The sequence below is a fragment of the Ictalurus furcatus genome, chromosome 13 (assembly GCF_023375685.1).
Source record: "Ictalurus furcatus strain D&B chromosome 13, Billie_1.0, whole genome shotgun sequence".
Classification (NCBI taxonomy): domain Eukaryota; kingdom Metazoa; phylum Chordata; class Actinopteri; order Siluriformes; family Ictaluridae; genus Ictalurus; species Ictalurus furcatus.
Window position 1 is genome coordinate 24,987,106 of NC_071267.1, and position 59,042 is coordinate 25,046,147.

The window sequence follows — 59,042 nt, forward strand, 5'->3', positions numbered from 1 at the left end:
TAATGATTATAATTTAGAAAGATATCTGCCAGGCAACTGAAATTAATAATAGTGAAATAGTATTATTAATATTATACATATCAGCGAGGAAGCATTCAGCAGAGTGGTAAATAAGCCCTAGACATTGATAATCCACGAACAATGTGTGTGTGTGTGCCTCTGTTTCAGCAGGAGGCCCAACCATTCTCTGTCAATGTGTGTATGTGGCCAGTTCAGTTGGTCCATTGAGAGGTGTGTGTGAAAAGACTGGCATGGACACCTGCTGCACTGGAGCGGCATATGTGATGGCCGGCTGGCACAGGAGCAGACAGATAGTATCTTGGCCCACACCCTGGTCATCCTAAGACTTTCCCTGTGAGAGCAGGACTAAAAGAGGACACATGGCAGCCTGCCACTCTCTGGTAAACCAGTGCCAGCGGCTGAAACATTCTGGAGGGCATGAGAAGCGATAGAGGACACAGCATGGAAAACTGAGGACTCACTGGGACCTTACAGGGTCTCTGCCTGTATTTCCTTAATTATCATAATTACGGATCAGTGATCCACATGAGCAGGGAGATAACTGGCTATTGGTCCTGACTACATCATACAATTTAGTTAATCTGATAATGCCATAATGCCACCAGATGTTTCTTTGGGTTGTAATAGGACGGCCATTGTTTTGAGATGACCAGACACTAAACGATTTCTCTCTGCTTCTTCGAGTACTGACCGAACGACTGTATAGAAAGCAATACATGGAAGATAGAGTCCCCTCCGAATTCAAATCAAACCTTGTTTGAGAAGAGTGTAATCGTTTGACTGTATTTTTGTCGCAGTCAGATAACATGGTTGCTGAATTCTACCAAACATCCAAGAGAAGAAAAAAACAACCAAATCAAAAGAACAAAAAATTGTCAAAAAATAATAATAATAATAACCCCACTAAAATTGTCTTTTTTTGTGGCAAAAAAACCCCATGCTTTGACATATCAAATTTTAAAAAGTGTAAATATATTTTATCAAAATGATCTAAATGAAATTAGGTTCTGTAAAGTAGTTCCATTTGGTCGATGGATCTTTAACAATTTTGCTGTTCCCACAGAAGAATATTTTTGTTCCCCATAAATGTCATTAATATGTGGAGGAATATCTGTAGTTGTAAATGATTGGTTTATTGTGGCAACAGTAAAAATGTGTAAAGAATCATGGACCAAATATTCATTCGTTCCTTACCACTTGGCCAGGACTATCGTGGATCTGAAGCCTATCCCACCAACGCTGGGGTCGAGGCGGGAATACACTCTAATTGGGGTACCAAAAATAGTTCTTCTAAAGGGTATACTTTTAGTAAAAGACACAGGTTTGTTATAGCAGAATATCAATCGATAAAGACAGAGCATTTTAGGAGATTTCGGAGATGCTAGTGTGTCACTGCTAATGAGCTACAAATTTTCTGCCTCATTGACCTTACATCTACTGTGCTTCTGTTTCTATTGTGTTTGTCATGTGTGGAAATGAGGGCAGAAAGCAGTTGCTGTTCACAGGAAGCTCACAAAAGTCCCTCTTGCCTAATAACTTTAACACGTTGGCATCCTACAACCAACAACTCCCCTTCCTCTGCTCATAGACAGACAGAGAGAGAGGAAAAGTTGGAGGGGTTGGATCTACTTTAATAATTAACCCCTTAAGCCCTGGGCTTGTTATTCAGTTATTCATCATAAAAGCATGTTATTTGGTAACTATACTCCTAGAAAATTTTCAACCCTTATAGGTTCCACGTAGGACTCAATAGCAGAGTAGTATTTTAAATGGTTCCGAGTAGAACCATTTTACGAAGCCAGGAACCTTTATTTCTCCACTAAATCGCTAAAAACTAAAAACTTTGTACCACTCATTTACCCAGTTTGAAGAAAGGTTATTCAAATCGCAGATATACTTAAGATGCGTTGGATAGAGTTTAGGTTAACAAAAAAAAAAAACACTAGAGTATTCCACAAGAGTGAATTTTCAGAAGTAATATAAACACTACGTAAGGGTGCTATGTAGAACCCTACAACTATTAGAAAGGGTTTCAAATAGAACCTTTTATTGGACTCTAAGAGCCCTTAATTATCCAATGACACCTTAAACAATCATTGAAGAACATGTTTAAAAAATGTATACAGTACAATCTTACAATCTTAAAAAAAGTTCCTCAAGGATTCTTTGGATAGGTAAGGGTCCTAGCTTCCTAAATGTGACTGAAAGGAAGGGTTAAGTTGAGGGGAAAACCAAAGAATTCTTACTAAGTACTAGACGGAATAAAATTATTTCCCATTGTGTCCTTACAGTATACAACAGCGTCTCCTTTACAAATTCTGTAGGTCGGGGTAGGCGTGACTTGTGACCATAGATGTTGGTGGGGCAAGACGACATTAATAAGAACATAGCAAAATTAAGTTGAGTAATATCATACTTGACTTATGCTACAAGCTACTACCTAGCGATTTTACTATCAAGTTAGGAGTTGAAAACATACAGTCGTTCAGCATCCTGTCTAGCAGCTCGTTTGAAGCTGTTTAAGTCATATCTTTCTTCAACTGTGTTCAGTATAGCAGGTGTATTTTTTGTTAAAACCTGGCAACCCTGGTTAATGGGGTTATCCCCATTAACCAGGGTTGCCAGGTTTTAGCAACATTTCCATCCCAACCTTCAGAAACAAGGTCAGTCACATTTGTTATGTATGGACAATGATATACTCTGTCCTCAAACACTTAGAGAACAAGGACCACTATATTCGAATGCTGCTTATCGACTATAGCTCAGCATTCAACACGGTGACTCCATCTCCGTCACCAGCTCATCAACAAGCTTTCCATCCTTGGTGTGCCACCCGTCATCTGCAACTGGGTTCTGGACTTTCTAACGGGCAGACCCCAGTCTGCTAAAATAAGGACTCTTACACAGGACAATAACTATAAATATAGGAATTCCACAGGGCTGTGTGCTGAGCCCATTCTCTACACACTCTTGATCCATGACTGTGTGGCCACCCAGAACAACACCAGCATCATTAAATTTTCTGATGATACTACAGTCACTGGACTGATAACGGGGGGAGATGAGCCACTGTACAGGACATCACAGTCTGGTTTGGAAGCTACACAGCTCGTATTGCACTATAGCAGGTGGTGAGAGCTGTCCAAACCATGTCTGGAACAGCCTTACCAGTGCTGGAGAGCCTCTACCATGCCAGGGTCATCAGGAGGGCCCACAACATCATTAAGGACAATATCCACCCCCATGCACAGCCTCTTCACACTCCTACTATACCAAGCAGATGCTACAGGAGTACAAAAGCAAGAACAACAAGGCTGAAAAACAGTTTTTACTCCTCACAGGTCATCAGGCTTGTGAACAACTCTTATCCACTACCCCTCCCCCCAACACTGCAGACACAGTTTGTCCTCTGAACGTGAGAGGTGCCAAGCACACCACCCTGGCTAACCACACACATTCATTTACATGAGATCAACATCATGGACCACTACTGAGCCTACCTCTGCAGGCCTTTGCACATGTTTACACTGCACAAATCACATTTTATTGCAGATGTATGTTTTTTTGCACTATTTGTATTTTATGTTTTTTGTGTTTTCCTTATGTCCTGTATGTCAGAGGTTGCTGGGAGGATTCGCAGAGAAAGAATTTCATTGTACTGTGTAACAGACTGTTTCCTGTACAAACAATAAACTCTTGAATCTTGAATCGTTCCCTCTCCCAAACAAATACAGTCTTGGCTATGGTGAAACATGCTAATGGACAGAAAAAAATATCTTTATTACCTCAAGTTAACTTTAAAAAATGTTTTTATATGCAAACCTATTTTCTACATTGATTGATGACGTATGTAGAATGTAGTATTTTCCAGGTCTAGGGTTTGAGGATCTTCATCATATAACCTGACAGGAAAACACACATTCAGCCAAGATTTAATTGGGATCATCTAGTATATTGTGACAAGTAATCATCTTAAATGATGATGATGACACTGTCATGGTCTCTGACAACGATGAGAAGGCCTACCTGGAGGAGATTAAAAGCCTGGAGAATTGGTGCCACTAGACCAGCCTCATCCTGAACATCAGCAAGACAAAGGGGTTGATAGTGGACCTCAGCACAAAGCAGGAGAGGAGCTTCCAGCCCCTTTTGATCACTCTCTCCACCGGGGTCCCATTGGACAGTTTTTGGTACATTGGTGTTCACATCACGCTAGACCAGTCATGGTCCTGTCACATCAACACCCTGCTGAAGATGGCCCGGCAGCATCTTTACCACCTTAGGCAGTTAATAGACTTTAAACTGACCTCTAAGGTTCTAAGGAACTTTTACACTTGCACCATCGAGAGCATCAGGACAGGAAGCATCACAGCTTGGTTTGAGAACAGCACTAAGCAGGATTGGTGGGCTCTCCAGAAGGTGGTGCTCACCATCTGCACTGAGCTCCCTGACCTGCAGTCCATCTTCATCAAGCGGTGCTGGACCAAGGCCAGGAAGACGTGGCCAGTGAGGGACCTCAGCCATCTGAACAATGGACTCTTGTCTCTTCCACATTCAGGGAAGCTTTTCCAGCTCCATAAAGGCCAACACGGAGAGAACGAGGAGGAGCTTCTTCCTACAGGCCATTCGGGCCCTCGACCAGGACAAAACCAAGGACTAGAGCTCGGATTTGGTTTTACACAATACCCACACCTCCTACATTCCTTCAATACATCTTCTATTCATTCATCTTCAGTAACCACTTTATCCTGTATTTATATCCTGTATTTATGAATATTTATTATATATGTGGACAAGACCTCAGCTTAATGTTGCACAGTATTACACCGCACAAATAATTGCACGTATCTGCACTTTATACCAATTACAATCAGACGTTATATTTTTATTCCTTTTTTTATATACTTTTCCTTTTTCTAACTGTATAGAAGTAAATTCTGGTCAATGTAAATTCTGTTTCATGTCACGGAGAGTGGGGGAAAAAAAGCATTTCACTGCATGTCGTACTGTGTATGGGTTTGTGTGTGTGTGATAAATAAAATTTGAATTAGAATTTGAAACGAAGGCTGTAATTGCACAGTGTAAAACTGGTTTAACTACAAAATTGTGCTTTGGGAGACACAGTCCAGCTGTAAATTTAGATTTTTTTTGTATCCGCAATATTAAAACAGCAGTGATGAAAGCAGAGGAAAGAAAGAAAGTATCAAAAAAAATTTTTTTTTGATTAGTTGACTTTACAAGTCTTGATCCATGACAGAGCACTTTTACTGTGGATGTGTTGTCAAGCTCACAGATCAGCCATGGAATATTTATAGCATGATAGGGCAAGCCCAGACATGCATTGTGCTGAGAGAGAGAGAGAGAGAGAGAGTGTGTGTGTGTGTGTGTGTGTGTGTGTGTGTGCGCGCGTGCGTGCGTGCATGTGACCACAGTCACATCTACATCTGCATCTTCTTTAGCACGAATCAGCCCCCTTTTAATACAAATGAAGAATTTGGGAGTGTTTACATAAAATCCTTTATCCTTTTATACAAATTGGAAATTTGTGCTCAAAAAGACCTATATGGAAATGTTTGTTTTTTTAACCTAAATAAAAAATTAGGTAAATCTATTACATAGATTTTAGTACCTAATAAACTAGAAAGTGAATATTGGGGGGGGGGGAGTATTTTGCTGCAGTCATGTCAAAAAGTTTGTACCCCTATTGAATCTGGATGGAATAAAAGCAAGCTTATATTATATGAAAATGAAATGTAGGCATATCCTGAAAAGGGCTAAACAAGAGAGAGTGTTAAAACGTGCTAGAGTTTTGCTAGCAGCCTTTCAATCCACTGACCTGATTAGAAGAGTATAACTGGTATATCTGGCAGTGTTTCAAGAGATATGCCAAGAAAAAATGGGTAAATTATACACTGAGACGATCCAAAAGCTCTTCAGAGGATTGGAAAGAGACTGGAGACTGGAGGTTATAAAGGCAAAGCGTGGGAACAGAAATGACTAGAAAAGATTTACATCACCATAAAAAAAAAAATATGTAAACTTTTGAACTGATATTATTTAGTTTTTTTTTTTTTTTTTTTTTTTTTTTTTAATATTAGTATTATAGCATACACCAGTGGTCTCCAACCCTCTTCCTTGAGATCTATCTTCCTGCAGGTTTCATCTCCAACCAAAATCTAACACACCTGTTTTATTTAATCTAGAACTTCTTAAGGCAATGATTAGATGGTCGTTATGATTTGGAGCTAAAGCTCTTCAGGCAGGTCGATCTCCAGGAACAGGGCTGGTGACCACTGGCATACACTATTTGACCATATCGGTTACTAATAATGAAGGAAATGTCAAATCTAACCCACTAATGTTGCTATAAATGACATTTCTTTGTGGGATTCAAACTGTATAACTTGGGTAAAGTGGAAAATGTAGATCAGTGTATCAGTAAGGAATAAGGTGTAATAAATGTTCCGGTCTTGTCATGTCATGCAGTGACGCTTGGTCACAATATTGAAAGGGGACTTGGTGTCACTTATAGCATAAGGTCTCACATAATAAATGATGTTCGGTAAACTATTGCGCACACACACACACACACACACACACAGATCAGCAGCAGTGTTTGTGGTTTATATATTTTTTAAAGTGTTTCCAGTCTGTAATACTCTACTGGGTTTGTACTGTGTACCCTCTGAAGGTGTAACCCTTCCGTTCAAACTGTTATGTCGTCTGTCCTTTTGTGTAATTTGTACTTTGGACAATATGTACTTAGTCTGTCTACTTTTCTCCTCCAAAGTCATTTTAAGTGGAAACAATGACGATACAGTACGGTCCACCTTGTTAAAATTCATTACGTACATCTCTGGGACTGTATGTCACGCATGTCTGCTCAATCTGTGCTGACGTGGACGGAAGTAAATTAGCCGAGAAGGATGTGAAATCTAGGGGGCGTGTCACTCTGGATAATCGCCTGATGTCGACTGTAAATCTACAGTCTGGGCTAGAAAGAAATTAGCCCTAGTGTCACTTCTTCATGTGTGTTTTTCTTTATGACTTTTGGTGGTGGTGTTGTTAGTGGTTCCCAAAAAAGTAATTAAAAAAATAATAATAATAATAATAATCATCATCTTTAAGATATTTGTTAACAGCAAATCAGACAATGTAGATGCCAAAAAAATAAGTATTTCTTTTTTTATGCATATGTCTTGTTAGCATAATTATACCAGCCAAGCCCTGATGTTACTCCATGTCTATCACAATTGGATGGAAAAATGCTTAGTGAAAGAAGCTGATGATGCAAAGCCTTCATCATTTGTCATCCATTTTTCATGCAAGATGAGGAGGAAAGGCGCCGTGGTGCATGTGCACCTTTGGCTGGTTCAAAAGCACAGAAAGGAAATGAAGCGGTGAGTTTATTTTAGATCCAGCAGGAGTTAATCACGGTTGGTTTTCCCCAGAAGGAAGAGCGGTAAATAGAGCATACTGGCAATTACGCAGATATGATATGTAGATCTCAGCACTATTCACTGCATCTTTCTCTATGACGTCACTTTTTTTTTTTTTCTTTTTTTTTTGCTGGATTAAATACATCCGAATCCCTTCGTCTTAGAGCGACGTGAATGAAAGGAAAATGGCTAAACGAAGAGGAAAGAAAACGGAAGAATGTGAAGATAAGCGAAGCTGGAGTGCAGGAACTTCGCACACCCTGATTCATCGCTTTCCAACTTTCTACCCACAAGGCAGGAATAGTCACACACATATACAAACAGCGAGGGGAATGCGCAACAGGATGTTGTTCGAGATCCAGATCCTGTTTTCTTCCTTTTTACCAATAAGCAGCACGACTGCAGGTGCATACAGACAACTTCCCCCTCCGCTTTTTCCAGCAGCCCAACTCATCTCTTCTCTTCTATTCTGTGGGAGCTGCAACTCGCACCATCACACATACACACATACACACGCACAGACACACAGACACCGTACTCAAACAATGACATCTATTGTTAGTCCACGCTGCTGAATGTTGAAGCATGTTACATCAGACAGACAAGACATTTTTATGCCAAAAATGAAAATAATAATAATAATAATCTTACTCAGGACTTGCAATTCATTTTGTAACTCAGCAAAAAAAGAAACGTCCCTTTTTAAAGAGACTGTATTTTAAAGATAATTTTGTACAATCCAAATAAGCTTTACAGATCTTTATTGGAAAGGGTTTAAACAGAGGTTTTCATGCTTGTGCAATGAACCATAAACAATAATTGCACATGCACCGGCAGCGGTGGCTCAGTGGTTAAAGGCTCTGGGTTACTGATCAGAAGGTCAGGAGTTCAAGCCCCAGCAATGCCAAGCTACCATTGTTGGGCCCTTAAGCAAGGCCCTTAACCCTTAACTGCTCAGTTGTATAAATTAAATAAATATAAGTTGCTCTGGATAGGAGCGTCTGACAAATGCCGTAAATGTAAATGTCATGTGGAACAGACATGAACAGTTTGCGCTAAGGAATTAAGGTCTCAGTTAAAATAAGTCAGGACCCTAAAGAGACCTTTCTACTGACTCTGAAAAACACCTGAAGAAAGATGCCTAGGGTTCCTGCTCACCTGCGTGAACATGCCATAGTCCTGCTGCAGGGAGGCATGAGGACTGCAGATGTGTCCAGAGCAATAAACTGCAATGTCTGTAATGTAAGACGCCTAAGACGGTGCTACAGGGAGACAGGAAGGACAGCTGATCGTCCTTGCAGTGGAAAATTACATGTAACCGTGTGTGTCCCCCTCAGACGTGATCGAGAACTTGGTGGAAGAGTGGAGGAACATCTCACAGCAAGAACTGACAAATCTGGTGCAGTCCATGAGGATGAGATGCACTGTAGTACTTAAAGCAGCTGGAGGACGCCGGATACTGACTGTTACTTTTAATATTGACCCCCGCTTTGTTCAGGGACTCATTACTCCATTCTGTTCATCACATGTCTGTGAAACTTGTTCAGTTTACGTCTCAGTTGTAGAATGTTTTTATGTTAATACAAATATTTACACATGTTAAGAAATGTGCTGGAAATAAAAGCAGTCGAATGTGAGAGGACGTTTCTTTTTTGTTGTTGTTGAGTATATATATATATATATATATATATATATATATATATATATATATATATATATATATATTTAATGTTCTATTCTTGTTATATTTACACTCAGCATTCTTTTAGGGGATTAAAGTTGACTCTTTTTTAAAGTGAACTACTCCTTATGTTTTCATTTAGACAATTATTACAACTTATAAACTACAAATTATAACTTATTATAAATGTCAAATTTATGACTTGTTTCTTTTTTTTTTTTTTTTTTTTTAAATCTAATCTAATCTATACCACTGTATATGGATACTACAAATCATATCTGGTTGTTAGTCACAGCACTACACACCACAGCACCCGAAATCATCCATGTTTATTAATCCTAATACATGACTTCTAATCTGAGCTAAAATCTTAAAATGATTACTTTATTTATTGTATTTTATTTTACATGTACAGCTAAATTTGGACACTTTAAAGTCTCACCACGATATATATTTCAGCAGCTTGATCCACTTTTGAGTTTTTGTTTGTTTGTTTGTTTATAAAGTATACCCACACTCGTATTCTTGTTAGTCTTAAGCACATCACCCGTGTGTCATCTGCCACTGTTGAATGAAGGATGTGTTGTTGTTGTTTTTCTTTTTTTTACACTGATTGTACATCTTGTACTTAATGTTCTTTATGCAATGCTATTTTCTTTAGGGCAAATATGAGAAATCTCCATTTCCCAGAGACCCCCTGAAAGTTCATTTTATGTTTAGCCGGTGTGGCGTGAAAATTCGAGATTTGTGCATCATGGTTCAGAAACTCTTTTGTCCTCCTGCCACTCTATAGTGCACATATGGAAAAGCAGAGAACATAAGCATATCCATTAAAGACTTTTAGTTAACAAGGGCTCAATAAGAAATAATAATAAAAAATAAAAATAAAAAACCTTGTTTTGCATGTCCCAGATCCACTGAAGTGGCTGTTACGGGTTACGTAAAAGACATAAAAATGCTCAGAAGTCAAGACTTCAGCTCAGGTAGATGGACTTAATAAAGGCCGATGGGAGATGACCTCCGGACGACAGAGGGTGTGATGGCTGCGTTTCATTACGACTCACCCTCCCAATTTTTTAAAAAGCACACTCATAACAGTTTCCATGACATCATCAGCTGTCAGTAAGAGAAGCCAGTAGCTTAGATTGTGAAACTCAAACCAGGGCATGGAAAAAAAAAAAAAAAAAGGGGAAAAAAAAAAAGGCAACCAGCTGGTCACGCAACAGGAAAGCTCACACACATATACTAAAGTATATTACCATGCAGTATGGATCCGAATCCAATGGATCAGTTCCATTTATCTAAATCCCTCAACATTAGGAGAGATTTAGCAAAGCTCGTCTCAGATCATCACAAACCAGGAACATCCACATGTGCATGTGTGCATGAATGATGCCAGACAGATATGTAGAAAAGATCTGGAGAGTAAGAGCACTGATTTTAGGTCCTCACGGAGCCAGGAAAAGCTTTTAAATATCCTCCATTATCTCACCAGTTATATTTTCTAATCTGCTACATTTATCTGTCACTCGGCTGCACATAAAGATCAGGAAGAGGAATTTTCCGATACAAAAGGTAAATAAAGGGGGGAAATTATTACTGGAAACGAATGTAGAGCAGTGACCAGAAGTGATGGACTGTGGGGGAGAAATAGACCTACATCATGAGTCTTTATTGGTTTACCTGGACTTTACAAAGCCATGTACTACTCGCTTCTTGATAGGAAGCGATGCAAAAGAGGATTTCTGAGTAAGCATGTGTGTTTCTTCGTGCTACTTCGTGTTACATACTTTGAAAGGTGACCTTAGGCATTAGAAAGGCACTGGATAAATATTTTAAGCAGTATCTTAAATCAAAGAAGAAAACGTGTTCTCACTTTAGTAAAAAAATCAACTGGAAAACGAAACTGTTGCCTCAAATGATGACCTCACGGGATAGTGCGAGAAAGTTATAAAAATGTATAAGGAAAAATACATTTCTGTATCAACACCCAATCTTGGTGTAGAAGCTGGATAAATACACGATGTTTATCCATCCATCCATTTTCTGTAACGCTTATCCGAGTCGCAGAGGAGCCCGGAGCCTGGGGACAAGCTGGGGGACACCCTGGATGGGATGCCAACCCATCGCATGGCACAATCACACACACACTCACACACCCGTTCACACAATTTAGAGATGACAATCAGACTAAATTGCATGCATTTGGACTGGAGGAAACCAGAGGACCCGGAGGAAACCCCCGAAGCACAGGGAGAACATGCAAACTCCGCACACATATGGCGGAGGTGGGAATCAAAAAAACAACCTCCTACCCGCCCCCACCAAAAAAAAATAACCCAGGAGGTACGAGGCAAACATGCTAACCACTAACCCAGCATGCCTCCAGCCTATGTTCATCTTTTTTATTTATTTATTTATTTTTAATGAGCTCGTTTAAAATCCTCTCAAATTTACAAACCTAACCGAGGAATATCTACTGTATAAATGAATCATGACTGTATAAATGAAACATTACTTATTATTAAAAGTTTTGTGCATTGAGAAATGTTAGAAATGACATTGTTTTACTGGAATCTAATCGTAAAAAGAATCAAATCTTTATCATTTTAAGTACTCACTTGTAGAACACCACATACGGTATGTGTTGTTTTACACATAATGCTTAATGGCTTCACCCTCCACATGTTCTTTCATAGGAGTCCCATAGGATCTGAGAGCGAGCTGTTGAGAAGATTTAGCATTCCTTATTTAAGTGTTATTATGTATATGGTACGGTATATATGTACGTATTATGTATTTGGTCTGAGATAATAATACGGATTAAACTATATTATACACATTGAAAGCTCGAATCTGATTGGTCAGAAGGTGTTCTGTGTTTCTGTAAGGACATGTTAAATTAACTCCTTCATGGAAGGAGTCTCCAGTGTCAGCACATTGTAACAGTTGTACCCCAGATTAATCTCCAGATGAAAGAGTGAACGTTTTTCTGTTGTGCCACTTGTACGCAAAAGCTGCCTCCTTATTAGCTTTAAGACGGGAGGGAAAGCTGCTATAACATGTTTTGTGGACATTAAAAGTAGCCGTTAAAAGGTACAACACGTCATTCTTTAATTCATAAAATTGCAGGAAGGAATAAAACACTTCAGGACGTATTATTATAGGAAAGTAATTCCATTTTGGGGTGGTAAGAGTAATTGCTTCACATCAGATCAGCCTGTTGATTATTTTCCTATAAGAGCACAACTTCCGGGTGTTTTATTCATTACACGAAACATAAAAAAACAAAAACGTGTGACGGACAGCGTATACTGTAAACTCTGGAAAGCTACAGTAGTGACACATTAGTGTTGCTCCCATTTGTTTACAGTCTGAAAAAGGTTGTTTGTGTGTGTATGAGTGATCTCAAGTTCTGCTTGTTTATACAGCAGCTCAAATCAGATTTACTCTTTTATTTATTTGTTTTTTTTTTTATTTTGGCATGTATGAGTTGAGATTCGAGACCACACATTTACCCAATCAGCAATGTACAATGTAGCTGTGAGCGTGCATTTTCTACAACGATCCGTTACACTCTATAGAGATCTTAGAAATGAGGCATGTGTGCGCGTGAATGGGATATACATCCCATATATTCTCTGCATCCTGGAAGTAGTAAGGTCAGTGAAGACCCTGCCACTATAAATAACCTCTTAATCAAGACCAAAGCCAAGGTTGAGTTCAGAAGAAGTGCATGCGAGTCAAAACAGCCGTCATTTCTAGAGCAGGTGGTCGTGAGGTAGAACTCTCAAGTCACAAGGAGTCTCTCGACAAGCCTCGGGTTCAAGGCCAAATCGTATTCATGAACTTCCCCAGCAGTCAAAGCAAAGCTTGTTTTGACAGACACGCTTTTATTTCTGCTCGTTTTATTGGCATCCTCTGTCTGAGGTCAAAGTGGAAAATCCAAGGCCTTCCTTTCTTTAATACATGTAATTTCCTCAGCAGTTCAACAGGTTCACTAACCCCGAAAGTGCAGCCAATGCTACGTGACTGCTAAAAAAAAACCCTCCTCTCTAAAATCGGTTAGTATAAATTTAGCACTTGGTTGACGCTCAAGGTGTCCATTCATTCATTCGTTCATTCATTCGTTCGTCAGTAGTCACTCCTTCCTTGTCTGGGTCACAGAAGATCTGGATCCTTTCCCAGGAACAGTGTGTGTGAGTCATCCTTAATGGGACACCAGTCCATATCAAGGCACTACAGACATTCACACTTATGGGCAATTTATTGTAGTCAGTCTGCTGGCAAGTTTTTGAGAGGGCTGAGTAAACTGGAGAACCTGGAGGACACCCATACGGATGCAGGGAGAACATGCAAAACTCCACACAGACAGCAACCAGAGCTCAGGATTGATCCAGAGGCCCTGGAGCTGTGAGGCTGCAATGTGACCTGCAATGCTAATTTGTTAGTGAGTTCAGACAAAAAAACAAGCATTGTTGATGTACATTCAGCAGTTACTTGGTTAGCACATTTGCCTTGCACCTGGACGGCTGGGGGCTCGAAGCCTGCCTCTGCACTGTGTGCATGGAGTCTGCGTGTTATCCCTGTGCATCAGGGGTTTAAGTCGGGTACTCCAGTTTCCTCCTCCGGTCCAAAGACATGCGTTGTAGGCTGATTGGCGTTTCCAAATTTTCCTTACTGTGTGAATGTGGGTGAGATTGTACCCTGCGATGGGTTTGCACCCCATCCAGTATGTCCCCCACCTTGTGCCCTGAGTTCCTTGGGATAGGCTCCAGGCTCCACACGACCCAGTATAGGATAAACGGTATGGAAAATGGATGGATGAATCCAGTGAGCGACAGTTGTGCAGGCCTTGTTGAGGAGAATGGCCAGACTGCTTCGAGCTGACAGGAAGTCTACAGTAACTCAAATAAGCACTCTTTACAACCGTGGTGAACAGAAAAGCATCTCAGAATGCACAGCTTGTCGAACCTTGATGTGGATGAGCTGCAACAGAAGACCACATCGAGTTCCACTCCTGTCAGCCAAGAACAAGAATCTGACACTACAGTAGGTACAGGATCACCAAAACTGGACAGATGATGAATATGAATCCTGGTCCATGCCTTACACCAGTAATCACCAACCCAGTTCCTGAAGATCTACCTTCTTGAAGACTATCTCCAACTATAATCGTTCCCACCTGACCATCTAATCATTGCCTTAAGTCTTGCTTACGTTTGGAGCTAAAATGTTCAGGAAGGAAGTTCCACTGCCTTACACATTATACTATTAAAATCATGACTTTCAATATTTCAGCTCGCATTGAACAAATAAGCAAGACAAAAAAAGGTAAGGATATAGACAGGATGTTGTTAATATAATGCTTCCAGGAAGACTGTTTCATATTTCCTTTAATTCTGCAGATGTCTGACCTTTAACTCCATAGCAACACCTGTATGAAAATAAGCATTGTGATTAAGTACAAACCTAATCTGGAGTTCCAGTAAGAAGATGATGATTTGGTGACACATTGAGTTCACTCGGTTCCTGTAGAGCTTCTTAAATAGGCAGCGACACTGGGGATTTTGATGTGGGATGGCAACAAGGTACTTTTTCCACTGTGACCAGGCCAACACACACACACACACACACACACACACACACACACACTTTTACATCACTGTAACCAGGGCTATTTTCATCAAAATATTTAGTAAGACGATTTCATAATACCTTCATAAGCATTGCATAAAGCTTTCATAAGATTTATAAAAGAGTCTACACCAAAACGCAAAACAAAATTTTACTTATGTAGTATGTGACTTTGTTTTTATATAAAAGAATGAATAAAGAACAACCCTCAATTATTATTATGGGTCACATGATTATATATATATTAGTATACACATACACTATTATATATATATATATATATATATATATATATATATATATATATATATATATACACACACACGAAATATACATACATATATACACGTGTATATATATATGTGTGTGTGTGTGTGTGTGTGTATTAAGAATATTATATATTATTTAATATATTATATATTAGAATATTGTAAATTTATATTTATATATATATATATATATATATATATATATATATATATATATATATATATATATATATATATATATATTCCCCTTGGGAGAAATAAAGTACATGCATCAACATATATCTATGCCAAATACTGAAATATTTTCTAATAATTGATGATACTGTCACTGGTAATTAAGCCCAAGAAACATTTTTTTTTATTATTTAAAAAAATTTATTAGCTAAATGATTTTCTAGACTTGCGACATAATTAAGCCATAACCACGTGTACAGTGTAACTAACCGAAACTGAGGCTGAATACGAGGTGCCAGGTGTATATCATGCATGTCTATATACTTCTGCATGTGTGTGGGTTTCAGGCACATATCCATCAGCTGTGCAAGTGCCTCTTATATAACATCATATATAAAATATAAATATTTAATACACGAGTACTTAAAATTGAGACTATAAGCATATTAGGAAATGTTTTCTGCTTTCTTAGTGTAGCAGTTTCTCTGGTTTCCAACAATCTTTCAAACACCGGAGGCCTTATTACCAAACGTCTGAGTGGAATCAGCTGTGTGTTGGAGCAGCTGAATGGCAGGACAGGGCCTGGGAATTCCTCCCCCCCAAATATAGCAGCATTCTGACCCGTGTGTGCTGCAGAGACGAGGGTTTCAGCGAGCAACAAACCACCAGCGAAGCATCCAGACACACGTCTGGAAACCTGCCGAGTGAAATCCCGACCCTGGTCCTGGAGTCCCCCCTCCTGTCCTGCACATTTTAGTGAAAACACTAAAAAGTACAGGACAGGAGGGTGCTCTGAATGATTTGATGAGCATGAAAATTATATAAATATACGTTATAGCCTTCACACTCGCCATATCTCAAACCAACAGAACACCAGAGTGATGTCTTAGACATCGGTCTCCACCGTTAGCATCAAAATGATCAATCTAGGGAATCCCTGCCGGGAAAAAACAACAACAGAGACCCTCATAGAATTTGTAATGGTGTTAATGGGAGTTGTATTGGAAATTTGTTGTCTTCTATTGGTGGCATGTTATGTCAAGTGGATACCAATAAGCACCAGTAATCGTAATGCTTTTAATGGTTAGCTGGTGGTTTGTAATGTTATTTGTAGTGGAAACCATTATAAGTTCTGTAATGGTTTCTATTTATTTCCCCAGCAGGGATATCTTTCGAAAGATTCCGATTACTGCAGAAGGGGGTTACTTATCATTTGGTGCGACTCATTGTTGCTCAGCATATTAAATTACACAAATAATCAGCAATTTAACCTTTATTGCTTCAGGAAATATTTTAAGCTCATATCAAATCATTTTCACCTATATGACACAATTTGGGATTGTATTTGCTTTGGAAATCTGATACTTGCGTCCAAATGAACTTGGAAAGGTTATCTCAAGGCCGTTTAAAGCAATCTATTGTCTGAGGTGAAGAATCTATATTAAGAATGAGGTGTAAGGTACAGAAAACAACGTCTTATTTTAGTTCTCTACAATCCAATATAACTTTAAACACAGAGTTGTGCATTACAGCCTTATTTAAGTATTATGTACGCCAAATACAATTTATGCAGGCCTGTTACATCTAGAACTCGTGTTTTACTTTGACATCTTTCACATCGATTATGAAATCAGAGAGAAATGGATGCTTTTGGTTCTTTTGCTCTTCGGTTTGGTTTCACACTGCACATGATTAAAAAATGAACCGAAAAAGAAAAGAGAGAGAGAGAGAAAAAAAAAAAAGTTGCCCGAGGGACGTGTAGCGCTGAAAACATACTCGTAAACTCGTTCACTGGTCAGAAAGAAGCAGACAGAAAAAGGTAAACAAATCTTTTGCAGGTGCACTTAGAAATCACAAAAATCACCCGAGCATGGAGAACACAGAGCTGGCGCTTAATAAGTGATTAGGTAATTATATAAATAACTAGTTTAAAACATCGTTTATTTCCTTTTTTGTTCAGTGGTCCAAATATCCAGAACACATGGCATTTCTGTAGCATTACAGCTCAGTCGAGCAGCTTACATCTACGGAGGTGGTGGTGGTGGGGGGGAATGAGCTCCAACCCAAAATACAAGGCATGTTTGATTCGCTTCCTGCGAGTGAGTCAACTGAGAGTCGACTCACTTTCTCAGTGCAATCAAACCGCACTAGAGGTCACTTGGAAGCGAACCGAGACCACCTCGATCAGACGCCACGTTCTCACCTGGACATGTGAATCAGACCGACGGGGGACGCACAACAGAGTTTGATTTAAATGGATGCTTGCTAACTGTTCACTTTTGTTCCGAGTGATCAAATAAAAAAGATTCATCGGAAAACGCAAAGCGTTTATGATTAACCCAAACACTAAAAGGATTCCTTAGACGTCCATCGAAATCCTGTAGCAAAGCATGCATCACACAAAGCAGAATGGGTTTTTTGTCATTTTTCTGTTTAATGTACTGTAGATCTTTTTTTTTTTTCTATAAAGAGGCACAAATCAGGCTTCTGAGTCACGGTGAGACTTTCAGAGAAGTGTCAGCTACGTGTGTCCAAACTGTAATACAATATTCACACAGACACTCTCTCTCTCTCACACACGCACGCACACACACGCTCACACTCTCTCTCTCTATCTCTCTCTCTCTCTCGCTCTCTCTCTCCCACACACTCACAAAAGCTACATTCGCACACACCTTAAAATTAAAAAGAAACAAAAATGTCAAGTTTTCAATGAGAGAGAAGAAAAAAAAAAAAAAAAAAAAAAACAGCAGTTACAATAAATACAGAAACTGCAAAACACCTCAAGACAGGTTAATACGCATGTTCTCATAATGTGGGGATATCGTAATAATAATAATAATAATAATAATAATAATAATAATAATAATCATGATCATCATCATGGCAATAACAGTAATAATTTCCAGTTGAATTGCAGTTGAACACAGAGCGAGAACTCTCTTGATTGGCTCAGAACAGAGGACTAGATGAAGCAACAGACCAAAAAAAGATACCAATTCCCCAGATAACCTTAATACAGATACACACATACAAGCAAACACACTCACACACATACAAACACGCTTCATGAAGGGTCCTGCTGGATTTCTCAGTGAGCCAGATTAATTTAAGACAGCCCTCCCCCCCCCACGTCACATTTTTGCTCCGTCCCAGTTCCTGATTCAATTCATCGAGAATGCAGATCACATGGTGCAGGTGTGTTAGGAGCTGGGAGAGTGCAAATATGTAGGATCGAGTGACCGGATTAGGATTAATAAGGAGATCCCCCCCCCCCACCGCAACCCAAGACAATAACACGATACTTACTTAAAACAATGCACGATTCCCCGCCGGATCAGTTCTGAGCGATTAACTATTGACCTTGCATATTCACGGCACGTTTAAAAACTGACCTGAGATCAGCTCTTAAAAGGCTGGACTTTTCCGAAGCACGAAGCAATTTTTGCGTCACAAACAACCGTGATTTGAATCCCACAATATATTTATCGCACCTTTTAATAGCACACATTTATAGAACATATAAATCTCTCAATAATCGCGCCTCTTTATTCGTGTGTTCATGTTATAATGCTGTAAAGTAAACTGGCATCTTAAATGGTTTTGTATGGGAGAAAAATAATTAGATCGAGACTTTTTAACACCCTCCTTTAATTAACACGTGCTAATTAAACGAGCGCACACACGCACGCACACACACACACAGAACCCTGTTCCCTGCCCATCATCTGTGTTCCTAGGAAATCTCCCGCCCCCTTAGATTCAGTCTCCGCCCCCTCCCTTAGCCTCTCTCTTATGAGCCCCCTGCACTGCTGCCTGAGGTGGGCGTGGCTTACAGGTGTCAGTCTTGCAATTGGGTGGTTGGATTTAGGTTTTTTTTTCTTCTTTATTTTTTTCTGTAGAATTAGTCCCGCTTTGCCCCGCCTTCACTGAGAAAAGAGGCACTCAGTCGCCCAGGATGACCTTGACGAAGCTGGCCACGTCCGTCTCTTTGGAGTCGTGGTAGGTGAAAAAGGGGTGTTGCTGCACAGAGAAAGTGAATAGAGAAAGAAAGAATTAGTAAACGATAATGGAAAAGTGGAGGAGATGTACATTTTTCTCTCGTTTGTTTTTTTTTTTTTTTGACCAGTGTACCGTTCATCGCGGCGTCTGACGCTGATGAACTGACCTCGGTTAAATGACATGAGGCTGACATCTAGTGGTCATGGTAAGAAAGCGCAGGCAAAAAGAGAAGGTGCAGGTGTGAAAACTCACCATGAGTTCTGTGTAGTTTGGCCGCTCTTTGGAATTCTTCTTTAAGCTAAAGCAGACAAAAAGGAAGAAACAAAACTAAATTTAAAAATGCCGTCATTTCCTTGTGCGTGCAATGCAGTCTACAGCTATTCGTTAGAATAACAGTCTAATTTCTTTTATGACAAAAGGCGAAGGTGACCGGACGTCAAAACATATTTACGCAAAACATTAATTGTTTGTGAATGACGAACTAAATACGAAGAACTAATCGGTATACTAAAGTGCTAGAAATCCTGTTAATGATGTTAAGAATGCAGGTCACTGGGTCACAAATATCAATAAATAAATACATTTTTAAAAAGTCTTATTTACTTTAACATTACTTAAGGTTTGTTAAAGAAGGTATAAAACACTTGGGGATTGTTGTGCTCTTTTAGGAAAATAACCGAAGTTGATTATTTTCCCAATAACAATATGGCGCGAAGTGTTCTATCCCTTTCCCATACTGGAGAACCTACTCGAACACAGTGCCGAAACTGGAGACTCCTTCCATAAGCATTAAATAAAAGTCTCACCAGATCAACAATCAGATGTTCTTATTATATAAATAAGACTAAAACCGGTTTATTATTATGTGGCGCATCCCCCGTACAAGTCGTTTTTGTTAACGTTAATGTGTGTGCACATAAAACTCACCACTGTGTCGTGAAGTCCACGAACTCGGGGGAGAAGCGGTCAGCGGGGAGCTGAGGGGACGGCTCCTCCACCACCTGTTTCAGCTGCTGGAACGGCGTCCCCCAGGAGTCGTATGGGAAACGCAGGATAGCCAGCTCGATCTGAACACAACGCCACAACCGACTATCAACACCTATACAACAGCAGCAATGCTCATACACCACGTCATGCATTCCAGGAAAATAATCAACGACTCGGGTGGTGCGATACGGCGGGTTACAGTCGCCATCCTAAAGTTGATTATTTTCCTGCAACAGCTTGTCCCTTAGAGATTTATTCCTCTTATACCACAGCAATTTGCCTACAATTATAAATTCGGTGAACGTCCCGTTATCGCTTAGGTTCTAGCAGCTACAAACAGTCGTTTCCCTCACCAGCCTCTCGTAAATCTTCAGTCTTAAAATCTTTAAAAAACGTTACAGCTTTACCTCGGACTGAAACTGGAGACTCCTTCCTTAAATGTTACATGGACATCTCCTTATAGAAATTCTCACTGTATACAGCACGTTTAAAAATTACATGAAGTGTCTGCCGTACAAGTCCCTGTGTGAATGACCTGTTACTATAGAAACTACAGACAGAAGGAAGAAAGAAAAAAAGAACAAAAACAGTTGCATTTGGGTGAGTCTGTGCCCATGATGGCCTCAGATTCCTGTTCTTGACTGACAGGAGTGGAACCCGATGTGGTTTTCTGCAGCTGTAGCCCTTCCACCTCACGCTTTGATGTGTTGTGCATTCTGAGATGCTTTTCTGCTCACCACGGTTGTAAAGAGTGATCGTATGAGTTGCTATTTCCTTCCTAGCAGCTCGAACCAATCTGACCTTTTCACCTCTGACCTCTCCTATAAATGAGGCGTTTCTACACACAGAACTGTCACTCGCTCGATGTTTTTGGTTTTTCGCACCATTCTGAGGAAACTCTAGAGACTGTTGTGTGTAAAATTCCCAGGAGATCAGCAGTTTCTGAAATACTCAAACCAGCCCATCTGGCACCAACATCCATTCCACGATTGAAGTCACGGAGGTCAAACGTTTTCTTCATTCGGATATTTGATGTGAACATTAACCGAAGCTCTTGCCCTGTATCTGCAGGATTTTAATCATGCCAATAACTGTTGCTCACCCATTTAAAGATATATTTTTGGATAAACCTGTGTTGTGTTTGCAATTGTTTGATATCCATGAGAGCAGAACATTTTTGTGAATTTGTTTGAACAAAAGATTAAACAAAGAATTTTTCACAGACTTTTTTGCTCATATTTACCAAGGGTGCCAATATCAGTGGAGGGCAAAAAAAAACCAAACAAAAAAAAAACAATTATAGAATATTTTCAATAAGAAACTCCACTAGAAAATCACCAGGAGTAGTTTTTCCATTGTGCTGTACATATACGGTATGGAATCAAACCAGAGTTTAAAGAATTAAAGAAGACGGGATCTGCTCAAACTGGTTTATCATCAGATTAGAACTCCTTCATTCATCTTACAACTACGAAGAAAAAAAAGGAAAAAAAATAAACCTGGCAAACCACACTGTGCCTCAGGGCACAGTTAATTTTTTAAGATTTTTTTTTTGTACTAAATGTAGTAGTAGTCAAGATAATAGTAGTGCTAATGTATAATCTTATACAGTGCCTGGCGAAAGTATTCACCCCTCTTGGCATTTTTCCCTATATTGCCGCCTTACAACTCGGAATTAAAATGCATTTTTTTGGGGTTTTGTACCCCCAAATTTGATTTACACAAATCACTTTGAATAATATTTTTTTATTGTTAAACAAGAAATAAGACAAAAAAAAAAACACGAAAAGAAAGAAAACTTGAGCGTGCATCACTATTCAGCCCCCCCCCACAGTCAACACTTTGTAGAGCCACCTTTTGCAGCAATTACAGCTGCAAGTCTCTTGTTGTACATCTGTACAAGCTTGGCACATTTAGCCGCTGGGATTTTTGCCCATTCTTCAAGGCGAAACTTCTCCAGCTCCTTCAAGTTGGACGAGTTCCGATGGTGTACAGCAGTCTTTAAATCATACCACAGATTCTCAGTTGGATTGAGGTCTGGGCTTTGACTAGGGCATTCCAAGACATTTAAATGCTTCCGCTTAAACCACTCAAGTGTTACTTTAGCAGTATGCTTAGGGTCATTGTCCTGCTGGAAGGTGAACCTCCGTCCCAGTCTCAAATCGCTGGAAGATTGAAACAGGTTTCCCCTCAAGAATTTCCCTGTATTTCCCTTCAATTCGAACCGGTTTCCGCCGATGAAAAACATCCCCACAGCATGATGCTGCCACCACCATGCTTCACCGTGAGGATGGTGTTCTCGGGTTGATGACAGGTGTTGGGTTTACGCCCGCCATAGCATTTTCCTTGATGGCCAAAAAGCTCAATTTTAATCTCATCTGACCAGAGCACTTTCTTCCATATGTTTGAGGAGTCTCCCACACGTCTTGGCGAACAGCAAAAAAAAGTGTTTGCTTATTTTTTTCCTTTAAGCAATGGCTTTTTTTCTGGCCACTCTTCCGTAAAGCCCTGCTCGATGGAAGGTACGGCTTAAAGTGGTCCTATGGACACGTACTCCAATCTCCGCCATGGAGCTCTGCAGCTCCTTCAGGGTTATCTTTGTTGCTTCTCTGATTAACACCCTCCTTGTCTGGTCAGTGAGTTTTGTTGGACGGCCCTCTCTTGACAGGTTTGCTGTGGTGCCATATTCTTTCCATTTTTTAATAATGGACTTAATAGTGCTCCGTGGGATGTTCAAAATTTCGGATATTTTTATTTTTTATAACCCTGATCCGGATCTGTACTTCTCCACAACTTTGTCCTTGGGCTTCATAGCAAAGGGGGTGAATACATATGCACGCACCCCTTTTCTGTTTTTAATTTTTATCATTTTTTTTTTTAAAAGCAAGTAATTTTTTTCCATTTCACTTCACCAATTTGGACTATTTTGTGCATGTCCATTACATTAAACCCAAATAAAAATCCATTTCAATTCCAGGTTGTAATGCAACAAAATGCCCAGGGGGTGAATACTTTTGCAAGGCATTGTACAGTATGTTACTAATATCAACACCATATGATGTTAAATATATTAAAATATAAATAATTCTACCATATTTCCTATAAACTGGGTTCTTGTGTTTTGATGTAGTTACACTGGAAGGGAACTTAAGCGCCTTCATACGTGCATAGTATTCATTTATTTTCTCATTTTGCTTTAAATTCAAAATCCCTCTACTTCATGCAACGTTGTCGGTAAAGTAAATTTTTATTTATGTATTTATTTAGACATTTTGAGATGCTCCATGTTTACAACAAGCAGTGCTACAAGCAGGCTTCTGTGTTTTTTTTGTTTTGTTTTGTTTTTTTTAAAACGGAAGTTGTTTACCATATATGGTCATTTGGGAGCTGTGGACAAGCAGAACAATTTAGAACGTGTGCGATTCATCACCGTTCACTGTGTACACGCACCGGGGATAAATGCCAATTGCAAGCTCTTTAGAACGTGACCTACACACCTGATGAAAAATGATACCTCTGGATTTTAGGTGAACGTTTGATTTCTAGAACTGATTTAAACCAAATGAGGGGGTTCATGAGTGCAACTGTCAGGTATGAAGACTGAATGGTACAGTTAATAAATAAATAAATAAATAGATAGATAAATAAATAAATAAATAAATAAAAGAAAAATATAGACGTTCAGACCCACCATGGTGATTCCTAAACTCCAGATATCAGACTTGACGTTGTAGCCCTTCTGATTGGTCTCTGGGTTTATCCGCTCCGGCTGTCAGGCACGGGAACAGAGAAGCAGAGATAGAGAGATAGACAGAAAGACAGAGACAGATGCAGAGAGAGAGAGAGAGACAAAAGCAGAGAGCAAGAGAGAGAGAGAGAGAGAAATTAGAGGAAGTACATGATGTCACTTCAGCATGAACAATCTCTTCCTCAGACTACAAAGAGCTTCCCTTTTCATTCACAAAGCTGTCAAGCTCTCCCTCTCACACACACACACACACACACCCCTCCTGTATGAAGCTTCTATTCAGTGTTACTTCATGTAGGCAGTCTTTACCGTCAACTCATTAAAGGAGCAGTTTGCCATTTTTAGAACTCTCTGGTGCCTGTCATGCAAACACTGAAAACATTCACAAGCTTTCCTCTTCCCCGAAACCAACCTCACCCTCTCGGTCACAATTACAACCGTCTTCTGAGTTGCCTTTTAGTGGGAAAAAAGAGCCAGAGCTGAACAGATCTGTTCTAGTTGAGGGTGGAGCGAATTTCTGGGCCAGAAATATGGAAACGGACACAAGCAGAAACTAAGCGGGGGCACTGAATGGAGATCTGGTCAAATAGATAAAAAATATACAGTGCTGTGAAAAAGTACCTGATTTCTTCTGTTTGTGTGTATCTCTCATACGAAATAGTTTTAGATCTTCAAACGAAATACAACATAAAACAAATTCAACCTGAGTAAACGCAATACTGATTTTATTTTTTTAAATGAAGCAAAAAAAAAAAATTAAATAAATGAGCCATGTGGAAAACCAGTTGCCCCTTAAATTAAAAAATCTGGTTGTGCCTCCTGTAGCAGTAATAACTACAACCAAATGGTTCTCATAACCAGAGATCAGTCTTTCACTTACTTCTAGGACTAGGATTTACTCCTATACTTTGGATCATTGTATTGCTGCATAATCCAGTTGCGCTTGAGTTTCAACTTATGGACTGAAGACCGGACATCCTTCTTTAGGATTTTCTGGTAGAGAGCAGTATTCATGTTTCCCTCAATTACTGCAAGTTGCCCAGACCCTGAAGCAGTAAAGCATCCCCACACCATCACATTTCCTCCACCATGCTCGACCGTAGGTATGATGTTCTTTTTGTGGAATTCGGTGTTTGGTTTATGCCAGATGTAACGGGACCACTGTCTTCCAAACAGTTCCACTTTCAACTCATCAGTCCACAGAACATTCTCCCAAAAGGTTTGAGGATCATCAAGGTGTGTTTTGGAAAAATTCAGACGAGTCTTAATGTTCTTCTGGGTTAGCAGTGGTTTTCACCTCGCCACTCTTCCATGGAGCCATTTTCCCCCAGTGTCTTTCTGATAGTGGAGTCATGAACAGTGACCTTTACTGATGCAAGAGAGGCCTGTAGGTCCTTTGATGTTGTCCTTGGCTCTTTTGTGAATTGATGGATGAGTCGTCGCTGTGCTCTTGGAGGAATTTTGGAAGGTCAGCCACTTCTGGGAAGGTTCACTACTGTGCCGAGTTTTTCCATTTGGAGATAATGACTCTCACTGTGGTTCTCGGGAGTCCCAGAGCCTTTGAAATAGCTTTGTAACCCTTCCCAGACTGATCACCTTCCTCATCATTTCTGGAATTTATTTCAATCGTGGCATAGTGTGTTACTCAGTAAGACCTTTTAACCAACTTCATGCTGTTGATAAAGTTCTATTTAAGTGTTGATTTGATTGAACAGGGTTTGCAGTAATCGGGCCTGGTTGTGTCTAGTCCAGCTGAACCCCATTATGAATGCAGTTTCATAGATTTGTGGAATTAATAACTACAGCAGCAAATACATTTTCACACAGGCCCAGTTGGTATTGGGTAATTTTTTTCCTTCAATAAATAACTATCTTTTAAAAACTGTATTTTGTGTTTTTACTCAGGTTGCCTTTGTTTTATCTTAGATTTTGTTTTCATTTCTGAAAAAGTTTAGTATGAGATATACACAAAAACAGAAGAGAATCGGGACGGGGCAAAAACTTTTTCACAGCACTGCACATAATCAGGAAGTTACAACACAATACTTCGTATTTTAATTAGACACAATGTAGCATATAATGGTATTTAGTTTTGATCAGGGTTTGTTTAAAAAAAGTAGCAATATATTAGAGATGTTAGTAAAGAGGACAAAAAAATATTTTTAAATTCTAAAATTTACAAAATAAAGTGGAAAAGAGGACAAAAGCCAAATTATTGGTATGGAATATATATGTATATATTTAATTAATTAAAAAAAAAACACAAAACAAAACCCAGTTACTTCGGGAAAATATATAAATAAATAAATAAATAAATAAATAAACCACGGAAGCCATGATGACAACTGACCTGCCAGATCATACATGGAACCACAGTACTCAAATCACCCTTCCAAACAACATGCCTGTAAGACTTTCCATAATTTGGCAACAGAAACTACCAAATCAGATCATATTATCCATCTCTAGTAGAACACTTCAACATCACAAACTTCCCCAATACAGGAAATTCCCCAATCTTACCGCCATGTAGGGTTTGCATCCAGCGTCCATGGTTTTGGCCACCGAGTCGACCAGGTAGCCGCTGATCCCAAAGTCACACATCTTCACCTGACCCTGCATGTTTATCAGCACGTTGGAAGGTTTCACGTCTAAAACACACACACGCAAAAACAGTGAGGGGGAAACACACTGAGAAACTCAAAACCCGGATAAAGAGAAAACGGCATTCATGCAGGAACGTGGCATTAAAATAAACTGTAAAATGAACAGAATTATTATACAAACATGACTGAACACTTCATTAATAGTCCTTCTTTAAACAAACACAATGTTCCCTTCTTTGGAGATGACGTGTCAGGTGCTGTGTGTCACAAGAACCACCTGGACTTTAAAAAAAAAAAAAGATTCAATTAGGATTAAATAAATAAATAAATACATAAATCGCATTTTCATAACAAATGAAGCTTTAGTCAAGTTTCTACAAACTCCAAGCTGCCCCAAGACATGTCACAGAGCTCGACATGTTTCCAAGTTGCCATGGTGCTTCAAAATATTTTATTACAACTGACTTTAGAGAAGATTTGCACCTGCAAGTGGCCTACTTAAAAAAAAGTTAATTAGGAAAAAAAAACTAAACAAACATGAAATAGGAAGGGTGGAATCATCAGGTCAAGAACAGCCACGATAAAACACCCAAGTTGCTTCAATGGACTGTCATCTTTGACCCTGATGCACAGTATGTATGTAATGACTCATGACAATATTTTTTTTAAAGTGTCTGCGGTGTAAATGACACAAGATTGCTTACTCTTTTTAGAGTTACATAATACAGACCCAAATATTAAAATACTGCAATATGGCTTACAATATATAATTATATATTAGTAACTACGGGTTACTAGTACTAATATTAGTCAATTAAACCCATAATGTATCAGATCTAAAGACCAGCCTGTAATACTTTAACAATATATATAAAATTTAGTTTGGTATTTGCATTGATACAGTCTGTGATAGTTTCCCTTTTTTCTCAGCTTCAAAATGCCTTGCTTTTCTCCCATCGACAGCTCTCTGGTCTGCATGTTGGTTTATCGTTATCATCAACACATCGGCTCAAACCGAGAGTAGACGTTCAGAGCGATTCATTCTTTAAACAATCATTTTAACAGTACACACACCTGGGCAACAAGAAACACTCAGTCACATGTGCTGATATTTTTGATCACTTGAAACTAAAAACGGATGGGTTCAAACTAAATGTGCCATGTTCCAAGTTGTTGAACACATTTAGATGTGAATGAAAGCTGGAATTCTGATCTGTCGTCTCATTTAGCTTTCGATCTCAAGCCTAAATGTATAGTGAACACAATAGAATTGACCTTAAGTTCCAATACTTTCGGAGTGGACTGTACTTAGATTTGGGACAACCCTGAAGAGGAACAATGCAGACAAAGTCTGGGGTGGGTGTTAACACTTTTCCTTTTCATAAATCTGTAGTACGTGTATACATGGGGTTTTACTCCAACAACCAGGAGTTTCGGGGGAAGAGACCGCTTCCCTGATTACTGTAAAACTCTGTATACACTCACTCTCACCCACTCTCACACACACGTCAAAAAAATTGTAATATCGTGGAAAAGGTCACTTTTTTTCTGTAATTTAATTTAAAAAGTGGAGCTTTCATATATTCTAGATTCATTACACAAAGTGAAATATTTCAAGGCTTTTTTTGTTTTAATCTCGATGATTACGGCTTACAGCTCATGGAAATCCAGTATCTCAAAATATTAGAATAAAGGATTTATAATACAGAAATGTTGACCTTCTGAACAGTATGTTCATTTATGCATTCAATACTCGGTCGTGGCTTTAATCCTTTTGCATGAATTACTGCATCAGTGCGGCGTGGCATGGAGGCGATCAGCCTGCGGGACTGCTGAGGTGTTCTGGAAGCCCAGGTTGCTCTGATAGTGGCTTCAGCTCATCTGTATTGTTGGGTCTGGTGTCTCTCGTAGATTCTCTATAAAAACAAAATTTCTACACAAAATCCTAAATGAAATAATAAAAGAATCTTATTGTTCTGCTGGGATTTTTATTTTTAAGTAGGTTTTTTTTTTTTGGGAAGCTAGATTTTTCTTAAATATTTTTCATGAATATTATGTATTTTTTTTCCCCCCCATCATCAACATCATGTATGGATATAAAACACATTTGAAAGAAAGAAAAAAAAAAGTTGAACTACCAATCAGGTAGTTTAAATCCCAACACCGAAAAAAAAGTAAAGAAATCCAGCTTCCAAAAAATTTAATTAATTAATTATTATTTTTTTTTTTAAAAATAAGGCCCAGCAGAAAAAATAGTGTTCTTAGGTCATTTTTATTTAATTGAATTTAGGGCTTTGTGTAGAAATTTTGTAAGGATATGGCAAACACTATATAGGCAGCAGCACGTGTTGAATTTTAATAAATGTTTCGCATTGTACATTTTCCTACAGACAGGCGTAAAGGGACCGTCCATCGGTGTGGACAATAGGATACTGTATTATATTTTCTCTAATAAAACTTTACCTGCACGAACCTGTAGAGAAAATACAAACCTTTAACGAGAAACAATAAGAAGTGTTTATCCAAGCAAATCAAAGCTCACCCAGGCATGTGAATATTACATTAAAACCAATCTTTAAAAAAAAAAAAAGAAAGAAAAGAAAAAGAAAAATACCTCTATATAATGGATATTATGAATAGCTGTGGCAGTGATGGAGAATATGGACATGGCAGGAAACTAGAGACATTTAACGGAATTTCAGAGCTGGATTTCATGTGAGGGGGAAAAAAAGAAGAAAGAAAAAAGAAAAAAAAAGCAAGCTGTTGCCGTGTCTCACCTCGGTGGATCACTGACAGTTTGCTGTGCAGGTGTTCCAGAGCCTTCACAATCTGCAACAGGAAACAAGATTCAGTGCAACAGATACGTTAATTTCCTGACTGTGGAGGTCAGTAATTGTGTCTAATGGACACAGTTGCGTGCAGGGGTGAGGAATGGAAACAGAGGAAGTCCATTTGTCATTTGCTCAAGAAAGCAGGAAATATCCTATTTCTACAGCCTCATCTCTGCCAAACATGTATTTCCACTGTTAGCTGAAAAACAAAAATTTATATATACACACTACATAATCTATAGTAGGGGTGTACATCAAGGGGGGGGATATTGTAAATAAAAAATGAATAAATAAAAATTCACACTACATGAAGACACTATGATGCTCAGTACATCATGATATATATATATAGATAGATAGATAGATAGATAGATACACACACACACTGTAGGTAGTGTGTGATTAATATATATATATATATATATATATATATATATATATATATATATATATATATATATATATATTTTTTTTTTTTTTTTTTTAAGTTGTTAAATAAAACTTTAAAAGATTAAACAATCACAATGAGGATAAATCAATCAAAATTTAGATTTCAGGAAGAAATGCATCACCAATAGCCGATGACTCCAATACGTTTGTAACTGTATTATTTTATAAGCTCACCACAACACCTGCCACATCTCGGAAAATATGTATCATTACATCATTTATCACAACATTAATATAATATTATCAAACTGCCCAGCCCTAATCCCTAGTTGTACAGAAAGGGAAAAATCAGTAACAGCGAATTGGGACGCAGCCAAACTGTCTCCCAGTCTGTTACTCTGCTACAGTCTTCTCTTGTTACCCAACACAGCCGTCTCTGTTCTGTCATCCGAGCGCTCCAGACAAGCTGTTTTTATTCTCACTTACTGATACATTAAGTTATGTAATGCATAAAAGTGAACACTTATTCCGAGCCTTTTTTTTTTTAATAAACAGAACATCAGATTTCAAGTTAAATTGACGACTAAAAGTGCACACAACATCGAAAAAGCTTATTTATTCTACAAGGTTAATGTACAAGAGCGGCCCTTAATGTCTAAACATGAACTTTCGTGACGTTATACGCAAATACAAAACAAAAATGCCAAAGAGACGCATTTGTGACGTAAAGATTTTTTTAAAAATAAAAAAATTGAAATAAAAATTCAGAGATTAATTCATTGCATCACTCAGGATGAATGAATGAAAGAATAAATGATGTGGCATTCATCCACATTTGGTTGGATTGCTGGAAACGTACATTCAAAGATTAATGGTTGACAGAACATATAACCAGAAGCAAAAGAAAGACATTTACTATGCTTTTAGTATGAATATTTTAGCCTTAGGGTGATCTATAAGTTAGTGTGCTCCAAAAACAATGACAAAATTTGCATTTAAAACATGTACGCATTCAAAATTTACAGCATCTATCTACCACCGATACGGATCAACAGTTCTGATGACATCATTCTGCACTTCAACGCTCTGTAGAATCTCGAGTGTCCCGCCTCTGACGTTACAAAAATCTATAGTACTAATTGTCAAGTACAGCTTAGCCCAGGCTGTGAGGTAAGCTAAATGCTACTGGCTATTTTAAAAAAGTGGGAGGAGCCACTCGATACGTCCCGCCCTGACTTCCTGTTCCAGTGGAAATTACGTCAACATGTCAAGGCGCTTCATGGGGACTTTAAATATATTAAACATTTTTATACAATTTTTACATGGTTTATTTGTGTAGTAATGGTTTTGCTTTTGTTAATCATTTAATAGTTTGCTTTACGATTAAAGCTGCCTTAACTTCAGGTTAGAGCGAGTCTGTGCCAATAATACAACAATCAGTGATCTGATACTCAACATGAACATTTTGTGATGGACGTGTCAATATTATGACTACAACTTTACTCTTTGGACGGAGTGTGCCTAAATAGACAGCTTTTTTTCTTTTTGTTTGACGTGCTGATATCGACGTACTACTAACAATGAGCATTTAAATAAATAAATGAATAAATAAATAAATAAATTTAAAAATCCGCTTTGATGAACAGTTTCATTTTTGTTCATAGATCAGCAGTTGTTCTCTCGGTCACTAGTGTCCTGTTTAAGGGTCACTTCATGACTATTAACTCGGGTCAAGTTTAATAGAAACGTTACCCAGAAATCAGCGTGTCATCAGATACAATTTTAATTTCCACTTCAAAACAAAACAAAAACAGTGGACCAAGCTGTTAATGTGTGCAATCCTGAGCAAAAGAAAACTACGTCAAACATGTTTTAAAATCGTAACATTTAATTTGCATATGCAAACCAGGCATTATTTTACATTTCCTCATTAGGAGATCGCTTCCGACTGCCAAAATGAAAATGCCAATGAGAGGATTGCTATTACTCTTTTTAATACGGCAGAATCGTTGAAAGACTGAAGCACGGACGTTGAAAAATAAAATACCAAATAGATTTTGCATTTTAGCAACCTTTGAATGCAAAGACACGTTTCGCAGCTGAATCTGGATAATGTCTCAAATTATTGTGCATGCTCAAGAAGGGAAATACAATTGCAAATACTTTGTTTGAATGATCATTTTCTAATTAGCATTATGAATAATCTCATTTTGAATAAAGTCTACATAGAGACTCCTTCATCCAAAGCGATTTACTGTTGGGCTGAAGGTAAAGGGACTTGCCCAAAAGTGGCGCTTGGTCATACCAAGATTTAAACTCATAATCTTACGATCAGTAATCAAGAGCCTTAACCGCTAGGCCACCACATCCAGCAAACTAGTGTGCAAATTACTGCTGAAATACCTTTATGCATGTTTGTGCTTACTTGTGAAAAAAGTCTGCAGTGTAGTGTGACTAATACAATATCGAGACCGTTATCGTATGCAACACTCACCGAGACGGCTGTCTTGCCAAGGATGTCCTCTGGGATGGTCATACCCTTCTCATGGACCTGCTTATAAAACTTATCCAGTGAGGTGTCCATTAGCTCCATACAGATCCACACGTCACCCTGGCAACATGGAATTCATCCAATCAGATGAGGGAAGCAAAAATACCAACACAAGCATAACATAATATGAGGTTCTTGCAAGATATTGACGCCTTATTCTGACTAATTTTTTTTTTTTACTGTTTCATATCATTTCGTTAACTCTCCCCCCCCCCCATTCTATGACAGAATAAATAAAAATAAATTAATGAATTAAAATAAAAATAAATAAATAAATAAATAAACCCCACCATGACTATGTCCTACATGACGAATAAATTGTCTTCAAAATGATAAAAAATAATTTGCCAAAACAAAGGCACAACACAACCTAAATTATCTGCCAAGGAAAACATGACGCTTGACATAAAGATAAAAATACTGTACATTTATTTTACTGTAAACCTGGAGAAATACTGGATAAATATCTTGAAAACCAATATTTAAGATACTGACTGCTATCATTTTTGCAGTGATTTCATGGAACAGTACACAGTGCCCATAATTAATATAGAATTTAATTGAACAAATTAATAAATAAATAAAAATTTAGAATTGAATTCAGAAATTTAGAATCAATTAGAATTGCTTAAAAGCAGCTTTCCAATTCAGAAACTTTTTTAATGCACAAACCATAACTGAAACTCACACAACCTGTGAGACTGTTTCCCGTTTATGGGTTTCCCCATCACGTACCACATGGTTCAGGCAGGGAGGATTTACTATTCATAACTGCACAATTTCTGTGAAAACTCCAACATCTCAAGTTTGGAAAAAAGTGTTTTATTACAGTTTTACCTATTAATTTCAATACACTAAACTCAAATATCCACATCTTTGTATGCAAGAACTAATTTACTGTTAAAACTAAGTTACTGCGAGAATGCAGGTCTCTATAGCAAAACAAGACTGCAAGTTACTGTTTAAATGTAAGTTACTGTTAAACTATTACTGAGACCATAACTATAAGTTACTGTGAGACTGCAAGTTACTGTTAAACTAAGTTACTATAAGACTGCAAGTTACTGTTAAAGTGTAAGTTACTGCAAGTTACTGTTAAGCTATTACTGAGACCATAAGTTAGTGCTAAACTATAGGTTACTGAAAGACTGCAAGTTACTGTTAAACTATTACTGAGACCATAACTATAAGTTACTGTGAGACTGCAAGTTACTGTTAAAATGTAAGTTACTGTTAAACTATTACTGAGACCATAACTATAAGTTACTGTGAGACTGCAAGTTACTGTTAAACTAAGTTACTATAAGACTGCAAGTTACTGTTAAAGTGTAAGTTACTGTTAAGCTATTACTGAGACCATAACTATAAGTTACTGTGAGACTGCAAGTTACTGTTAAACTATTGCTGAGACCATTAGTCAGTGTTAAACTAAGTTACTGTTATAAACCGTAGATTACAGTGAGACTGTGTTACTGTTAGATGGCAAGTTACTGTAAGACTGCAAGTTAGCGCGTTTTCAAATCACTTTCATTAGCATGAAAATTATTTTTGAAATACCCCCACCCCCCCGTCCAAAATGTTCATCCTTTCGTCAGCAAGCTTCGCACATTTCCAGCCAAAATTTTGGTGGTTCCCTAATAAGCATAGTTAACAGATGTTAATCGTATACTTGTCTATGTTAGCAAAGTCGAACATACATTGATAGATTTTAGTTCACATGAATGAAGTCAAAACATTCTCTTGTTACTTGGACAAAGCAAGGGCACTGGCCAATTGATTACTAATGTGAAATGAATTAAAGGGCCGGGACTCACAGGGGGTCCGTTCAAAACACCTACGCAACTGTCAATCAGATTCGAAAAGAAGCCTGCCCCCCCCCATCAAAATACATGAAAGTTGGAAGGTCTACTATTTCTTATTTCGATTTTGTGTTGAACTTAAAATTTTTTTAGCTACCTCTCTGAACAGCGCTCCATAGAAAGTCACTGTGAAAAAGCAGTCCACTGTCCTCATTGAAATATCCAGATCCATCAGCAGCCGCTTCTGCTCCTGGCTGTTCACCGTCGCCCGGATTCTCTAGATACACACGCGTAAACAATCAGTTCATTCAAACAGTTACGTAGTACGATTGAACGGGCGTATGAAATAATCCAGCAAAGAAAAACAAACAAACAAAAAACAATTATGATAAGATTAGGGCTGCACAAGTAACCCTATTTTAACTGCTCTAAATCATGAAAAAAAAAATTTGATCATTTCTGATCTAAACATGATTTCAATAGTGTGCAAAATAATCGTCAATATATCTGTTTTCAATTTGCAAGTTTTTTTTTTTTAAAAACGCAGAAAGTGTGTTAGTGAACAGTTAAAGGTTCAGAAAGTCCACACTAGTGCATCTCTAACCTTTACAGCCATGATTATGCCACTGGGCACGTGCCTCATCTTGTCCACCACTCCATATGCCCCCCTTCCCAGCTCTCCGATCGGCTCCAGATCATCTGCCTTCACCTCGAAATTCTACACACACACACACACACACACACACACACACACACACACACACACACACACACACACACAGGATTAAAGAGGTACTTCATCAGCAAGTGATTCATTCATTTACAGTGACTCAATGAATCCAGGATATGCATAAAAAGACACCAATAGTTGACCACAAAGGAGACAGAAACTAGATAAAGGACGTTCTGGTTTTGAAAATTATTAATAAAGGGAAAAAGCATGGTGGCTCCAGCAGTGGGGAGTGATGAAACAGCTCATGCTTGTTCCTTCCTGCTGCTACTTGCTCTAACTGGTTAACACCAGAAAGGGCTTTGAACCTGAAGGCCACAAAACAGAGCCTTCAGTAATTTGAGACCCTTTCAGTCCCCCTCATAAAATCCAACCGGTCTTTAATCAGACAGCCACCATTAAAGGGACTTTATGTTAAATTGTCGTGACAAAAAAAAAAAAAAAAAAAAAAGCCACCTCTGCCAATGGAAAATTCCACTTACTTGACGGGTTTAAAATAAATATTTTTACAGCTCAGGAGGCAGTAAAGCACATTCCTGTCTGCCTGCAATCAGAAGGATTCAATTGAGCTATAAAGTGCGCTGGGCCGTTCTTCAGGGCTCTGGGGGCGATTAATTGAGCCAAGCATTTATCAGAACCTTACATCACCACACATACAATAACGCAAGATATGAAGTATGTTCCTACGTATTCAGTTTGTTAACCGTCATAAGATAAGAATTCAAGTTTAGAGGATACGACATCGTCAAAATGACGCTTTGTGTTTAACTCTACGCATGAGCAAAAAGAAAGGACAAATCACACAAACACACACAAATAAAATAAAACAATATATAACTCTTCTAGGAATCAAGCCCAGTATCCTCACAGAACGTCTACACACACTGCCAAATGTAATACTGTACATGTGTTGCTCTTCAAAGCGTTTAATTTAATGTCATTTAAGATGATACTCAAAACATAAAAACACTATTTAAAATAACACACAGTGAAAATCTCATTTTTTTTAAGCAATTTTTGTACTTTCTCCAAGGCAAGCATCAAACAAACAAATGTGTGTGTGTATATTATATATATATATATATATATATATATATATATATATAAAAACACTAATGTAAAATTTTTAAACAAGACATTTAATTAGTTCTTAGGGCCTTGAATAAATAAATAAATAAATAAGTTATTTCAGACAAATTAAGACTTTCGAAGGAAATAAAATGTTTTCACACAGTCAAAGATTCACATTCGTAGATTTCTATGTTTTCTGCTTAGTCCTCAGATTTTGATGAGGTCTCTAATCACCTAATTGCTATTGAGCCGATTGCAATTATCTCTTACGCTTCCATGGAAATAAATAGCAATGTTCAACTATCAAGCACAATACATCCGCAAACACGACGAGGTTCATTCACAAAAATCTCACCTCTGTAATCATGATCAGTATTTTCATCGTCGCGATCAGATAAGGCTGTGACCTGTGACCTGTTTGCAAATCATTTCAATAGTAGCTGTAATTGCTACAATACGGCCTGTTTTGTTTATTTCTCAGTAACCTCTGTGTTTCCGCAATACGATCTGTATATTTTATTTTATTCACTGGGCCATTTTTCCTAATCAGAGAGAAAATTTTTATTTAGTTGCATGTCAATATCTGTTTAAGACTTTAATATGGCGCTCGATTTTGCCATATTACTTTCTATTTCGTTTTATTTCATAACTCTATCCTATTACTCCTTCTATTTCCAAGATATTACATAATATTTTGTTCTAATGCGCAACAATAGTACTCTATTCTCTATATATTTGTATTAGTATTGTATTACATATTATATTTTATTATTGTTAGTTATATTTTATAACCTAGTTATAAATGTCTATCCTATTTTCAACCAGTTTTTAACTGCATTATTCCATTCAATAAGTGTATAATAATAATAATAATAATAATAATAATAATAATAATAATAATAATAATTTCTGGGCAGAGAAAAAATAAATAAAAACTAAAAACAACTGCTAATCATGATTAGTTGTCAGCTAAAATTTTACACTTGGGAATTCAGGAGGTTAAAATAATAAAGATAAATAAAAATCACTATAATTTGCTAAATGACAGAATAATAAAGAATGAAGAAATTAATTAAAAAAAAGATAATAATAATAATAATAATAATAATAATACATCATGACGGAATAGATTTGGAGATTTCTTTGGTGTTAAAGGGAAATATGGAATAACAGGATGGAGAACAGAAGAGAGGAGAGGAGAGGAGAGGTCCTACCTTCTCTCCGATGGTAACGCAGGCTTTTGAGTCCAGGTCTCTCGGGGGTCTGGAAAATCACGAAGAAATCAGATTTAATCATATTTAAGGAGGTTAGTCATCCTTAATCACATCCTTGAACTCCCTTCAAAGAACTAAGCAACTTCCACATGCATCCTTAATTATGTCTTCATTATTGCAAAGTTCACTAGGCTAAGACTTAAGAAGAAGGTGTGTTTTGGTGGGACAGGTCAAATTTAGAAACACAAGATTGGAGAGAAGAAACAAAGAAAGTGCTTACGTAGCAGCTGCAGGTTGCTGCTCAAACGCCTCCTTAGGGAGCCTGGGCACAGGCGGCTTCTTCCTACCTGCACCGAGGAAAGAGAGAGAAAGAAACCAACATTATAAAAAGAAACATTAAAATGGTGACACTGACGCCGAAGATCAATGCAAACAAAGATGTCGCTACTTAAAACAGTACAATTGAACTGACTGAACACGTACAAGAAGGAAAAAATAAATAATAATAATAATAATAATGCGACGCTCTCCAGAGACGCCCTGCTGTATCGCTCTGCTTAGGAACGGCGAGAGCACTTACAGTTGGACGGCACCCGTGGCTCCAGATCCTGGCTGAGCGAAAGCGAGGGAGGGAGTGAGAGCGCGAGTGCACGCGAGAGCACCAAGTCAGCGCGAGTGTTGTACAGGAGCAAGGTGGGGAGACGAACTAACTGGGATGGATGCATTCTCTCATTTAAAAGCATTACACTGGCTCTCTCGAGCCCTACAGTCATAGGCAAGGCCTGTGGTGTGATTGGCAGGTAGGTGGGCCAATGGAGAGCCATAAAAGCAGCTCTACACACATCACATCACATCGCGGCTTGTTAAACTCATCCTTTCCACGCCACTGGAGAGGAATAACAGCAGCGGGCGCAGGTACGGCTTGGGCTGGAACAGTGTGTGTGTGTGTGTGTGTTGGGGGAGGATGCTGAAGCACAAGTAAAGATTTAGGGCTGGGATTATAAATTCTCTCTCTCTATCTCACACACAAACACACACTTACACACGCACACAGTGTTTGACCAAACATACAGGGCCTTCAATAATTAGTAGGTTTAGTGTAGGTTAGGTTTACGTAATGTCAACCTTTTGGCAGCCAGGAATGCTTCAATTTCTTTAGAAAGGAAGAAAGAAAGAAAGAAAGAAAGAAAGAAAGAAAGAAAGAACTCATTCAGTACATGTTTATTTTATGAACATATTCCAACTCAAATATTAGGTTCATTATTTATTTGTGCACGGTAAGGTTTGGAGTATTTATTACAGCCATACAGCTTGTGGTTTTTTTTTGTTGTTGTTGTTGTTTTTTAAATACCTGAACTCTCCACTCACAAAATACATGTTTATTAAAATTATCTTTCAAAGTCAACATTGTTTACTTATGATTTATTGAGGTCTGGATTTTATATGCGCGCTGGATTGTGATAAAGTGCGTTACAGAGAACAGAAACAGAACAGGCCACGCCTCCGTCGCCGGGACTCACATAAAACCAATGAAGCCATGCCTGCTTCACTGGAAAGGACACACAGGCCACGCCTCCTTCATTATGACTGACACACACACACACACACACACACACACACACACACACACACACACACACACAGGCAGTGCCTCCACTGCTGAGATTTTACATAAAAACAATTCAGTTCTGAGCAGTTGAGTTATATCGAGTTTCTTATTTAAGGGTTTTTCTGGTATTTATTTAAACAAACAAACAAATAAATAAACACAGGACAACGTGTTTAACTGCAGAAGCTAATTAAACTGTCGCCTTTCTCTTTGCATTCTATTTCCTCGTCACTCGGTGACTTAAGCGCGCACACAAAAAACTTCAATGAACAAATGTGGTTTGATATAGTAGCTACCGCTCTCACAATCACTCATCAGTAAGAGCGTTAGCTGCAGATTTGCATGTTTCAGTATACCGGCAGCAATGTTGCCTTTCATTTGAATAAACATTTGATTTTATTTGACGTAATTACTGTACACATATCTAGTACAATCAGAAAACTGAGACATTCCTCTTCACATCAACGTTTAAAACTGAAAATATACTTTGGGGTCAAAATAACAGTACGTCTCCAATTGGTTTTGGTTTCACGGACCTAAAAAAAGTACTTGAGCGTATTATGCCATTCTTACCATTCCTTGAATATATGTGCAGACTTTTAACAGTGATCTTTAGGAAACAGCTTCACCGTTCTGTGCAAAGTTTCATGGCGTACGTCATACGGCTATTAAAGGAATACTCTAGAGCTTTTCAACCGAACCCTTATCCACAGCATCTGTACTGTGTGTGTGTGTGTGTGTGTGTGTGTGTGATTACTACAAATATTCTGCACACGTTTCCCTGCACAGAGAAAACAGAAAACCCATTTACTCCAAACTCACTTATAACAGAAATCTAAGCAGATGTTGGATTCAGTCCATAAACATATTTTAAACGTGACGATATAATGCAAAACTACATCTAATCGACAAAACCACTTAAGGTCATACCCAACACTCCAATCCTAAAGCAATACGGCAAAAACATCCGTTATGAAAATGACGTGCGATAAGGCAGAAAAACGAGGTGTTCAAGCTGGGCTGTGGTGTCACACTGACTACGTTTACACGGACAGCAGTAATCTAATTATTGACCTTATTCTGAATAAGACAGTATTCTGATTAAGGTGTTTGCTTTTAGAATATTCCTTTCATGTTCAGGTTGTACATGATATAGAACATTGAGCGATTAACAGCACACGTCATTACGTCCCCACGCCACGCCGTCCCCTCCAGAATTTCACGTATCGACATACAGTTGGTCTTCGTTATGGGGCCGTATACAGTTTTGTGTGTTTTTAATTTAAATTTTACGAAAGCTTCAAGCGCGGTTAATTATTTGTCGTGCTGTACGTGCAAATAGACGACTGACTGAAGTCGTGGGCTGCGTACGAAACCGCGTACTTACCTACTATATAGTACATAGAAATACATGTATATCACCTACTATATAGCAGGCAAGTACGCGGTTTGGGACGCAGCCGTGCTCTCTTGTTTGGCGTCAAACGGTCGAGCGCTGCCGTGTGTGTACGCGTCCTGTCGCACAATGTGGTGAAAACTCTCACACGACGTTAATAGTGTGATTAAGGTGTGTGCATGTCTGTAATACACGTCGATAATGCGACTAAAACAGGAATACTCCACACGTCTTAATTCCATTTGTGTTTACTTCGAGTATGACTTTAATCAGATTAAGTTCATCAATAATCGCCGTTTACATGCTAGTTTCTTAATCAGAGTATCGTCTTAATCGGGTTCATATCGGATTATTGTCGTCCATGTAAACGCACTGACTGACAGATTCTCACCTCCAGCTCAAAGAATGAGAATTAGATTGAGATTTAGAGCTTACCAATAAAGTTAACACCCTTTAACTGAAGAATTCGAGGTGGCGTTCGGATACAAACGTGTCGCATAATTGCTGATCCAGTAAAGAATACATGAAAAAAATCAAGGTGGTGTAACGTGGCCCGAGGCAGACCGGAATCACTGTTAGCGCGACAAAGGTGATTTCATTCCAACAGCAGCAATTCTCCAGATAATACAGCATGTTTTATTCCTCTTACACCACAACGATTTGTTGATTATTTTACCCATTTAGAGTCGCACTTAATGATGCTGCAGAAGGTCTGAAAAACAAGTTCCGGTTATCACTTATGTTATAGCAGCTATAAAGTCGGTCCTTCACCACCATAATGTTACTGACAAACCACCAGAAAACATTACAAAGCATTGACACTGGAGACTCCTTCCAGAAAGTGTCCACTCTACCGGTCCGTGTGCAAGTTACTATTAGGGCTACAACTTACAATTATTTGCATAGTCGATTGATCGGCCGATTATTTTTTCGCTTAATCGGATGACGTAAACTGTTTGTCGAATTATATATGTTTATATTATATTCAAGTATTTATGTATTATTTTTATGGATGCACAAAAAAAATAAAAAATTCTGAATTAAACTCCAGTGCTAAATTAATAAAATCTCACTTTCACTGCACCTTGTGGTTTCTGTTACTCATTCCCTTTAGGCTTATTGTTCTATTTACGTTTACTTTTTCACCATAATGAACTTTCTTTTACTTTTACACTATCTGTCGTGACCCAGATGAGGACGGGTTCCCTTCTGAGTCTGGTTCCTCTCAAGGTTTCTTCCTCATATCATCTTAGGGAGTTTTACTTTACAGAGTTAAACTCTATACCAGTGGTCACCAAGCCCGTTCCTGGAGAGTTACCTTCCTAAAGACCGTAATGGTGTCCACCTGACCATCTAATCACCGCCTTAAGAAGTTCTTGATCATCTAAAACCGGTGTGTAAGAAAGTAGATCTCAAGGAGGAGGGTTGGTGACCACCGCTTCAGACTATCGCACGAGCGGAGCAGAGTGGAACGTGATCCATAACAGCAAACAGACGTTCGGCTGACAACGCCGAAAAGGTTCCTGTTCGACTCGTCTTTTTGACGTCCTCTTCAAAATATTAGCTGCATTCAGGGAAAATCTGTCTAGTCGTCACTAAAACAACGATTAACTCGTGATTACTTATCACGATTATCTTTTTATACCACAGCACTGCTGAATACTTGAATCTGATTGGTCAGAAGGTGTTGAATAACTTTCTACAACAGCAACTGGTTGCAAGACAAATCACGTTTAGTTTTTTTGTTTGTTTTTTATTATTATCATCATGCAGCATTTCTATAGTAACAACTACTTCACTGGACCTTGTATAGCATAATTATTAATCGATTTTTTTAAAGAATTCTGCTATAGTGAAGCTTTATGTATGGAGACATTTAGTTAACATTTATGGAAGGAGTCTCCGGTGTTTGCATTTTGCAACACCATCACCACCGGAAAGATTTCAATACGGTAGGAGGTTGCGCTTTCCAATTTCTCGTCATCATGACCAGCTGCATTTTTCTAGCGTGCTCATGAGACAGCTACTATAACTGAAGTGTCAAAAAGAACAATAAATAAATAAAACACTTCAGGATGTGCTGCTATAGGAAAATAATCCATTTTAAAGTAGCATTTCCAACTGCATGTGTATGACTCTGGACATGACATTACTCATAATATAATGGAGTGCTATTTTATTTATTTATTTATTTATTTATTTTTTTTAAATGTAGGGCACATTATACTTCATATTAAAGAAAACTAAACCAAAGGAGACAAAACAAAAACACTAGACAAAACAATACGAAACAAAATATCACACAACCAGACAGTTAAAACAACATACAGGGGGCTTGTGAATTAATGCACCAAATTAAAAACTCTAGCACTGACCTAACTTGAAGATAAGCTCACTATTACTGGATATCATTCCTCAATCGTTCAGTCAAAGTGTGTGTAAATGTTTGATTAAGCCAAACCGAACTAACATTCTCTGCCAGATTTATAAAGGTTTCGTGAACGCTGATGTTCTTTGCGCTCGAGTTTGTATACCGATCACCCACAAATCACAACGTGAGCTCCTGTCACAGCTCATTTGCATGTCGTGACGCCCACAAAATTCCATCCATTTTCCATACCGCTTATCCTACAGGGTCACGAGGAACCTGGAGCCTATCACAAGAAGCACGGGGCATAAGGCGGGGTACACCCTGGCCGGGGTGCCAATCCATCACAGGGCACGATCAGATACACATACACACTCATTCATACACTACGGACATGCCAATAAGCATACCATGCATGTCTTTGGACTGGAGGAGGAAACCGGAGTAAGCGGAGGAAACCCCCGCAGCACGGGGAGAACATGCAAACTCCGCACACACAGGGCCGTGGCGGGAATCGAGCCGCCGACCCTGGAGGTGATCCACCGTGCAACCCTCCCCCAACAAAATTCCATAAAAGGTAAAGTACACAGACAGATCGTCTCGTCCTCCTTTCATACTTCACCGTTCTTTCGTCATAACCGAAGGTTTAATTTCATTTGTCCTAATTTATGGATTCGTGTTGGCTCACGTTCTTTACTTTTTCATATTCCTTAATGAACGCCAATAAAACAAAACAACTGGTTTTCACAAAATGTTCTCAATGGTAATCTTAGTCCCTGACCTAGTGAACTAGCATGAGGATGCGTTTTGGAATCGAGGCTCCAAAGCACGTCCAGAAGTCGCTCTGGATTAGGGCGTCTACTAAACGCTGTACACATAATAAAATTAAGCACATTAAACACACTGAAGTGCAGTAATCCATGCTAATTATAAGATCTGAAGTCAATCAAGTTGAGGTTTACATTAGTCTTCTTATGTGTGGATTCACACACACTCAGGAGCTCCAGAAGGATACGAATGCTCTTCTGATTTGACACAATTTTCATGAATCTCCTGTAAACACTTGTAAACATGACTGATAAATAAATCTGTTCATATCCAGCTTGATAAACGAGGCCCACTCTAGTCAATGTCTAAGTAACTGAAGAACCCAAAAAAAAACCCGTCATCACGATTATAATAATCATCCTTGACCAGCGTTTTTACTCCAGTGGGAGACCGCTAACACCACTGATGTGCATACAGAGAATATCACATGAGGAAATTAATACGAGACCCTATCTCTCTTCAACTGGACACGAAGGAAGTGTAGGCAGAGGACGGCACGCAGTGTGTGGTTTTTGAACATCCGGAGCAGTGTGTTCCTGTGTTCCTGCCCTTTCATACTCCACACCCCCTCTCATGGTTGTGCTCCTCTCATTTTCAGTGCAGCTTTGTTGCCCAAAAGTCAGGAGGATCTCCTCCCACCCACATTTACACACACACACAATAGCAGAAAACTGACACTGAACTACCCCCCCCCAAACCACCACCATACACAAACATGCACGGAGATGTCCACGCTAAGCAGGTGCATACTCCGACAACTACCAATCCAGCTACTCCAGCTAAAGACGAGTTACATTTCAATGTTAACTACTTAAACGCTTTTGTATTTAAAAAGCTAAAATTTCATACTGCCTCAGACAGAACTATACACACCAGTAACTATAGTGTTTTTCTTTTTTTTTTGGACACGGTACTGGTTCCGGTGATTAGTTTGTTTTTACATTTCTTATGGACACACGTTAACATCTGTGATCTCGGTATTATCTTCATCTGGGCGGCTGTGGATCAGGTCTTAGAGCGGGTTGTCCACTAATCGTAGGGTTGACTGTGAGAATCCCAGCCCACGTGACGCCACATACTCTGCTCTGCTACCATTGGTGTGTGAGTGCGTGTGTGAGAACGGGTGAATGAGAACCAGTGTACAGCGCTTTGTAGAACCACTAAGATAAAAATAAATAAATAACTAATAATAATTTTTTTAAAAAAACAAATAAAGCACTATATAAGCGTAGACTATTTACCATTCCCACAGAAAGCATTCGCCTAAACGTCTCTTATTTACTATGCTTTATATTTACTCAGCAATTAAGAGTGTAACATAATGGGGGTAATCTGAGATTCAGACACAGCAAACAGGTCCAATAAGTGCTTTTTGGACATTCTTAGACTTTTAGGACACATCCTGTATTTATTTTTATTTTTTTTAAACAAACAAGGAGAACAAGGGCTATTTAGCCAAAAAAGGTTAGAGTGCCTTCTCACCTATTAGTCCGTTCGACAAGTCTGAAATCAGAGTAACATGAATACTATTGGACTGCTTACTACTTGGTTTTGTTTGGCATCACCTTGTACGATATTTTTTTTAAAAAGTAAACTTTGACTAAAAGGTGTGTATTAGGCTGAAAACATACTCGTAAAACTCATTAATTGGACAGAAATACAGCAACATACTCGTCCCTTTTTTCCCCCCCTCCCAATCAGTCCAAATCTCCAGAGCACATGGCATTTATGCAGCATTACAGCTCTATACTTTGGTTTGGTTTAGGTCTAATGGCTCAGTTTGGCAGTGCGCATCTACAAAAAAGAAATAAATAAGAATACACCGGGACCACCTTGGTCATACGCTCTCAGACTTGTTGCTTTGGTCTGCCTGCCTAAAGCACCACACCGAGTGGGAAAAACACACCAGGGCTCTATTCAAACAGACTAAACACTGCACGTGTGAAATACCCTACGGAATGTCACAATACACGGACATTAAACGAAGGTGAAGTTCGCTCTGGCCATCCTAGCGAGGTGCACCTTACTGCTGAAAAGTACTTTACGTGACGTTTCACAGAAGGCAAAGACATGACAATATGACCACCTAGTTATCTACTCAAACTACAGGGGAAGTGAACATCCCTAATCCTGACAATTACAACCTGTCACAGTTTGACACCTAATAAGCTACTGCAAACCGTTATCACAGAAGGAAAAAGTAGAAATCGGCAGGCTTCAGGCATCCTGCTACTCGTAGGGAGCTGAGAAACGGTTACGTAAGCATTAGCCAGACCAGTCCAGAGCCTCCAAATATAACAGGCGGTGGCGTGCCATGTCAAACGCTACTCAGCTGTCACTGCGTTCTGGCTACGAAGCCGTTTTTCCGTGCTCTCATCATCATCATCATCATCATCATCAGAGCTGGCCGGAGAGAGATGTAGAGATGAGCTGGAGACACTGGGACAGGCAGTGGCATGCTCTATAGACTAGAGGACAGCTTTCATCTGCGCCCAGCCAGCCAGGCATGTAAATTACCAATTCACCCACACACACACACACACACAAACACAAATCAGAAAGGCACTCTCAAACACACACGCACACGACTCGCACAGACGCTCTGTGATCTGCAGAAACTCTAAACAGCTCCATCTAAACATGGGAAGGAACCCAATCTGGTTGCAGAGACGCTACTTAAAGTGATGAAAAGCTCCACAGCTCCATCCTGAATTCATTTAGGCAACAACTTTCAAAGCCAAGAGGGGGGGGGGCAGTAATTATTTTTCAATTAAGAATGCACGGATTTCATTTGGAGTATCGCTAATTGAGCGATACTCACCTGTAACCCTGTAACCCAAAAAAGCACATTATATGGTGTGACATGACAGATCTTGCACATGAACACAGGACACGACTTGTCCAAAAGCAAACCTCCATCACGCCTGACACTATGCATAATTTACCAACAGAAATTCGCAGAAAGTCAACCGATAATTAAAGGTGACTCTCGCGTCGGTCCATGTACAGAGTACTGGTATTGAAATCATTTTTGAAAAATGTGGGCTCTGTGCATCCCTGCTTCCTACAGAGAGCCATGAACTGGTTCTCAGAACTATCCACAGCAATACTGCAATTAAGACAATGCAGTCCTTTCAGCGATTCAGGAAGCAGAAACTCTCCATGCTGTGCAGCCACACCTTCCATTCAAGGCAGTATCCATGCACAGCTAGATGGCATTCAGGTCAAGTGGCCTTCAACGGAACACTTCACCTAAAGAGTGCCAAAGCAGGTCATGGTGAACTTAAGTAGGAACACCTACTGGTCAAGGCTGGTGATGGTGTTATTGTTGTTGGGTAAAGTATGTCGTTTCCATGGAGGTAGATCTACAAAACATAGTCTGGACTGTGCTCAACTGACAACTACAGGCAAAGAAAGGACATAATATGATCGATGGATTATACAACTGCGCACTATTGGCAGGAAACAATGGTTCGCATGTATTGTTCTAGCAGCGTGGAAAGGGAATGAAATTGGCACTTCCTGGAGGACTTCAGAGAAAGACATTCTTTCCAGTTTTGTATCTTGATTGCTCAGACTTGTATCTTCATTAGGAAGTGCAGGTGGTGATAACAGACGTCAAAACGCTTCAACAAGCATTAGGTCCACCTTTCTACCAAATTCCAAACTTGAGCGAATTCGTCCACGCTGAGACAGAACCCCGGAGCATCTACTCGAATGTGAGGGTGACTGATATGGCTCGACAGGCTGAGATTTCGAACACGGATTTGAAAAATCACTGTTAAAATGGTGTGAAAAATTTGAGGTCATTCCTCCTGAGGGTTGCTCACCGGGTGCTGAAATTTCTCCACAACATGCCAGAAAGACCGACAACACCAAACGCTTTATGGCTGTTTCTAGGGTAACTATGATCCGGGAGCAATCTGAATCCCGAATGGTTTCTGAACCCCCACAGATGTGCACCACACAGAGCGAAATATAAATGGCTTCTACACCATAATGTAGCAAGATATGGCAAATAAGAAGCCATTTAGGATTAAGCATGTGGCTCATCTTGGTAGCTAGTTTTGCTAATATGAATTCAACAGATTATTCAATTTTACAGTTCATAAATAATAGTCTTGTTCAGGATCCAAGCTGAAGCAAAAGACGTACTACGTGTTAGTCAGACTGCTGACGTCTCTTGTGAATCATCATCGTCATCATGTTGAGTTAAAAGGTTAGTCATTTTGCAGTTTGGCTTTTGGCATAAATGGGAAAACTAAAGTATGCTGGGTCTGTTGGGAGTTGTTGAGTTTTACGAACTTTAATCAAAAACCAGTTAAGACTGGTTTCTCTGTGCATGCTTCAGTGTAAAAATTTGATAAGCCTAGCTTCTTCGAAAGACTCCTTTACCAACACGGCAACTAGTTTTTATTTATTTATTTATTTGAAATCAAAAGGGCAGCCACGTTCAGTGTAACGCGCTTGCCCATTCGTATGTCAACCAATGAACTCTCTCTACTCCATACAGCCTCTGGATATACGCCTAAAGCGCGCACAATCCAAAACAGATGGTGCCAAGACACAGTAGTTTGGCGGGTCTCATGAAAGCCAAGCTCCAGCTGTACATAGCATTTACATTCAAATGACCTCTAATTAAATCTCTCAAGAAGTCTCTGAGAAGTCTCGCATAGAGAGGAAAATAAAATAACCAGTAGCCCTAAAAATGCAGCGAGTTGTGAATATGTTCCTGCTGTTATTTTGCATGCTTCTAAATGGCCAATTGCTGGTTTAACTCGTGTGGTTTGGGAGCCTCTGATTGGTGACTACCATGGCCTCAGCATGCCTGGAGTTCCTGGGCAAGGACCAGGCAGCTTGTTGTCAACCTTCACAATCCCGCTAACGCACTCTGCCCGGAATTCCAACAATCCCAAGAGTTTGGCTGTGGAATTTCAAGGACCCGGAGGAGGAAGGATGAATCAGAGCAAGAGGAAGGAGAAGAGAGGAGAGGGGAGAGCGCGCGAGAGAGAGATTCGACAAACAAGCAAATGAAACCATTCAGTAGGCAACTACCCAAGTCTGTGTGAGAGCGAGAGAACGAGAGAGTGAGGGAGATGAAAATAACCTCTCTTAAGCTGCCGGCTGTTTGTCCCCACTGACCACTCTGGCAGTCTGTAAGACAGTGCACACTTCCAAAGATGGCAGACCGTGTAGGTTAGAGCTGCTGGGGCCGCTAGTTTGGGAAGAATGTCGTCACTGGCTCCTGTCTGCCTGCTTCCTCTGCAGGTCTTTCTACAGAACTCTCATGTCCAGACCAACGCCTCTACCATTATCCTGCGTAATGTCTTCCCACAAAACCAATCCTTACCCCCATTTTAGAAGAGTCAGGCTTACAAGCTACAAGTTCTGCCAAAGATTCCCTGTTTGTCCTCTTTGGCAGGAGACTTAACAAGGTTGTGCGAGGGAGCCGTGGAAAGAAAAGAAAAAAAAAAGAAAGGGGGACCACTCAAGATCAGATGTCAACTTCTTACCCACACTTCTCTTTCAGGCTGCTGCAATCACGATCTGCAATCTTACGCAGTACTTACCGTACACCATGACCCATAATGAACGCTCGACAGGTGCGTTAATGCACTTCGGTGTGTGAAACTTTCACATAGCGCTCATTAGATGTTCGACTCTTGCTCCGATCATTTCACCATGAAGATTGCCAAATCATACTATCTTGCAACTCTACAACCGGTCACTGCAACGCATTAGGTGAAGTTAAGTTTTCTCGATATGAAATCTCATGGTCGTTACATGCCACCTGAATTATGCAAGAGCTCCCTAAAAGCAAAATGAATTAGCGTTCTTGTTCCGCACGGAGAAGATTACTTCCTGCGTGTGCAAGAGCTTTAGCAAATTGTGCATCTAAGGCCAAGTAAGTTTGCCACTTTAATATCAAACTGATTGTGCTACTGCACACTGATGACACGAGGCGATTTATTAGCTCCAGTAGAGGTGCAGAGAAGGTCAAATGTCACAATGCAACCATCATGCTTTTCATGAGATTTCAGAAACATAGCAGGGCCTAGCACAGCCTGCTTATTTATTTATTATTATTTTATTTTTTTACCACATTAGCAGTGCAGATTAAAAGCAGACCCTTGTGGATTTCTAATAGCCTGTGTGATTGGAAGCAAGCCTTGAGAGTGCTATCGTAAAGAGACACCAGACTAGTTCAGAGAGAGAGGAGGGGGGGGAAATTTCCTAAAGTCAATTATTCAGAAGTCTACGAAAAAAAGGCAGATCAATGTCAGAACACAGCTTGCACAACCATGCATAGCTCACATCCTTCACAGAGAGAGAGAGAGAGAGAGAGAGAGAGAGAGAGAGAGAGAGAGAGAGAAAGGAAGAACAGAGCGGGAGATAGAGTGTGTTTTGCCCCCTCTAGGCAGGGCCTCTCAGTCGGACAGCCTGCATACCGAACAGGCTGACTACTCCCAAGAGATTCAACACCAGGGAGACACTATTTATGCTTGTCTTATTTTCAGCACACCACCTCTTTGCATGCGTGTACACTGCGTGATCGGTCAGACTTGAAATCCAGATCATTGATCAAATTGCTGGAAGCCTCGTGCAGATTCCCGACACAGATTTGCAGCTTGAGCGTTTCTCCCCGTTCAAGGCCTCAGTCGAAAGCCATACGGCCGAACGTCAGGTCTGCACAACGCAGAAAAACAATGCAATTGTTCCTGTTGCATGAAACACAGCATGGCCACACAGCCTTCCTACAATCAGCCTGTCGGAAAAATGCCAGATTTAGTAGCTCTGCAGCTAAAACGCATAGGGCGCATTTGCATGACAAATGCAACAATTGGGAGGCGTTACTTTAGGGCCGGCTGCAGGGGAGAGACATGGTGGGACCACAGCATGGTACACCATTGTGTCCAGAGACACATGCGATGTTTCAACTGCATGTAAAAGAAGTGGCCAGGAGGCATGACACGGCCATGCTGACACACGATGAAAAGAAAAGCAAAAAAAAAAAAAAACAACTCAACACAAATACAGTCATATGAAAAAATAACCACACCCCATATTTTGGATTTATTTTGGACGCAAACATTTAATCCTCTTTGAAACGGTGCCTATTAATAAAGGTGATACACTATCAAATGACACATCAAATTGACATTTTGTAGTAATTTTCACAATTTAAATGAACAAAAAAAAAACACATCAGTCACACAAGAAAAAGTAAGTACACCCCTACATTTATCACACCTTCAAATCCATAAAATTAGAATCAGGTGTTGAAGATCGGGTGCCAGTGATTAGAACCTGCTTAGGGAGTGCAGGTGGAACCTGCCTTATTTATACCCCTCTCATACCCAGTGTCTGGTGTTCCCTTTGCTATTGAGGTGCGTGGTGTCATCAAGCCAAGATCTAAAAAGTTCAGTAAGGCCTTCAGAAAAAAAGGTCGTGGATGCCTAGGACTCTGGAAAGGGATTTAAAAAGATCTCCAAATTATTTGACATACATCGTTATACTGTAAGGAAAATAATCTAGAAATAGCGCAGATTTCAAACGTCTGCAAATTTGTCCAGGACTAGCCTTCATAGCAAATTCAGACCAATAGCAGACCGTCTGATGCAAAAAGAAGTCTCCAAGAACCCCAAAATTTCATCACAGGATCTGGTAGTAAGTCTTGCAACTGATGGCGTCAAAGTGCGTACTTCTACAATCAGAAAGAGATTGCACAAATTTGACCTGCATGGGAGGCATGCTATGAAAAAGCCTTTGCAAGAGTACAGATTGCCAATGAGCATATAGTTAAAGACCAGGCCTTTTGGAATAATGTGCTCTGGACAGACGAATCAAAGTTGGAGTTGTTTGGCCACAGTAACAGCGGACATGTTTGGCACAGACCGAAAACAGCCTTTCAGGAGAAGCACCTCACACCAACTGTGAAGCACAGTGGTGGAAATGTTATGGTTTGGGGTTGCTTCGCTGCCTCAGGGACTGAACAGCCTGCATTCATTGATATGAATTCTGCATCATATCAAAGAGCGCTTGGAGTTAATGTGAGGCCATCTGTCCGAAAATTCAAGCTGAACCAAAAGTGAACTTTTCAACAGGATAATGATCCTAAGCACACTAACAAATCCACCAAGGAATGGCTCAAAAAGAAGAAATGGAGGGGTGTGGAACGGCCTAATCAAAGCCTGGATTTGAATCCCATTGAAATGCTGTGGGGGGGATTTGCACCACATGCAAGAAAACCCTCAAACATCTTGCAACTGAGAGAATATTGCATTGAAGAGTGGTCAAACATTCCAGCAAGCCTGGTGACAATTATGCAAAACGCCTACAAGAAGTTATTTCTGCTTAAGGGTGCAATACTAGCTTCGGAGGCCAAGGGTGTACTTACTTTTCCCACAGAAGAATCACATCTATTGATATTTCTGTTGAAAAAAATGATTGAAAAAGCTCATTTTCCTTGTCGTCTTTTGTTCAAGTATATCAACTTAATAGGCCTAGTTTGAAAACTTATTCATTTTTTTTTTTCACATGACTGTAGGTCCTTCCAAACAAATCACTACTCACGGCAAACACAAGCTTATAAACTAATCAAAAATGTTCTGAAAGTTATTTTGTGCTGCTCAAGTTGTCCTAGGCCTGTCGGTAACTCTCGTTTTTTTTATTATTATAAACAATGTGCTCTTCTGGAACCGGTTTCAGCACGTCTGCAACATCATGTGTATAGGTCATCATTGATCAACGTGCATTAAATCCGAACTCAAGACTGAATGCATGCAAATTGTCTGATTTTTTCCAAGCTATGTGCACAACAACAACAACAACAACAACCACAATGCTTTTTTTTAAAAAAAACCTTAATACGTCTTCGATTTGTTCAGTAGAATAAATAACTCATCATTCTTTCTCTGCACATGCGAATACTTTAAAACACGACAATCCATCTTGGAAGGGAGTTTCGTTTCATTCGTGTAACTTCCTGCCTCTTGAACCAAAACATGTCCGAACATTACCCGTCTTGCGTAGAACAAACGTCACAGAGAGCCCTTGGAGTGGGATCTGAAATGATTTCATGCTAATGCATGAAACTGAAACTGGGGAAAACTTCGTATTAAATGTTCAGGGTCAAAACATGATGGCAGCTTTATAAAAAAAATAAAAACATTTTTAAAAAAAACTTTAAAATGAAGAAAAAGAAAAGAATGAACTCTAAAGCAGAGAATCAGAATCAATCCATAAATGTGAAAGCAAGTGAAACGTCTATGTGGCTGACAGGAACTACGAAAAGCATGTGATCTACACCAGGTTACAAGGTTAAATCTGAATAAGCAACTAACCTAAAATTCACCAGACGCTTTAGGTTGAAAATCAGTTGTGCGTGTTTTTGCTTATTTCTTTAAAAGTCACACGTAAAACTACTCAAACTGGGTCCAGTTTCTGAATGAAAATCCTGCACAGGTAAACACCGCAGTCACTATATACAGCTGCTCCTCATCTGATGTCTGCTGACTGATCACGTACGGGACTTTCCAACCAGGAAATTTTACTCAAAGTACGATCATCAGAAAGTCTGTGGAAAAGCATGTTTCTCAGAAACACATGCATGATCGTCAGTATTTCAGTTGCATTGATAACTTAAAAGCCAGTCGAAAATCCACAGACTCTAGCCATTTCCTACAAGTCGACTTGTAAAATTTAACTCGCACAGCTCTCAGGTGAGCACCAGAGCAGTATGCTTGAACGTTAACCATGTTAGCATTGAAAAATTGTTACCCAAAGAAAACGCCTTTAACAATCAAGCATAACCTAGTTACTACAGATTAGTAATCCACCGTATATGTATTTATTTATTTGATGTAACTGATGCTTATTTAAGCAGCCTCCTCTCACAACCTACAGATTTACAACCATAATTTCTGAAAGGGGGGAAAAAAAAAAAGAAAAAAAAAAGTGCTTACACAATGATGATGACACAGCAACTGGAAAACAGAAGCTTCTAAGGAACACTTGAACGAAGCATTATAGCCCTGCCTTCCCACAATCCATTTCCTGGACACTCCCAAACTGTCCTTGTGCAGGTAGAGCAGTGTGTTTGCGTGCATGTTGCTGGGGCCACGACTCAAACCAAATCTTAAGACCGTGGAGCCAGGTGTGTCCCAGTTACGCATTAACACAACCACTCCTTTTCCGATATGGAAAACATCATGGCAGGGCCCCACATTCTTGCACAACGCCTTCTACTATGTGAACACTGACTTCTGCTCTGGGGCTGCAATCTTTTAAGCTCCACTGCTGCAGGATCAGACTTCTGACGTAGATCAGAGGCCATGTTTTAGAAACGTACGAGCTGGAAAACCTGAGGTTTTTTTTTTTTTTTTAAATTAGGGGTGGGATAGAGCGTGCATCGAGGTGCAAGAGCGTCTTCGGGTCACGATCGAGTTGTGGAAATCTTGCAACAGAGATTCATGGCTTGTTCCTTTGGAGAAAAAAAAGCTGCTTTTTTTTTTTTTTTTTTTTTTGCATTTCTCCTTCAATATGTTCTGACTAGCAACACTATATTTAGAATTTTTTTTTTTTTTTGCAAGGTCTGCCCATGCAACAGCCTGCTACTGGGCCAAAGCTCAGGGCGTCCCAATCATTTTCCATTACGCACAGTCACAACAAAACTAGCAACTCATAAAATCGTCTAAACTCCAGTGTTTAGATTCTTCCACCTCCGTTTGCTTTACCTTGCAACTATTTAACACAGATATTACAGTTAGTAACCAACCAACCCCCCCCCCCCTTTCCCTCCCCTCCCTCTACTATCTCCCTGTGCGTTGTTTGCAGGAAGAAATTAAAGTTCATTAACGCATTACTCCATGCACTTTGCATGCAATCTTACAAAATTCATCTCGTGCACGCTCTCCTGCAGAACACACAGCCATTGCAAAAGCGAAAACCGACCCACATGAAATGCACACAGATATGCAGATACATACATATTAGACGCTATATGTGTAACTAAACTCGCGCCGTCGATGTACAATCCATTATACTGCAAAGCGAGATCTGTTCAAAAAATGATCAAAGATTAAAAACAACAATGCTGCTCGAGGAAGAATGCACAACCGCTTTGCTTTGCTTTGCTAAAGGTTACTTAACACGAGCAAGCCCAGGAGAGCGTTTGTCTTACCAGGAAACTCTGCAGAAAAGAAAGGCAGATCTTAAAACAGGAAATGCAACTGACCCTTTTTAAAACACTTACAACTTTGAGATGCATTAGTAAGAAAAAACGTGCACGGCGCAAAACATGCAAAAGTGTGTGCAATAGCGACGTTTTGATATTTTGCTCTCTCTTTTTTTTTCTTTGCACGGTTCGCTTTTAAAGGCACTCACCTCCTCCTTTGGACACGGACATTTCCCCTTTGCTCCGGTGGGGGGGAGGGGAAGCACAAAAGACTCTGCGTTCGTTCTCGCTCCCTCCCTCCATCTCTCTCTCTCTCGCTCGCTCGCGCGCGCGCTCTCCTTCTCTCTCTCTCCCCCCTCTCTCTCGTGCTTCTTCTTCGGCGGTCTGGAGGACTCTCTCTCTCTCTCTCGCTCGCACTTTTTTTTTTTTGCAACAAAAGGTGCAGAAATATAAACCGTGATCTTCATGCACTCGTGCGCTGTCGGCCTGAAGTCGGCTCGTGTCGGTCCCGCGAGCGCGAGGCTGAATGCACGAGCTGCGGCTCTTAAAGGAAAAGGTGAATTTCTGTAACTCTGCAAAAAACAAACATGGGGGGGAAATGGGCTCGGCGGCGCTGAGCTACATGATGGGCCTGAGGCTAGCTAGCAGCAGCTGAGCTCACAGCGCCTAACTTGGATCAAGTGTGAACCCCCGTGTAAGAACGCGTTCTTCCGGTTATTACCAAAAAAAAAAACAAGCGCAAGGCTTCATGGGAATCGTAGTTTGGTGCGCTCGGATTTTTTTTTCTGAGGAAACCGGCGCAAGGCTTCACGGGAACTTGAGTTTTATTTTTATTGTAACGCCCGAACAATGCGAACTCTTTTTTTTTCTTCCGGTAAAATCTCGCGAGGTTTCATGGGAATTGTAGTCCACACGAAATGATCGTTGAAAAATGACCACGCCCCCCAAATGGCTGCCTACGCTCCTCATATAGGGCAGTTATATAAGGTGTAGTGTGCACTGCTTACCGTGACAGTCTAGTTTGTTTTTGGTGTTAACAGAAACCTTCCTATAGCCTACAAACACTGCATAATATCGACGGTCTTTCTTTTTACTGAATACACCTATTATAAATCATATACCATTACAAACCATCAGCTAACCATTAAAACCATTACTATTATTAGTCCTTAATGGTATCCACTAGTCATAACATGCCACCAATAGAAGGCAACAAATTAAAAGTAGAGACCCACAGGGACCATTACAGTTTCCTTTAAAACCAAGGCAATTCCCATTATAACCATTAAAACCCACTACAAATTCTACAAGGGTATCTATTGGTTTTTTTTTTTTCAGCAGTGACAACATCGATTGTGCATTTTATGATGTATGCAAAAGTATGTGGACATCTGACCATCACACCCATACAGTATGTGGTTCTTCCCAAAACTGTTGCTACAAAGTTGGAAGCACGTAATTGTTGAGAATTTCTCTGTATGCTGTAGCGTTACAATTTACAGGCACAAACCTCTTCCAACATGACAATTCCCCTGTGCACAAAGCGAGCTCCATGAAGACATGGTTTGCCAAGGTTGGAGTTGAAGAACTCAAGTGTCCTGCACAGAGCCCTGACCTCAACCCCACTGAACATCTTCGGGATGAACTGGAACATTGACTGCACCCCTATATTAGTGCCTGATCTCACTAATGCTCATGTAGCTGAATGAACACAAATCCCAACAGACACACTCCAAAAACTAGTGGAAAGCCTTCCCAGAAGAGTGGAGGTTATTATAACAGCAAAAGGGGACTAAATCTGGAATGAAGTGTTCGACAAGCACACATGAATATGATGGTCAGGTGTGCACAAACTTTTGGCCATATAGCGTATCTATTATGCAAGTTAATACAAACTCTGCAGTGAATGATTAAAAAAATATCTGCAGATGTTCATGCACAGTATCTTTATATTCGATGGATTATTTTTCGATCTACTCTTGCTTGTGCGATATTCTTGGTCATTTTGCATGCACGTTTAAGTTCTCCCTACATATTTTCAATGAGGTTCAAGCCAGGGGACCGTGAGCGCCATTCCAATAGCTTCAGCTTGCATTTCTTTTAGTAGTTCATGGTTGATGCTGAGGTATGTTTTGGATCATTGTACTGTTGTATAAGCCAATCTCTTTATAGCTTTATTTTCTTGACCGCTAGGGTTACATTTCCTTTCAGAATTTGCTGGAATCCATTCTTCCATCTACCAGTGCGATGTTTCCTGTGGCTACTGGCTGTCACATAACCCCAAAGCATAATAGATCCACTCCCATGTTTAACATTTTGTCAAGGTGTTCTTTTCATCCAAACATACAGTACCTCTAGTGATTGTGGCCAAAGAGTTCCATTTTTACTCCAGCCGTCCACAGAACTTGTTTCCAAAAAGCCGAACTAAAAGCAGACATAGAAATTAAACCAGGTGAAAACATCCAAAATTCCACAAACCATGCCAATTTCCTTATGCTTATTGTGATTGAGTGGAAAATGTCCTGGATAGGTTTGAGCAGGAGTTCATAAGTTCAAGGCTACAGCAGAGCAAATGGCAGTATCAAGAGTTGGATAGAAATTCAAGCAAATATCCTGTATATAGAACGAGTTCAACTAGAGGTCACAATTCCCAACCTCCAACCAGGAATAGCCAAAAAAAAAAAAAAAATGCCACCTCAACTCGAAAATCCTACGTTTCATCTAGGGGTAATCTTCAGAAGTACGAGTTCCTTCCCAGTTTGCAGAGTGACTTCAAATCAACATGGCTGCTCAAAGCATCAGAAGTAAACAAAGTAGCGCTTCTTTACTTTTAAACGAGTTATGCTATACAAGTATTTGCTTTAGATGAACCAACACAGAGACATATATTTGCTTGTTAAACCTATAACTCTGACTAAACCGATCGCTGTTTGACGACAAACATGGATGCATGGATGGGGTTTTTTTAACACTTCATATGTCAAATGCACCAATGTCAAAAATGGCAAATTTATTAAAAATGAAAAAAAAAAAATCCATTTTGGAATAAGGCTGTAACATAACAACATGTGGGAAAAGTGAAGCGCTGTGAATACTTTCCAGATGCACTGTAACAATCCATCCATCCCTCCATCCATCCATCCATCCATCCATTTATTTAACAATCCAACCATCCCTCCATCCATCCATCCGTTTATTTAACAATCCAACCATGCATCCATTCATCAATCTATTCATCCAGCCCTCCATCCATCTATCCATCCATTTATTTAACAATCCAACCATCCCTCCATCCATCCATTTATTTAACAATCCAACCATCCCTCCATCTGTCCATCCATCCATCTATCCATTTAATTTTCCACCCATTCATTCATCTACTGTATCCATCTCAAGTAATGCTATAATATTAATATGACAGGATGATTAGGAGTTAGATGAGTAGATGAGTGGTTTCATCATTCAGTTGGATTTTTTATTATGAGCTAGCAAAGTTTCTTATGTCACTTTTCTTATGGCACTCTTACAGTGGTTTTCAACAGTTCTCTAGGAACAAGGAAAGATGAAGATGATTAAGTTATTACAGAAAACAAAACAAAACAAGAAAACCTGGAGGATTTTATATGGCAACAAGCTCAAAAAGGAAATGGACAGCCTCGCACCTGCTGGCACCTTCCATATCACTTATCCCAGCCATAAAATGGCACCATATTTTGTTAGTCCTTCATGTTCCAAGGTAAACCAAAAGTCTCCAGAAGTTGTCTCTGTTTTAAACATTTATATAATTACATATGACACCTACATAGGGATGGTGCTAAGTAAATTATGAAGCAGAAGTTCAATTCTTACTGGCTTTATTATATTAGGAAGTAAACAAAAAAAACGCAGAAGATTAGTGAAGTTACAGATTTTCACATAGCAACTGATTTTTTTAACAATAAATAATTCTAAAGTGGATAATGCCCATGCTTAACACTACTGCATCAGGAGTGTTAAACCTGTACATTGTCCATATGAATAACTGTCATATCACCAGATCTTGTTCCTCAGGGATTTTCCAATGGGGTATTTAAAGACCTGCCTAAGTGAGCATTTAAACAACAAATTATTGATAGTTGTGCTCAGATTCCTGTAGATTTACATCAGAAGTTGTGCTTTGTGGTGATAACTGACAAGTTGCAAATTCATATTGAAGTGAATGAAGAGTAGCACAGTGTAAAATAGTGGTAAGTAACCTCTGTACTAGTTTGTGTTTAAATATACATTGCTAATATTATTTTTTGTCTACATGTGAGCTGGGCGCACGGTGGCTTAGTGGTTAGCCCACGTTCGCCTCACACTGCCAGGGTTGGGGGTTCGAGTCCCGCCACTGCTCTGTGTGTGCGGAGTTTGCATGTTCTCCCCATGCTGCGGGGGTTTCCTCCGGGTACTCCGGTTTCCTCCCCCAGTCCAAAGACCTGCATGGTAGGCTGATTGGTGTGTCCAAAGTGTCCGTAGTGTATGAATGGGTGTGTG

General features: G+C 39.4%; 1 protein-coding gene across 2 annotated transcripts; it reads right to left on the minus strand.

Annotated features, from left to right (window-relative positions):
- Positions 1 to 17,633: 17,633 nt before the first annotated feature.
- map2k6 (mitogen-activated protein kinase kinase 6) lies at positions 17,634 to 55,231 on the minus strand. Of its 2 annotated transcripts, none has more exons than XM_053639464.1 (12): positions 54,737 to 55,231; positions 37,431 to 37,497; positions 37,151 to 37,199; positions 34,740 to 34,853; positions 34,293 to 34,412; positions 32,280 to 32,396; positions 29,342 to 29,393; positions 26,482 to 26,609; positions 23,902 to 23,979; positions 20,151 to 20,290; positions 19,476 to 19,521; positions 17,634 to 19,244 (listed from the first exon to the last, which is right to left on the minus strand). In XM_053639464.1, the coding sequence occupies exons 1-12, from the start codon at positions 54,828 to 54,830 to the stop codon at positions 19,167 to 19,169; spliced, it is 1,083 nt and encodes a 360-aa protein (XP_053495439.1). In that variant the 5' UTR covers positions 54,831 to 55,231; the 3' UTR covers positions 17,634 to 19,166. The 2 variants fall into 2 exon arrangements, with proteins under 2 accessions (XP_053495439.1, XP_053495438.1); XM_053639463.1 differs by lacking the exon at positions 54,737 to 55,231 and adding an exon at positions 37,731 to 38,069.
- Positions 55,232 to 59,042: the final 3,811 nt, after the last annotated feature.

Bases quoted from the DNA above. Each gene is read 5' to 3' on its own strand.
- map2k6 (XM_053639463.1), bottom strand. From the start codon at position 37,974: ATGGCTCTCCATTGGCCCACCTACCTGCCAATCACACCACAGGCCTTG. The intron at 37,200-37,430 runs GTAAGCACTTTC...GTGATTTTCCAG, and splicing joins CAGCAACCTGCAGCTGCTAC to ACCCCCGAGAGACCTGGACT. The intron at 29,394-32,279 runs GTGAGTGTTGCA...TTCCTGTTGCAG, and splicing joins TTGGCAAGACAGCCGTCTCG to ATTGTGAAGGCTCTGGAACA.